Source organism: Eucalyptus grandis, chromosome 10 (genome assembly GCF_016545825.1).
Source record: "Eucalyptus grandis isolate ANBG69807.140 chromosome 10, ASM1654582v1, whole genome shotgun sequence".
Lineage (NCBI taxonomy): Eukaryota > Viridiplantae > Streptophyta > Magnoliopsida > Myrtales > Myrtaceae > Eucalyptus > Eucalyptus grandis.
In genome coordinates this window covers 10,794,446-10,864,927 of record NC_052621.1, presented here as the reverse complement: position 1 = coordinate 10,864,927, position 70,482 = coordinate 10,794,446, and the positions used below count along the sequence as shown (strand labels likewise).

The 70,482-nt window shown below is 38.9% G+C and overlaps 7 protein-coding genes across 8 annotated transcripts in view; 5 read left to right on the top strand and 2 right to left on the bottom strand.

Annotated features, from left to right (window-relative positions):
• LOC104421701 overlaps positions 1–2,033 on the top strand; it is a 2,812-nt gene extending 779 nt beyond the window's left edge. Inside the window, exons 2-6 of one of the 2 annotated variants that reach the window (XM_010033756.3) lie at positions 230–335; positions 676–854; positions 982–1,057; positions 1,182–1,248; positions 1,765–2,033. In XM_010033756.3, coding sequence (XP_010032058.1) covers positions 230–335; positions 676–854; positions 982–1,057; positions 1,182–1,198 — 378 coding nt within the window. In that variant the 3' untranslated portion in view covers positions 1,199–1,248; positions 1,765–2,033. Of the gene's footprint in view, positions 1–229; positions 336–675; positions 855–981; positions 1,058–1,181; positions 1,249–1,755 lie in introns of both variants that reach the window. The other variant, XM_010033755.3, reaches the window with a different exon arrangement.
• A 2,294-nt stretch (positions 2,034–4,327) lies between these two features.
• Positions 4,328–7,882, bottom strand: LOC104421700 (mitogen-activated protein kinase 3). The gene is made up of 6 exons (XM_010033754.3): positions 7,575–7,882; positions 7,320–7,449; positions 6,563–6,700; positions 6,111–6,443; positions 5,462–5,645; positions 4,328–4,928 (listed from the first exon to the last, which is right to left on the bottom strand). The coding sequence occupies exons 1-6, from the start codon at positions 7,739–7,741 to the stop codon at positions 4,759–4,761; spliced, it is 1,122 nt and encodes a 373-aa protein (XP_010032056.1). The 5' UTR covers positions 7,742–7,882; the 3' UTR covers positions 4,328–4,758.
• An 8,028-nt stretch (positions 7,883–15,910) lies between these two features.
• LOC104421699 (L-ascorbate peroxidase, cytosolic) lies at positions 15,911–18,869 on the bottom strand. Its single transcript, XM_010033753.3, has 10 exons — positions 18,714–18,869; positions 18,409–18,537; positions 18,122–18,296; positions 17,885–17,950; positions 17,037–17,085; positions 16,853–16,938; positions 16,559–16,638; positions 16,362–16,464; positions 16,229–16,287; positions 15,911–16,131 (listed from the first exon to the last, which is right to left on the bottom strand). The coding sequence occupies exons 2-10, from the start codon at positions 18,525–18,527 to the stop codon at positions 16,116–16,118; spliced, it is 753 nt and encodes a 250-aa protein (XP_010032055.1). The 5' UTR covers positions 18,528–18,537; positions 18,714–18,869; the 3' UTR covers positions 15,911–16,115.
• A 10,491-nt stretch (positions 18,870–29,360) lies between these two features.
• On the top strand, positions 29,361–32,455 carry LOC104421698 (protein NRT1/ PTR FAMILY 2.7). Its single transcript, XM_010033751.3, has 4 exons — positions 29,361–29,514; positions 29,598–29,815; positions 30,419–30,957; positions 31,506–32,455. Exons 1-4 carry the CDS (start codon positions 29,394–29,396, stop codon positions 32,362–32,364), a joined length of 1,737 nt encoding a protein of 578 aa, XP_010032053.2. The 5' UTR covers positions 29,361–29,393; the 3' UTR covers positions 32,365–32,455.
• Positions 32,456–45,021: 12,566 nt separating this feature from the next.
• LOC104423513 (protein NRT1/ PTR FAMILY 2.7) lies at positions 45,022–47,993 on the top strand. The gene is made up of 4 exons (XM_010035997.3): positions 45,022–45,186; positions 45,293–45,510; positions 45,899–46,437; positions 46,973–47,993. The coding sequence occupies exons 1-4, from the start codon at positions 45,066–45,068 to the stop codon at positions 47,817–47,819; spliced, it is 1,725 nt and encodes a 574-aa protein (XP_010034299.2). The 5' UTR covers positions 45,022–45,065; the 3' UTR covers positions 47,820–47,993.
• Positions 47,994–66,375: 18,382 nt separating this feature from the next.
• On the top strand, positions 66,376–67,017 carry LOC120288969 (putative protein NRT1/ PTR FAMILY 2.2). The gene is made up of 2 exons (XM_039303322.1): positions 66,376–66,597; positions 66,703–67,017. Exons 1-2 carry the CDS (start codon positions 66,477–66,479, stop codon positions 66,924–66,926), a joined length of 345 nt encoding a protein of 114 aa, XP_039159256.1. The 5' UTR covers positions 66,376–66,476; the 3' UTR covers positions 66,927–67,017.
• A 224-nt stretch (positions 67,018–67,241) lies between these two features.
• On the top strand, positions 67,242–69,853 carry LOC104421697 (protein NRT1/ PTR FAMILY 2.6). Its single transcript, XM_039302802.1, has 4 exons — positions 67,242–67,259; positions 67,319–67,612; positions 67,698–67,843; positions 68,986–69,853. Exons 1-4 carry the CDS (start codon positions 67,242–67,244, stop codon positions 69,851–69,853), a joined length of 1,326 nt encoding a protein of 441 aa, XP_039158736.1.
• The last annotated feature ends 629 nt before the right edge of the window (positions 69,854–70,482 follow it).

Genomic DNA, 70,482 nt, shown 5'->3' with positions numbered 1-70,482 from the left:
GGAATCAACCTTAGACTAAGCTTGGATGCGAGCGATCTGAGTTGCAGTGCTGATCTTTCCAGTGTTGTCTTTGACCGAGCTGTCCTTTATTACGTTTGATGCATGATTAGGATCTTTATGTATACTTTATTCTAGTCTAATGATGTCTGTATTTAGTTCTAGAGATAATATGTTCATGGAATAAATGCTGATTACTTGGTTCTCCTTATGTTTCCTCCTAAATTATCAGGTCCTAGGGAGGACTAACAACCATTCTCGTTCCGAGACATTTATGGGCTCCCCCAGAAACCCGGATTCGGGAAATCAAGCCAGCGGTTGCAAATATGAAAATCCAGGTCTGTCAAGCACAGCACAGCTACCAAAATAACAAAGTTTTTGGAGTCTTCAATTGTCATTCTACTTCTTTTAATCATGTAAGAAATTGTGCGCATGGTTTGAATTAGCCCAATTAATTCACATCGGCGGGATTGCATGTACTAAAATATTCGTAAGACGGTTTTATCGTGTGAATATCAAGACAAGTCGCTATGCTTGTGCACGAATCATTTGTTCTGCTGTGATATCAGGCATGGTGTCGTTATTGACTCGATGGTAAACATCGGCCTTCTTCTTTGTTTGACCTTTCTCATTTGTTCTCATGTCCTTTATATTCCTCATCCATTTTGGCCAACTTAGGAGCGAGTACAGGTCAAAGCTTTAAGGTTGATGGGAATAATGCAACTAGCAAGGCCAAGAGTGTCATATACCAGAGTGAAGCAGCTGAGCCATGCTATCTGAGCTCATCCATCTACTATGGTGGACAAGAGAATTATTCCCCAAGAACCACCGCTAGGACCGCCGAATCTCACTCCACGGTAAGAAACTAATTCCTCCTTTTGCTTTTCATCCGATGCATAGCATTGATGCTTGCTGGATATGAAACTTATTCTTGGCATGCTATTCTTGGCATGCTTTTCTAAATTTTTGTTTTTGATCTTTCAGTTCAAGAAAGATGGTGTCGAGGATGAATCGAACGGAAGCAACTTGGACAGTGCTTCAAGAGGAAATTGGTGGCAGGGTCTGTAAATGTTCATCATCTCCTTAACCAGGATTTTTTTATAAAAAATTTCTGAAGAGTTTATATTTTTCTGGTTTGATTTAGAAAGAAAACCTAATTTCTCTGTGAAATTTGGCAATTTCAGGGTCGCTCTACTACTGAGGCGTTCCTCTTTCACCATATATAACCCGTATGCTGACTGCCCTAAGCCGGTAAGCCTTTTCTTTTAATACATCCGTGCACCTGTTTTTTAGTTAATTAATTTGGGTTTTGTTTCTTTTCTGAAAAATGCTATTTTTCTCGTCAATAAATTTCTTCAATTAGCTTCTAGACTCAGTCAAGCACATATATTACTGTGAGCCCTGTACTCCAATGCTCAGTTGGAGAAAGAAGTTTTTGATCATGACAATATTCTGCCTTGTGTGTTAGAACATACATTTTTATATCAAATCTGAGCACAAGGGAAAAAGCTATTGACTGCATGCTAGAGAACATTGATATGATCGGCGAAACGACACAGTTGGTACTCCTAATACAGCGATGACAGATTTGACATTGCCTCTTTCCTTTTTAGTTTTTAAGACAGCGAGTTAGATAGACTGACTCATGCAGTCGTAGCTAACGCTTATCAGCGCAAATATGTACCAGGCACGACACTACGTTTATATTTATGTGGGTGGTCAACACAGAATGAGAATTAATCTGAAGTTTTGTTGCAGGAACAACAGACTCTAATCAGAATATGAAGGCGTAGAGTAATGAAGTAGAGGAGTAAAGTATGATTGCCAAACGGGACTTGTGGCTTGATGCGATCTTTTTTGTCTCAGCAAGTGAAGTTTCCGATGTCTATCTGATATGATGACAATCAATAAATCTTATGCAAGTTTCGCTGTACTGTGCTATTAAAGGAGAGACCTGTTAACTTCTCCCGTCGATCTAACCATGTGACCGGGAAACTCTCACTTTGCTTTTCAATGAATTGTTGGATTGTCCAAAATCGAAAAGTGCAGCAAGGTGCTACTGCATTACGAGCGCATTCTGGGCGCGATATTCTCCGGCATACGAACATGATTAGCATCAGGAGCTGCTCCACAAAGTTATATACTTGCACAAAAACTTACAAAGCCTCTCTAATAGAGGATTTTTCATAAGCAGTTGGACAGCTTCTAATGTTCTAAATTCTAATCTGTGAAGTGAATCCTCTCGACGTAGGAGGTAATGTGAAACATTGAGATCATTGACACATTAATAACGCCAAATCAAAATTTAATGGAGCTCAATTAGTCAACAAGTTGCGTATGCTGATAGGCGACATGTCGAGCTTTAATCGATCGTCACTACCTTATGTCCTAATGTCATAAATTGCCTGGTAAAAGTTAAATCTATGGCGAAGGTGTGGTGGCAATGGCGGGCGACGGCTCAAGCAGGAAGAAGATAGAGAGTCGTGCGCTTGTTGCTGTGTTTCTTTGGAAGGAAGAAGGAAAGTAAACTGGGAAATAAAGCGGGACCGCGTAATTGACATTGCGGTGAGGTGCCAACCTCTTTAGAGAATGACATTAATTAGACGCTATCTGCGCAAGCTAATCTAACGTACTAGTAACAAAATGTAAGGGAAAAAGCAAAATAATCTTGAGTATTTTTCTCTTATACTAATATTGATTTCACTAATTAAAATGGTCATGCTGCAAAAGTGAAGCTCGTTGAAAGAAATTGTTCTCCTTAAATTAAGCAGAAATAAAGGGATTTGATGCACATGAAAATTTCACCATATGTTTTCTACCAAAAAAAATAAAATTTCACCATATGTTTTTTTTTTTTTTTTTTTGGTGACCTAGGAACCTAGCAGGAGAATTACCAAAAAGTCTAAAACCTATTGCAATTGTGCTAATTGTGGCCACCATGGGTGTGGTAAATTTCAATTTTTTTTTGGCCAATTTTTTTTTTTGTCAGTCATAGATATTTTGCAATTATGTCAATTAATTTCATCTAGTCAATTTTGGTTAATAAGGGCTAAGTGGACATTGGTTTTCATGTTGATGTTGATGTGGATAAATTTTAATAATATTTTATTATGTTTTTTTTTGAATTTTTGAATTTGTATTTTCTCTTCTTTTTCTTTTTTCCTAGAGCTGGGCAAGAGTCGTTCAAATTGGCTAAATAGACTGAATTGGCACATTTGTAAAATGTTTAGGACTGAAATGGCAAAAGAATATGTTTAGGACTGAATTGACATTATTGTAATTGATTTAGGACTTTTTTGATAATTTTTTCATTCCTAGCTATAATGTGGTGTGATCGAACAATCACAATATCCAAGTTATGAATGTGAAAGAATATGGAAATTTGTTTTATAATTTATGTTTGCCAAATCGAGATGTAAAAGTAGCCATCCTTTTCATAGAAGTCATGCGACAATCATGTAAGAATATCGGGTTAAGATAACGGCAGCTTAATCAATCAATCTGCATAAGTGAAACTAATGGATGATCCTGCAGCAAATATATTATCTTGTGAAACAAAAATCTATCTCGATATGCTTAATTCACCCGTGAAATACATCGTTATGGGCAATCTGAATAGTGCTCCCATCGCCACGAAAAATGACAGCAGCCGATCCCATGCCTCGAAGTAACCAACGAAGCTGCAGAAGCTCAGATTCGGGGTCAAGCTCAGATTCGGGGTCAGCAAGAGCATGGCGATCGGCCTCGGCACTAGGCCGTAAACCATTGTCTGCGTCTTGCACCCTAGGAGAAGAGGGGATTTATTTATTTATTTATTTTTTGTCAAGAGGAGAAGAGGGGATTTAACCAGGAAGAATTTAGTGCCTTGTGGTGGAGCGTAGGCCTGTGAAATCACTAGCCCAATCATCTACGCAAACGCTCGAATTTGTTCGTGTATGATCACTCCCCAGCATATCTTAACTCATTAATTATGGGCTTCAGCTTTAAGCCCGTTTCGGTACCCAATAATAGAAAAAGCTATACCACCACAGATGAGGCACTCATCCAGCAGCCGATTGGCTTCTTTTGCCGACGACTTTGTAGCAATAATCGGGGTACCTCTAAAGGTTCGAAAACAGAGAGTGGCCGACCTTATAATGTATGGTATGGAGTGCCATTAAAAAACAGGTAGGCAGGAATCGATCAACCACGTCGGAGGCTTTACCGTGAGAATGCAAAGGTGAACACAACAACCTACCTAGCTAGCAATTCTTGCAATGAGAATTAAGATATCTTTTGGGAACGAAGGGATTTATAATAAAACAGAAGTTGTGAAGGCACAGATAAAAGCTCTAGCGCCCTGCTCTGCGCGTTACATACAGATTAGCATTCATAAACTGAAGCACGGTTCAATGAACCAAAAAAATAAAAAAAAATACAGTTCTTCTTACTAATACATCTTGCAGTACAAATTTACAGACTGTGAAATGTTACAACAAAATGATATTAAGCACGTTGAGTGAAATACAAGCTAATAAAAGAATGCCAAGAAGCACCGATTGCAAAAACAAAAGGCGTTTCAAGGAATCAAGAAGGTTTATTCGACAGGTGGAGCAAAGCTCCCCTCAAATCAGTATTCGTGGTACGGCATACTTACTCCACGGAAAAATAAAGCAACGAGATCGGTTGCCTCTGAATATGTGCAACTCTTCATTTCGTTGCGCTGCACTGTTTCCACTTTAGTTCGCAGTTCCTCATCCACCATAGAAACTTTAAACAGCATCAAGCAAACTCTGGATTGAGCGCTATAGCCTCCTGATATATCATGTCCTTCATCTGCTCTTCTCCCAAGGGCTGTTGCTCAAACTCAAAAGAAAATGGTTGTCGGCACACAGGTTCATCAGCTATGTCGTGTAATCTCGTAAGATAAGGATGGGCTAGTGCTTCTTCAACTGCCAAAAGATGAGTTGACCCATAAGTGCTTAATTTAACAGAAGAAGTATTGAAGGTAGATCTGCTGTAAAAAAGTTCTTTGATTGAAATCTTGCCTCCTTAAAATCATGTAATAGATCATGATAGAGCTTAAACAGGCAAAAACCCTACGAATGCTAAGTTTTTGTCCTTGAAACACAGAATCAACACATTGCATAAAATAAGTAAAGCAAACTTAGGAATGAACTTAAACATACTCGTGCTTCCCTATCTGTTTGAACAAACCAAATGGATGGATGGACCATTCAACAGCACTTTATATGAATGTAAAATTCTGTCACTGTTGACCAGGATCACTTTGTTTGATATGGCTGTCTCTCACTCCAGACACCAACCATTATTAACATAATCCAATTTCCCTTAACTAGGCCAAGCTTCGATAATCTGGTTGGGTTATGGGATGGACATCGCACTATCTAAGGTGAATGTTCAAGTTCCTTGCATATCAGAATTGGCAGAGGCTGAGAATAGAGGTGAGAAACACGAACATTACCTGTGATTCTCTTTGTTGGGTCAAATGTCAACATCTTCTCAACCAGATCGATGGCCAAAGGGTGAACATGAGGAAAAACACTAGCCAATGGTTGACGGGGATGCTGAGGAAGCTGTCTTATGTATCGGCGTGCATCCTCATTTCGCACAAACCCAAGATCGGCATCAGCTGGTGTACCAAGAAGCTGAAAAATCGGAAAGCAAAACAATAGTTCAGTCATTTGAATAAGACAACACAGAGTTATGATTGCTATATTTGCGTTATTTTACATGAAAGAATGCTGAAAAGAAAGGAGAGAAAGTAGCTCCTTGCTGTTAAAAAACATATAATTTTCCGACTTCCTTTTCTATTCAAATCAGCGGAGTAGCTAAAAAGCAAATTGTGATAGTTCTGGGAATTGATCCTGAAAGACATTGCATCTTCAAGGAAGGCACTCCAAACCATTATATAACGCTGTTTGACATTTTCTAGCGTCTACATTCTCCATTTAGTGGGATAAGGCTTAGTTGTTGTGGTCGTGGTTGTTGCACATGCATTTGAAGATGCACCAATGTTGTGTATTCTTACTTTCATGGTGTTATTCAGCCATAGTGAACCTAAACATGAAAGTACTCCAAATTGTATTAGTGAATATGAATGTTTTTTTTACCTCTACAAGCAAACGCATCTGATGCACATGATCCCTCCCAGGGAACAAAGGCTTTCTGTTCATAAGCTCCATAAATATGCAACCAACAGACCACACATCTATAGCAGCAGTATAATCTGAAGAGTTCAACAGCAATTCTGGTGCCCTGTACCATCTGGTGACCACATATTCAGTCATAAATTCATTTTCTGCAGTTGGCCGTGCCAGGCCAAAGTCAATGATCTTCAGGTCACAATTGGCATTCAGCAAAAGATTGCTGGGTTTCAAGTCTCTATGAATAACATTCGCAGAGTGGATATACTTCAGTCCACGTAGAATCTGATACAAGAAGTACTGCAAAAAAAAGGAACACATAGTTTTAAGACTTTTCAACCTTTCAAAATCTAATTAAGAAACTTAGTCAACGCCCAGAACATAGGCAGGGGCTACTAGCATGTTGTGAAGACTAATACCTGACAGTGCTCTTCTGACAAGCCTTGGTTTGAACGAATAATTTGGTGAAGATCAGTGTCCATGAGTTCCATAGCAATGTAGACATCAGTAAATTCTCGCCGTAGGGGAGGAGGAATCACATCTCTAATGCCAATAACCTATTTTCATGCATAAAAATCCACCATTTAACCACTGTTGCTACCGCAAAGAACAAATTTGTAATTTTAATATCTCAATTGAAGACTACATGTGATTGGCCTAGTCATCCAATACAGTTCCAATCAATGCGTTGACCCACTCCATAATTGAGACCCCACAACGTATTATCCCGCCCACAGGATGCCGCAAGACTAACGATAATAACTCATCGCCAAACTACTATTCTTGAGCACGTTTCAATTATGGAATCTGGATAATAGCCCAAAGGGCCAGTCCTCGCAAACCCGAAATTGTTAAACAGTATCATCTTGATTAGCTGTACATGAAATAATTAACTTACAACAGTTTAATTCGGATTTTTAATCCTAAACCGACAACTATGATACTATTTAAAACCATAATTGTCCTGTTATGGCAGATAAGCATGGGCTTGAATTATTACTGTAAGGGAGCTTGATTAAGTTACTGTACGGAAACATCCGCTCGATTGCAATCAGCTGATCTTCAACAAGCGAACCGCTTGCTTCGATACGAGAAGCAATCGAAATTTCAGAGTTGTTCAAGAAAAACAAAAAAAATCAGCGCCAATCGGTCTCAACGAGAGAGAGACAAACTCACGTTCTCGTGGTCCAGATGGCGGAGCAGCTTGATCTCGCGGAGCGTCCGCTTGGCGTCCATGTGGTTGTCGAACGCGTTCGCTATCTTCTTGATCGCCACCATCTCGTTCGTCTCCGAGTTCAGAACAGAGCTGGACCACATCCAAAACAGCGGGAGAAATCCGTTAAAAAAAGCAAAAAAAGAAAAGAAAAGAAAAGAAAAAACCGAAACCGAACCGAAAAACACACGCGGAGTCTACCGACGGCGATGACGTACCAGACGATGCCGTACGCGCCGCGGCCGATCGGCATGATCGGCGGCCGGTACTTGGCCGTGATCTCGAAGTGGTTGCCGAAGATGTTGTACTGGATGAACTGGCCGCCGTGGGTCGGGACCGCCGGGAAGTCGCTGAACTGGCCGTTCTGAGCTGCGGCGTCAGCCATGACCTCTAACCTCCTCAGCGCTCTCTCTCTCTCTCTCTCTCTCTTCTCTTCTATCCTCTCTCTTCACTTTCTCTCTCTAGAAACGTAATGGCGATGGAGATCGTTGTGGAGCGGGTGGAGGGAGAGTTTAAGTAATGAAGCGACCATCTGGTTCGGAGAGGTGCGGACGAAGGAAGGAGGGGCGAAAACGGGCGAGGACGCGTCCCGGGTGGGGGGAGGGAATCGATCGGAGGGCCGACGTTCCAGCCGCCTGGGATCGACGGCCCACATTCGATTCGATCCTTTCCGGCGGGCCCCACGCACACTCTTCCTTTTTTCTTTTTTTTTTTGAATAAATTAAATTAGCTTGAAGCAGCAATTTGATATTATTATAATAATGATAATCAGGGGCCGAAAGTACTGTGGGGTGGAGGCAGATGGAACACGAGCTTTGACCTCGGCTTCCATTATTTTAATTTCGTAAATTTGTGATCCATACATAAAGATATATGTATATGTATAATTTTATATGGTTTTATATATAATAAATTATATGATTTGATCCTTTCTTTGGTGTTTGGCGAGTCATCGTCTCAAAAACGTATCTCAAATCCAGATTTCTTCTCTTGTCGTTTCTTTTTTATTTTATTTTATATAAATATCTTGCTTGAGAATATCTAATCACTGTTGTAGCATCATGTCGTCCGAAATTAGTCTCTTTCATTCTGTTAAAATATTCAAATTCGTCTTTGCAGGTTTTCACTTATGAATCTTCTTATGGGTCTTACACCTTATTTTTTATTTGATGAAAAATGCCTAGAATTTTTCAAGATATATAGACCATCATATGTCATAATTTATAACTTACCTTCCATTTTCAAATTTTTGGAAGGAAAGTAAAAGATTGGTAATCATTATGCACCATATGTAATGTATACACTTAACTCTAATATAAAAAGGGTCATGTAAGGACCAGTTCGGTTCACTTTATCGGTTGATACTTTGGTTGCTATAATGAACTCTCCAAAGTAGGGTTAGACTGGTTGGTATATATGCTCACAAGAGAGAAATGAATAGCAACTCATGACCTTGCCCTTAGGACTTAAGAAGTATCTCTAAGCAAAAATCAAGTCCTGAACTATGTCAAAACCTTGAGAACAATCAATTCAATACCGAAACTTTACTTCAAACCTTCCACTTTTGATTTTTTTCCCTATTAAGATCGTCCATTCAAGTGAATCTAACTAATTTCTTAGGATTCCTAAAGTAACACCAAGTTAGAGTTCTTGGCACCCAAGTCACATTACCGGCTACATGTTAAAGGCCATGGAACTCGAATATCCATCCATCCAAAAATTTTTAGTACTAAAATATATGAAGCCTCAGTGGCTTTGACATTGAAATGATCATTTTGCCCTCTAGCCCCGGCTATCTCATTAACCTTTCTTAAACCTTGGCTTCTCAATTCATTTCATTCGCCAAATGAGAATCTATTTCATCATTTTGCAAAACTAGCGTGGGAGGATCCTACTTAGTACTTACTAGCACGTGGAAAGGGAAGCCAGTGAAGATGCTCTCTTGAGGGGCGGTCAACAGTCAACGGTCAACGGGCTCCGGTGAGACTGGTGGATGGGCTGGCTGGCTAGAGTCCCCATGTGCAAGAGATTACAGGAAGGGGGTACAGATAGTGTTCCATACGTCACGTTCCGGCACTAGTTGGAATGCCTTTTTGCGGGGCCGAAACTTCTGACCGGGTAAGAGGTTTAAAAAATGCTTTGGGAAAGGGGCATGACTATTCATACCAAAGGGGTTATATCCATTGATAAGTTGTGAAGAGTTTACCCATAGATAATCTCTTAACCATCCCATCAAATAAGTGGAAGATTCATTAAACTGTGAAACGTTACCCTGCCATAATGTGATGTGTTTCCAATGCCAATAAAAAGTAACCCACCCAATGGTATTTAACATCCAGAAAACTGCCAAATAAAATGCGTCCCACCTCATACGGCTCATCGTTCAATTCTTGTGGTGTCCCATTTTTTTTCCTCAGGTTAACCAAAAGCAAAAGAGGTTAATTCCATGAGTTTCAAACTTGAATTTTTATTAATAATAAAAAAGAATCCTTTTTTTTTTAGTTTTATCTTTTCTCCCACCTTCAGAAGAATAAAGCATAGGCATTTCCACTATTGCTAGAATTTTCTCAAAGGTAACTATCTCGGTTTCATAGAGAAATTGATATAGAATCTTCGAAAAAGTCTTTTCTTCATTTCAACTTAGAATTGATTCACAACAATTCTTTCCTTTTTCATATAAAAAATTCGCGTCGTCATTAATCATTTGAGATAGTATTCAGTACGTATACGTATATACATAGGTTTATCCTTTCCCTTTCTCGAGTTTCGAGAAAAAGATTCCTTTACCAACGCAACGTGGTCAACTCTATTTGTTAGAACAGCTCCCATTGAGTAAATTAGAGGGGGGAGGAGAGCATGAAGCTTCCGCATTTAATAGTTAAGACCGTCTCTTCGCGACCCAAAATTTGACAAGCCTCGCTCGCTTCTCCTTTGACTTTCCTAGGTTCAGCACTTGGGCATGCATCGTGTTGATTTCAGTCGTCCGAGTTATTGAAGGGGCGACCTAGCTTTTGACTACTTCCGTGTGCTCTGTCACGGCATGTCTGTTTGTCTATCTTGTTTTGTAATTGGGATTCCACCAGCGGCGAAGAGCATGATGAAACCCGGGCGTTTGTAGGAGAGATGATTGAGAGAGAGGAAGTAAAAGATTTGACTTTCGACTCTTGTAAGAGTCGATCAAATCCCGGCTTCCGGAGATATATTTGGGGCTTTTGCTCTACTTTTTATTATGCAAGACGGTCCTTTCGAAATAGTAAAGTTCTTAAATTATTATAGATGGATGCACAATTTAATACTTAAATTCCAATAATTTTTCTCTTGGGGAGAATGATTCAAAGAGATTTGAAATCAATAGTCTTATGCTTTAGTACCTAAAAAAATATGTGTGAAGTTATTATCCACGTTTTAAAAGCTTAAGTTATAGACGAGAGAGTGGTTTCCATGTCATGATTCTCACGTCACATCTCCTAGAAAGGACCAAGACGTAGACCGAGTGCCAAGAGAGACCACGCCACCCTTGGAATTGTCGAAGGCAGCAGCGAAAATCTTCTCAAGCACTACCTGGTCAAGTCAAGGTTCGTGAGCCACATCAATTTGGCAACGCATTGGCTGCACCTTTCGGTGCAATTCATAATTGCGTTGACTGAAATTTGATGTCCTTTGGTCACGCTAGGGATTGACATGGTGCATCATCCTGCACTACCACGTACGTCAGTAATTCCGATCATTCCATTTTATGAGACTTTGTCAAAATCCGATCAATTTCAGGACAAGCCGATGATGCACTAGACGCGCGGCCATTTTAGGACGTCATGCGATTGCTCCGTAGGTGTAATATGAACTTTTTGTGATTTGGTCATATTCTGTTACGAAGATGTAAATTTAAGAGCAAAAGCTAAACGTTGAATGCATTCCTTTATAAGACATCGAGATATCGAAATGCACGATCAATTGCCCATAGAACTTTCTTGCCCTATTTACACGAATATATAGTAGATGAATAATCAGTTGAAAGTTTCACTTTCTATTGGAATAAGCATAGAGATCCAATCCCTGGATCATGAACTGATAAAATAAAGAATGGGTATAGAAAAAAATAAAAAATTTCTTTAGTTTTGTTAGGACCAAGAGTATTACTTCACCATGACTTTATATAAACACACAATGTAAATCAATATTCAGTCATGTTTGAAATATCATTAAGATTAAGTACCACCAATGTTCACAACCTCTTTATGTACATCATATGAGGTTTTACCTAAGTTGGCAATCGTGCCTCCCAATTAACATTAATGGTTAATACATTGAAAAACTCCAAACTAGTACATTTGTAACATATTTATCCCAAACTAATTTTTTAATCATGAAAATCCCAAAGTGGTACACTCGTGATAAATTTATCTCGACTAATAATAAAAAATCATAAACTGATACATTTGTAATAAATTTACTTCAAACTAATTTATTCGATTGCCAAAAACTCCAAACTAGTACATTTGTAATAAATATACCATCCATTAAATTAGATTAATATCACAAAAAAATACAATTATAACAAACGAAGAATAAAATCATAAATTTGTACATCAATCAACTATCACGTGTTATTCAACTTAATAATTTGACAATAAAATATAACGGAAACTAATATAAGGTAGATTTAATCACAAATATACAAGTTTTTTTTTTTGTAAATTTGTCAAAGATATATAAGTTTGAGGTTTTTGGTAATCAAAAAATTAATTTGGGGCAAATTTGTTATAGATATATCAGTTTTGATTTTTTAGGGTATTAACCCTCACATTAACTGGGTGGAAAACATTGCAATTTAATCACGATACTTATCACATCTAAACCACATGAAAAAAGTATATCATGACTCAGGCAAATCTTTGACAGTTCAAAACCACAAGAAAAGTATCTAATTCATCAGGTAAAAACCGAACCGCACATTTATGCATTGATATTTAGAAATAAATCCTATGGAGCAATGGTAGACTTATTAAGATCGGTTTATCAATAAGTAACCCTTTAATTAAGTGGGTCATGTGCAAGAAATAATCATTGTTCGACGCATCACTTAGTTTTCTTTTTCTCTCTCTGTTTTTTTTTTTTTTTTTTTGGTGGAGCATCACTTAGTTTTTAAATGGTTCCTACATATCCAAAGAAGAGCGTGTCGGTCGGGAGGGAAGGGCCGTTGACGCTGAAAATAAGAGCAGATTGACCTGACTCCATGTCCGGAGGACCGAGTCAAATTTGGAGGCTTTTTTTTTTTTTAATAATATTTTAAAAAATTTGGGGTTTGGTCGCTGCTCTTTCTGTAATTATATATTGCAATAACATGATAAAATAAAATAGAGAAGTCCTGTAACCCAGCTGCGAAAGAATAGTTTCGACATATCATTTTTAATAACTGAACCGGCTTTCAAAAGGAAAAGACAAAATGAGGGGAATAAGAAGGATGAGTTGGACAAATTATTTCTAGGACCGATCTATAATCAACCATGTTAATTGTAATCATTGATTATGAAGATCTTGCTAAAATCTAACAGTGATGGTTGCACTTAATTTGGACTTGGACTTTGACGAAGAATTTTCTCAAGTAAATTAAAATCGCAAGTCGTACGAATCTTGGTTGTTGAAACACAATATTGAATCATGTTTGATCATACTGAAGCTGAGACCCTATCGACTATGGTAGCCTTGATGAGCACTTTCTGGAATTAATTTCCTCCGCAAATTTTCTTCACCGGGTAGTTTAATTAGGGCAAACAAATGTTGTTATGGCTTAACCAAAAATTACCCAAAAAAGAAAAGGAAAATCTAAACATAGATTAATCAGTTTTTGTTATTAATTAATTAATTTTTTCGCTTGATAATATGTTTTGATGTTGACAGGATCATGCAGTGATTATGACATGTTGACAACAACTGTTTGCTCTAGATTTAAATGGTAAAACTAGTCGAATGGTAAATATGGTTGTGGTGGGCCCGTACTCTAGTACATCTTTAAAACATCGTTGTCACTAGAGGCGGGTATTTGGTCCATGAAAGATCCCGAAATTGAACTCGACCGACCTTATCTAGTTGATTCTGCTTCAATTCAAAGATTTAAACTAAGAATCGGTCTTGATAGGTAGACCCGTTAAATGGGTAGATTGGGTAGGATCATAGATGGTCCGACTCAAATTGATTCATTTAACTTAATGTAAAATTTTTGACTCATACCCAACTCAACTCATATTTAATATATATCCAACCCATTTAACTAAATTTAAGAAAACTTATTTCTTATGATTTTTTTAAAAATGATATTGTTAAAATACTTTTATGCAATATAAATTTAATGGGCAATATATATATATATATATATTTTAATTTTTTTAAATTGAATTTTTAATTATTTTTAAAAATCGAATTTTATTATTTTTAATTTTCTTTTTCTCTTTTTGTTTTTTTTTTTTCTTCTTCTACGGCTAACCACCGGCCACAATGACACCTGGCGAATGGCCACAAGCAAGACTTGAGCTCATCGGGCTTGCTTGACATCGGCAAGCTCGAGGCTTGCTAGACGTTAGTGAGGCCTCTGCCTCGCCAGATGTTGATGAGGCGATCGGATTTGGGGAGCCTTGTGCCTTGTTTGACGTCATCAAGGTCTTCACCTTGCTAGATCTTGTGAGCTCAAGGCTCGAGCCTCACCTGGTTGGTCGCCGGCTGTTGCCATGCTGGCCATAGGCTAACGAAGGAGGAAGAAGAAAGAAAAAGAAAAGAAAATTGAAATATAAAAAATAATTATAATTTCAATTTTTAGTAAAAAAGTATTTTTGTAAAGTTAAAGAGGGAAGAGAAAGATTGTGAGGTTTTGGTTGAAAATAGGTTCTAAGTCCAATCCACTTAAGACCCAAAATCAATTTATCTTAAGTCTTCAATTTTTAAACTCATTTAACTAGTTTTTTCAAAAAATAAGCGACCCAATCATAAATGGGTCATATATGAGTCTAAGACTCATTTTACCACCTCTATCGACAGGGTAGGTTTTAAGTTTTGAACTTACTCACTCCGAAACAATTCACTCCTACATGGTATAAGCCGGTCTTGACAAGGAAAGTTCTATCTTTTAGTAACCTCTAATCTATCTTTAACTTGGTGAATGCTGGCACATTGAACAAGCTTTTCGGGATATACATTATTTGATATCCACCTCCTTCAAAGATATCAATTCTTTTAAGCTATTGATGGTTTACACACCACAATAATGCAGCTCAGGATACCATAGTTTTTTAATCATTTATGGATTTCTACTGGCGTATGTTAACTTCCATTTTGCTTGATTAGTGAGTTGGGCACTTTCTTATTACTTTATATTTTTGTTTGTTTTCCACCCTACTTCTCGCCATTTTGTCGCTTTATTTTTTTTGTTATAACTGCTATTTGTCTCTGTTGTAAATTAGGGTTATTTTGCTAAAGTTTGTCTTGTCAATAAATAAAAATATGAAACGAGAAAAATGGATTGATTGGTTCATAGATAAACCTTGAAACCAGACTGGATCAGCTTCATTTCAAGGTCTATAAGGTACATTTTAAGTTCCAAAAATGTCTTTTTAGGGTATATAAAGTTGGTTTCTAGTTCTAAAAACTGAGTCGGTCCCAACATGATAGGTTTTAAATTGTGAGACTGAATTTGCTCACTTTAAAACAGCTCACCCCTCGCTACCACCGGTTAATCACATTTCTCTCCCCCTTAATAGATATGATAAATCAAATTGTTAGACCATCATTCTAATACATACTAGCTCATTATCTTATGCCTAATCTTTTCAACCAGGCATGAGAGAACCTGTAGATAATCCAAGGTTTATCTTCTGTTTCGTTTTGGAGAAGAGCAGAGAAACCTTCTGGGTTGGACCTCATCGTGAGGGTTTTTTGGGCAAAACATTGTTCACCATAAGAACCCAAAATTGCTTGAACAGCACCTACTCATTTTTTCCCTCACGCTCGCTTAAGGATAAGAAAGTTTCCTCAACATAAGAGAAAGGACTACAAGATACGATTGGAGTCCTGAATAAGTAGCACTGGGAAAGTATTCTGGTAAACTGAGGGGACTGTCGGTTAACCAAAATTCGTTGATGAAACGCCTAAACTTTCCCCCAAGGACAGCCGGGTTCATAACATGAATGATCATAAAACCTGCTTGACCGTACGGCTTAGACAAGGGTTCACTTACTGAGGATTGGAATTTTGTGTCATCATGGCATGCACCCATACATATGGTAGACACAGTTGTCGGTTACATGTCCCAGACCGTCTGGCTTAGACAAGGGTTCACTTACTAAGGATTATAATTTTGTGTAATCATAGCATGCACCCATATATTGGGAGACACAGCTGTCGGTTGCATGTCCCAAATGTACAAAGTAACGATGCTAATGCAGCTTCGTGCATGTATTAAATCTTGAAAAACACATCCACATCATATTTACTACTACATCGATTGCTCCAAATGTGATCATAGGCAGATGGTCGACAAATCAAGGAAAAGAAAAGGAGCATAAGGTATGCGGAATGTGCTTTTATTTATCTTAAGAATAACCTTCACAGAATTCAGTCCCCAAATTCCCAAATTTTAATATATTCAACAAAACGAACAGAGGGCATCCGATTTCCCGAACTAACGACCAACTAGAACATTCCATTCTAAAACCAAAAAGCATGTGACATTAGATTGTGGCATCACCCACAACCTTTTAACTTCAACTTTCTTAGGCATCAGCAAACCTGCGAAAGAAGTCAAGAGTTCAATGACAATATTGGCCAAAGAAATCGACTAAAGTATACAATAAGTGTAGAATGACCATAAAAATTTAAAGAGTACCCTAGCTCAGAGAGCTTCAGATGGGCTTCAGCATAGTCTTCAAAGAAGGCATCTTCATCCTAAATCAAAAGGAAAGTCAATGAGCTCCAGCATACAACGGCACAGCAATTCTCGACAAGAGAAAAACACACACCGCAGCATATTTCTCAACAAGAGGGCGGAAAACAGGGTCAGCAAGAAGAGCCTTATCACTTGGCAGCTGAAGAAGTTCTTTCTTCTCTCCGCTCAACAATTCCCTAGTCGAAGATTCAAACAGTCACCGCATGAGCATGAAGTTGGCAATTACTTTATCCGACAATGGATTAAAAACGGGAAGATTAGAAGCCTCACTTGAAGTACGAGTTGTCGAATATGAGGGGATTTGCGGTCCAGGTTCCCTCAAATCCAGACCTCTCCTTGTGGCACCTTCCCTGTTATTGAGTGCCACCAAAAGAGCAAAGGAATGAACTAAATGCGATAATTGAATAATTACATCAGAACTTACAGAGCATATCACCACGAAGGAGAATAAAACCAATATAATTTGTAGGCAAATAGGATGGCATATGACTGCAACTTGCTACAAATAGTATCCTACTTAACAAAATCAGAATTCAAGAGAGGATCTAAGGTTTGAGCACAAACCAGGGTATGGCCACCAGAGAGGGCCACAATATCCTTGTCAGAAAGGCCCATCTGAACACCAAACACTTGTCTCAAGTGGTCACAGCCTGCAAGAAATGTCGAAGACACGACGATAGATTAACATTCAATCAAGAATCTAAAAGCATGAAGACAAAATACTGGAAATGCTAGACATAAAACTAACCCTTGGTAGCATCAGGAAGACGGCCCTCGGGAGGTGGTTGTGGTTTGTCCTGGATTTGGTGGAAAAATGTGAAAATATGCCAGATAAATAACAAAGTAGCAAGCATCACAATTAAAGCTAACAGACATTATGGAAAATTGCGAAGAAAGTATAAAAAAAGATGTGAACCAAGAGAAAGCAAAAGCTTCTAGGCCGTTGACAGCACAAATCACAGTACAGCATCTGATCAGAAATCCATAAGGAGAGGCCTCACGTGGCTTACATATCTCAAAGCATATCAGTAGATCTTTTGGAAATTTTCAGAAATCATTACAGCACTTATATGCTATGATGAAGAGGGAGCACAAGTGCCCAGGCTTGCACTACCAAGTTCAGCTAACCAAAACACACAACAGTGTAGCTTTAAAGTGAGCTGAAGAATACATACATACATACATATATATAGTGAAGTTTCCTGAAAGAAAGAACCTAAAAACAAGTGAATGGTTTTACTTCACCATCAGAACGTCAATATATCACCCACAATTCCATGAAAGAAACATAAGATCCAAGTGATCAGGTTAAAGGGGCAAAAGAACAACAGTTGTAAATAATTTTAACATGCCTAATGAGAGAAGGCATCAAACCAGATACCATGTAACGACCAAACGGTTTTGGTTAATATAATAACTATTTTCTGCTTGATAATAGTAGAATTGCACTGATCTTCATCAACCCTCTTCTGCTTCTAGACACATCGACATTGCAACTCTTGGAAACATAAATCACGTCACATCTGTGTGTATATAGATCATATAGGAAAACATAGATCCTGCTACGATAAAAAGAAAGCAAACAAGATCACCGACCTCTCTTCCGGGGTGAAAAGCAACTTCAGGTCCACCAGTAACTTCCACAGCAACGACGCCAGCCAGCTGTATCACATTGGACAACATCATCAAGACAAGGTCATAAATGCATGTTTTTCGGAACGAAATGGCCGTCGACCGCTGCATATGAATGCTTTAAAGCCATCAAAACAACCCGATCGCAAGGCCCGCTCTTCCCTATGTCCGCATAGTTAAAAACAGAACAAAGAAACAGACCTGGTAGAAATCAGCATAAGTGATGACGGGGAACTGATCCTTGATCGGCTGCAAGAGCCTGACGGCAACGTCGAGCCCGCTGTTGGCCCCGTGGCTGAGCTCCGCGGCGTGCTTCATGGTCCCGAACGGGCCTCCGGTCTTCGTCTTCACATCGAAGGTACCGGCGGAGTGCCACCTGCACGACGCACACACACACACACCCACATAAACACCCAACGTCACACAAATCCTCGCACCATGAGATCGCCAGTCAAAGAGAGAAAGAGAGAGAGAGAGAGAGATCGTACGCGATGCGGAGCATGAGCGGAGCGCAGCTCTTCTCAGCGATGAGGCCTCTCAACTTCTTCTTGCATTTCTCGACAGCCTTCTTGTACTCCTCGCTCACGGTCGGGTAGGACTTCCCCATGATTCTTCCCCTATAGCAAGCAATCCAAACCCCGCACAGTATCAGATCGACGACACTCAAACGCGACGATACGCGCAAATCCGGCCACAGACGAACCCAAACTCCACCGATCGGCGAGCGAGGACGCGATCGAGAAACAGATCGAAACGCGAAATGCTAAAAAATCGACGGCGGAATCGGACGTACCTTGAATCGAGAAATGGATCGCCGCAAAACCCTATCCGAATCCCGGCCCAGGAGTATGGCAGTACGAGAGGGAGCACACGCAGGTCGAAGTCAAACGAGCGGGGAGGGGAAAGATGTTGTTAAATAAATATAGGCGGGGCCCGCGGGACGGGAGAAAAGTCTTGAGCCGTTGGATGGCGGCCTGCATCCTGCGGTTGCAATAGGGTGAGAGAATGGACGGCCGAGGGCAATTCTAAAGGGACAAGCGCGGGCGGTCCTGATTGGCCCCCCTCCCCCGGAAGCGACGTGTGACATGGCAGACCGGTAAAGAAGGAAAAACCAGGGGCTCCGAATCGTGTGGCCCCCACGCGGACGCTGCCATCTAAAACGGGTCGAACCGGATGGAGCAATCCGGGACGAGGACAAGAGTTTTGGGAAATGGAATTATTAAGAAGGGGGACGGCCAGAAATGGGAAAAATGACTGGGTTGCCCTGGTCGGCTCGGATTAATTACCAAAGTGGGTTGCATTGGTTGTTGGGATAATTACAAAAGTGGACATATAGAAGGGAACTCCCCAAAAGGCCATTTCCAGTGATTGATAAGACATTCCTTTTGAAGATTTCTTTCTTACTATGAATGGCCCAAATCCTTATCCGAGACTCCGTTCGTTTTTCAAAAACCAAATAATTTTGAAAATACGTCTCTCAATATGATAGTGTACAATGCATACAAAAAAATGAATAAAAATTATTTTCATCGCTCACGGAATATTTATACAAAATTGTTATTGATAATGAAAAATATCTTTTATTAGTTAAGTATTTTAGTGGTACAAGTGATCATTTATAGGAAGGTAATTTTTCAAATAATCTATTTTTCGCGAAACAAATTAAGACCTTTTAATAATTGGGACATCTAGCTTTTTTTTAGGTGTACGTAGATTCAGCTTGTCTAGCATGTGTAGTTGGTTGTGTTGAATGTTGATTTCCTATGAAATTAATTTACTAAATGTTTGCAAATTAAGTTTGCTTTTGCTCGAGACATATTCGAATTTTGTTGCTTTTATTCATTATTACATTTGCTCTTTTATCTTTTTAAAGCAAGAGTTTGATCAAATCAACATCTATGTCTACCCATACAAGAAGATTTGAAAGAAATTTCAACTTCGAACTTTTACCACCTTTAATATAGGTCTACCAAAAAGTATATGCGTGAATGTTACGTTTTCAAACTAAAGCATAAATTCCTTTTTCTCGATTGTTATTTGTTAAAATTTGTTTTCATATTCAAACTTATATGAGCTTCCAATCCATAGTCTACATTTTTTATGGGTAATAACCTCATACGTCACTTAATATGTCGTACCAAATATAACAAAACTCAGATGCTTTCTCAGCTTTCTCAGCTTTCTCATCTAACTTGTGAGGGACATGTTTTCTACACATTGCCTAGAAATGAAAGTACGTGTCAAACTTTAACTAATGTAGTGAATCAAATTTTAAAAATCACTTATGCCTTGGCAACTTTACTCTTCCAACTCTTATTTTAGAAGATGTTGAAGCGCTTTTTAATTGCCTTCATTTATGCAAAAATAATTACTGAACGAAAATTCATTATTTCCTTCCAAATAAAGTTGGATATGCTCCTTAATCATATAACCGGCCTTTGATATACGTTATGGCAACACGGTAAAACTAGCGGCAAAGCCGGGGTCAATTTGGCTCCCATCGCAGGTCGCGTCGTGTCTCCCGGACGCTTTCCCTAAGCAAGTGTGAACGCGTTGAGATTTTGGAAGATTCTCTCGCGAGCAACGACCGCGACGTGTCTCGTTCGGGACCCCAAAGCGAACCACTCTTTCCATTTATTGGTCGCAGGTTAATAAAAGTGACGCGCACGATGCGCCGAGCCAAAAAGAGTATTTTATCAAACACGTCGTACGCAAGCACACGAGAAAGATTGCCGCCCGTAATGGTCCCACTCGCGAAGAATAATGACTCTCCCTTGTCACTCGCTCGCCGGTGGATCTCTCGTCACCACCCCCGGACCGTCGCGGCTTCAACGCAGGCTCCCGCGAGGCACCGCTCTACCTTTCAGCTCTGCACCGGCTGCCTCGTCCGCAGGATCGGCATGATTGCTGCTTCAATCACTCCGTGATGCTCTTGGCGACCCGAGGCTTGTCTTCTCTGGCGTCCGTATTGCCTTCGACGTGGTGAAGTTAAGCGAGGACTACGGCCTGGAGCTGGAGATGGTGGATTTGATGAAGCTGGCTGTGAATGAAACGAACCGGAGGGGCGTTGGTGAGGAGCTCAAGGGGGAGATCTAGAGATCCCCGGAAGACTTTTGCTGGTCAAGTGGGATTTAGAAAAAAAAAAATCAAATATTTTTAATCATATTTTAGATTGTATGTTATGATTTGGAAAGGAAAAATACCAAAAAAAAAAGGTTAGAAGCATATTGTATCGATATCAATTTAACTTTCAACCTTTCATTTGAGTTACTTTACTTGTAAATCTTTTTATGTTAGTACTAATTGCATCGATATCAATTTAACTTTCAACTTTTCATTTGAGTTACTTTAGTTCTAAATCTTTTTATGTTAGTACTAATTCGATCCATTCAGTCAATTCAAACGGGAAATCTTTGGTGTGACACTTGGCATAACTGACGCTTGGATATTTTTTATAATATTTTTTCCTTTTATTCCCTTCTCTTTTAGTCGGCAACCATGGGTAAAAAGAAAAGGGAAAGAAAAATAGAGGAAAAATTATAAAAAATTATTACAAACCATAAAAAAGAATCCACATTAGTGCCAATTGTATTAGGGGTGTCAATGGGTCGGGTTGGGTTGGGTTTTGATGTTATCCGACCTGACCCGAAATATAAGGGTCACATACTATGACTTGATCCAAACTGACCTGAAACATGTTAGACCCTCATCTAAAATTCGGGTTGGGTTGGGTTGGGTCGGGTTTCTAGATTTTTTTTTTTTCTCCCACCTCCCTTTTCTCTGGGGTTAGTTAATCCCAGCTTCTGCTTTCGCGTTCTCTGCTGCTTTGCTTGCGTGCATTTGGTTAGCTAAGGTGTAGCTCTCTTTAGGCGGGAGGTAAATGTTAAAACAATGTCCCCCGCAGTATATTGAAAGAGAAAGCAACTTCTAAATTGTCTCTCCCCTGCCCTCTCCCTCTGGTTTGCATTGAAATGGGTTGGCTCCACCAGAGTAAAATTAGGTTCTCCTCAGGTCAGTCCGGAGCAAGCACAAATCAGAGCCTAGGAAAAACTCTAGGACAGCATTGTGGTCCTAATTAGCTACTGGGACGAGATAAGCCCCACCAATGACCTTTATTGAGAGAAGAAGAAAGAATGCACCGGCGACAAGAAAGGGACCACCAACAAAAGTGATATCATAACACCCAGAAGATGTCGCCAATTTTTGCAATTTGTCCCGACAAGTGAAGCAAGTACCTTTTGGCAGCTAGGATAGAACTTTTCAAGATTAGATGAAAAATACCAACTTTTGAGATGGGTTAAGAAATCAAATCACTGGAAGGAAAAAGGAAAACTGAAGTTGAATTACCTAGGTCACGACTGAACCAGCAAAACTAGCAAATCCGTCAATATGAACATGAGAATCCAAGATCACGATAGAGAAAGGATTACACAGCAAGTTCCCTCAACACTTACCAAATAAAAATGAACTAAGAAATTAGTCTGAAATGAATGCAAACAAGGTGACTTATTCATGAAATGATTTTCAAGCTGCGTTCTGCTAATAGTTCAGTAGGAGATAAAATGGGTACTTGGGGATTGAAGTAAGATTTGATTCAATAATATTGTAATGTGACAGCAAAATCTACCATAACATAAAACCCCAATCTCACCTTTTATTTCCTCTAATCCAGATTGCAGATGCACTCTGTTAAGCTTCCAACATCCTAGAGACATCCTTGCCAGAATCATAAGCCCTTATAAAATGGTCTTCAAAGTCCTTCAATGCTTCCAAAAGCTCTCTACCCTTCTCAGGCATGTCAATCACTGTTAAGACCTTGGGCTCGCCCTGGCCCAAACAGCTGCCACCGCCTACCGCCTTCACCATTTCAACCGAACCACTATCTTCCTTAGCCTCCCCTCCACTCACAACATTCTCTTCAACCCCATTCTCTTCAGCTTCTTCCTCCTCTTCCAGCTCTGGTATTCCTTCCTGTTCCCTCACAACCCTCAGATCATCCTCAGAGGTCTGCCTGTACGGTACCCACTCATGAGTCATGACGTCCGGCCTCATGCCATAGAAGGGGTTGAAGAAGTCCCACCCAAAATCCCTATGAGGAGATGGCATGGGTGGTGGCATTTGCATATAAGAGTAACCGCAGGCTGGCTCTTGTTCTTCTGCGTTCACTCTCTTCTCAAGTCACTCTTTCCGCGATACAGAGCTAATCAGTGCTCGGAACGACGTACAGCGCAGAGAATCCGCCGGTTCGCTGGCATTGCTTGAGGACAAACCTGCTCCCGCGAAGGAACAGATCCGAACCCGCACCGTTCCAGAACCAGCTCGAGCAGCAGCCACGTTCGGAGCATCTGGAGGAAAAAGATTTGGAACGACACTAAGAGACCTTCCTCGTTCGAGAGTGAGATCAGATCGAGAGGAACCCCGGGGCTGAAACTCCCATGCGCGATTCTCGCGGCTGCGCAAGAGAGAAGAGCGCTTGACCGGCCCCAGCTCCAATGAGATCAGATCGAGAGGAACCCTAGAATGCGAGGAGCAAAGATGAGGGCAGTGGCGGAATCAACAAGACAGCGTAGTCGTCGACAGCGACGGCGGTGGCGGAGTCAACCAGCGGAGAAGTGAAGAGTCTTGTTTCGTGTTTGGATTCGTGACTTTGGGTGAACAATAATGAATAATGGGTTTGGGCCGAACAATATTTCGACCATAACCCGACTCAAAACATGTTTGTTTTCTTGTTTCATAATAATTACACAAACAATTTTAGGACTCGAAATATGCAGAAACATGCACTCAACTTGTTTTGTGTTTGGGTCATGTTCAAGTCGGCTGGGTCGGGTCAGTTTTTGGACACTCCTAAATCATATAATGTAGAATGGTCGGGGTTCACTTTAATAATTACCAGCTTAATTGATAAAAATACAATAAGTTTATAACTTTTTTTTTTTTTGGTTACTTTTCTCGATTTGAAGGATATTTGAAAAATTTCCAATCTCGCTTTACCTTCTTAAATTTCAATCTGAATCCAAACGGTCAAATGCTCGGTATCCACGACGTAGCTAATTAGAGTGAATGAGATGCTCAGTATGTTAAAGATTTTTCTTTTTCTTTATTTCGTTTCGCTTCTTATTTAATTGGAATTGAACCTACCATCGTCCATCAAACTAGGGCCTTTTACATCAAGAAGCGACAAGAGGCCATGCTGGTGCTGAAGAGAAAACAATCACGAACATCCCCCGCTTGGGAGGAAACTTTCATGGCCTGTAGAACTCCCAAAATCCCCGGAAATGATTTCGACCAGAAAAAATCTCAGATCCACTTCAAGCAGAAAACACCGTCGATGCATTATTGTTATTATGTTATAAGCCATCCATCTTAATCTCAAGATAAAAAAACCCATTCGTCCCTTACCAAACACATTTGTTACAAGATTTCACGGCAGAATCATCCAATCATATAATCAATGTAGTTTCATTTGTTGCTTTCGAGATCTACTTAAGTTTCATTTGTTGTTATGCAATATCCCTAAATTCAAAATCAAAGTCAAACTAAGAAACACCGGCATTATGTAGGTATCCTCTACTATTGCTGAAACGCGAAGCAAATTATCCTGTCTTAGACCATCTTGACATTGGCATGAAAGAAAGGAGACTGCGAATTGGAGAATCGCATCATCGACTCATTTGTTATTGGGAAAATAGCGTGGCCAAGACTCATCACAAAGGATGCTACGCATAAAAATAGGAAAATTACCCAAAAAAAAGTTATAAAAGGCGCGTTTGGTAACTTTTCTGTTAAAAAAATTGTTATAGGGAACATAAATAAAAAAAAGTGTTTACGTTACGGGAACAATTTTTGACCCCGAAAACATGCGTTTGGTAAACTTGTTCCGGGAATAAAAAATGAATAGAAACGCGTTTGGTAGATTTTATATTTTTTTTTGTTTCTTTTAATTTTTTAATATTTTTATTTTATTTTTCATTTTTCCTTTCTTTTTTCATTTTTTTTTCTTCTTTTGGCCAATCGCCGGCCTCCGGCAACCAGCCGACGGGGGCCAATAGCCTCGCCTAGACACGGCGAGCCTCGCCGTGGTTGGGCGAGGCTTGGCCTTGCCTTGACCGGGCGAGCTCGAGCGTCGCCGGCCCTCGACGGCCGGTCGCCGGCCATGGCCGAGGCCGGCGACCGGCCAAAGAAAAAAGAAGAAGAAAAGAATAGAAAAACGTTTTTTGTTTCTTCAGAAGTGTTTCTGGAGTAAGAAACAACTTTTTTTTGTTTCTCATTTCCGTTCTTTTTTTGTTCCGGGAACAAAAAAACGGATTTTGAACAAAAACACAAACAAACGCGTTTAAGCGTTCTTTTTTTATTCCCTAACAAAAAAACAAAAAATCTGTTCATAAACAATTCCGAAATGAAAACATGCAGGCCCAAATTTATCATACGAATGCCAATTCAGTTATAAATCTTTCAATTTGACTAACTTAGTTGGCAACCTTTTAACAGTTTGTCAATATAGTTATTTTCGACCAATTTTGAATGTTGATTGTCTTTCGTAATACGGTTAGTGTTTTAAAAAAAATTAAATTAAATTTTATTTTTTTATTGTGCACGATGAGGATTGTGGTTCTTTGCCTAGGAATAGGCCGTGAGGGTTGAGCCCTCATTTGATCTAGCAAGGGGTTGGGCAAGGGCTTGCATAATGGCTGGCTAAATGAAAAAAGAAACTAATTTTTTTTTCTCAAAAATTGTAAAAATTGTCCATATTAGCTTTGACTGTACTATGTAAGATGGCCATCGTTAGTGATTTTAAACTAAAATTGACTAAAATGACTACATTGAAAAATTATCAAAATGTTCAAGATTAAATTGAATATGTACAATAAGCTTCGGATTTTTTTAAAAGTAATTTCTCCTTTAGAAATGCATTGACGATATGTGCTATTGGCTTATTCAAAACATACTTCTACGATTTTTTTGAAATATGGTTTTAGGATCCTAAGATGTCAGTTATCCGTTAAACGCGCGCTATGTTGTTAATGGCCTCTTATGAAGCAGCTTGCCATGGCAATGGAGAGACTAGTGTTTTAGGTTCACTGTTCCAGTGAATATCGCAAGGAAGTGGCAGTGTGAGGTTTGTTAAAGCACCCCTTTGCTTGAAATTTTCATGATCTGTAGTTTTGTCTTGTTTTTTCCTTTCTTTTTTTTTAAACAAAAAAACTTTTTCCAATTGATAAGCCTCCATTTCCATGACCGTGTTTCAAAAATGCTACATTGGACAACATAATTGGTGACGTGGAGTCTCATTATCGAAGGTCCTATGTGGCATGTTGATGTAGATAATTTTACTCAAAATGCGTCTTGTGTAATAAAATTACGAACTGATGTTTTTGATTATATTAACAAAATTGATAAGTTTAAGATTGAATCCATATCATGATGCTAAGAAATTGATAATTATCCCACAGTTTTTCTTTTTTTTCAGCAGTGCATCAGACATTCCTCTTTTTAGGCTGCGTTGGTTAAAATAAACTCAAATTAGAAATCCTTCTGATCATGAAAAGTGTCGTCACATATTAGGTGCGCTTGGCATGGAGTTGAAATTCCATGCACCAAACCGTCGCGAAGTCTAACAAATTTACCAAAACCCCGACTCCCAAAATCTTCCGGAAGGCCTCCACTTTGTTCTTACCCTCGCGATCCGTGCCGTGACTGCCTCGCATCCTCCACCAATCCGACCCTCTCGTCCTTCAGGATTTTCTTTTTTTCTTTTTTTGGGTCTGAAATATAGGGATTTCATTCAAGTAGAAAAGGTCTAAAAAAGATTGAGGAGGTGAAACAACCCAATTCATAGGGAAAGGAATTGCGTCCATAGGCGTTGGCGGCTCAGTCCGCGATAAAGAGAGGCCTCGAAGGGGGTTTTCGAAGCATCTTTTATGAACCTGGTAGGCGAGTGGAGGCTCTTGATGATGTTGTCCATTAGGACGAAGATGGTGTTGCGATGATTGGCATTGATGATAGAGGCGGTAGGATTTGGCAATGAGGAGTTTGTGGAGGATGGCGGCAAGCGACTAAATGGCGGAACTGGGGGTGGAGGTGAACTGGATGCGGTGCGGTGTCGGAGGTGGTCATGCAACATGCAGTATCTAGACAAATCCGGATTATATCCCACCCGAAGGTGGGAATTATTTTTTAATCTGGATTATATATGTACATATCCAGATTTTGAGTTGTCCTGGATAATACGTTATCCTATCCAATGTTATAGATGTCCATCATATAGAGCCAATGGGGAAAATGTATCAAAAAAGTCATAAATCTATAGCATTGGTATCAATTCATTTATAAACTTTTTTATTGAATCAATTTAGTTCTAAACATTTTCACATTAGTACCAATTTAGTTTATCCAACCACATTTGGTTGGCTGGCGTTGACACGGAAGCCGGTCGGTCAAGGAATTCTAACATGACAATTTCAATTTTTTTTTTTTTTTTTTTTATTTTCATTTTCTTTTTTTAATAATATTTTTCATTTTTTATTTTCTTTTTCCTCTTCCTCCTCTTGGCCTTCTTCTCCAACAGTGGCTGGTAAGCCTCCGGTGGCTTGTGGCCATTGGGCGAGGGCCACGAAGCCTTGCCAAAGAGGCTCTTCAGCCGCTATAAAGAATCCAAGGAGGAAAAAGAGAAAAAGAAAAAAAAAAAGTTAATAAAAATTGTCACGTCGGTGTTCTTTGGTTGGCCGGCGTCTATGTCATCGCCGACCGGTCAAATTTGGCTGGATGGACTGAATTGATACTAATGTGAAAAGATTTCTAATTAAATTAGTTCGATTGGAATATTTATAACTGAATTTGTACCAATGCTATAGATTTATAATTTTTTTGATACTTTTCCCGAGCCAATGGTATTGCAAATTACTCCCAATGGTCATAGATTATTTCCCACGCAACGACAAGGGAAGGTCTTTTTTTTAGTTTTTTTTTTTTAATATCTCTGAATCTTTCGATATGAAGAAAGAACGACCTTCTTTCTATAGTCTGACCGTGTGAATTTACACGATGGAAGATCCTCTCGGAACAAAGTAGACATGAACGATCCTAATATAGAATGAGCCAATTTCAATTAAAATTTCTCATTTATGTATAAATCCATCCATTTGTTGCATAGTATAATTTCCTACTATGAAAACGGAGACAAAATAGAACTCTTTAAAGCAACAATCTCAGGTAATATCTCTTATTTTTAAGGCGTGATTAAGGTAAATAGAAGATTAATTTAATAGTAAACTAAACTATAGACCGAACGAAACTATCAGCGTAGAAAAAGTTGCACTGGAATCCACTGAACAGTGAAAAGGAGATAAAAACATAAAAAAATATTGAAAAATAAAGTTACGGTCAAATTCGATAACCAGAGTAGAAAAGGTTAAGTTTATTTACAAGATAGATTAAGTCTTTGTCCATGTGGAATTGCTGCAACGATTGCGAGCCTTTTACATCGGAGAGGGACCAAACTGATAGAAAGCCCCATGAGAAGGGCCACTCGAGCAATTAATTAGCAGTCCCGCTCCCCTCTTGCCAAAAGGCCCATGAGAAGGGCCACTTACGTGAATGGTAGGGTTCCGGTATCCTTCTATTTTCATTTATGCATGAAGGATGCAAGATTGCAGAGAAGGACAGTGCATGGCTGCCTAGTACTGCTAGCGAAGGCCCGGGATCGGTTCTTCAAATCGTCACTTTCTTCATTTTGCTTAGTTTTGCGGGTTGGGCAACGCAATGATGATAACGAGCCGGAGTTTAGACGTATCTTGGACCATCCCAAGGGAATTACCGTGCCATTTTTTTCGTGCGTTCGATAATCTAACCGGAGCATCCGATATCTTGTAAGACCATTTCACCAAGATAGGCAAGCCTTCTTAGTTTGGATGAGAACTGATTGGCTCTTCATATCGCCACTTTCTTTGTTTTGCTTAGTTTTATGGCTCGGGCAGCATAATAATGATAACGAAATAGAGTTTAAATCATAAATCACAGTCAATTATTTTACACTTTCCTTTACACTCCGTCCGATCTTTTTACTTAATACTAAGCGTGAAAATTTAACTACAAAGGTAAATGAGATATAAAAAGATTTGAATTATTATGTGAGATTTAGTGGGATAACAGTGAATTGTCTTAAAAGTTTGAATTGCTACGTAGATATGTGATTGGTCATGGTATATTAAAATGATATGATCTAACCGGAGTATCCGGCATCTTGTAAGGCTATTTTTTTTGTCTCAAACGAGATAGGTAAGCCTTCCCAGTTAGATGAGAACTGATTGGTGGGGTGTCAAACCTGTCCTTTGGCAATAATAGATTTTCTAACGTCGTGAGCTGTCCTTTTGGCAACAATAAAGGGCTGTCGAAACCAGTGCGGGCATCCCCGCTATGAGGAAGCACAGAGGCTCTCTGGGATAACCCGACAAGTTCAGTCAAAGAGTTGAAGATGGAAAGCTCGGGCTCAGGCCAAGCCAAATGCATCGCCGGCAGCAGCAGAGAGGCCGAACTAAAACCCTGCAATGCCGAGAGTAAACGAGCTGGTTGGGCTACATTCCCGTTCATCACAGGTCTCTCTCTCTCTCTCCCCCTGAGTAAAACTAGTTTGATTCGGGCGAACGTCTGAACTGTGTCGGCTGCCATGATGGACCAGGAGCGGCGGCCTTGTTGAGCGTGGGCGCAACCGGATGGATGACGAACTTGATTGTGTACTTGATCAAAGAGTTCGATGTGAACCGGATCGACGCAGCGCAGGTTTTCAACGTGATCAATGGCTGCTTCTGTCTCCTCCCGATTCTTGGCGCGGTCATAGCCGACTCCGTCCTGGGATGCTTCTTGGTCGCCTCCATTTCTTCCTTCGTAGCCTCGATGGTATGATGGCATCTCAACCTCGCGATCTTGCTGTTCACAGCTTCTCTTTCAACTGCTAAATTAGACGGGTTTGATAATAGTGGGCTAATTGCAAGTAATATAATACTAGAGTGTGTTTGTTTTAGAGGAAATTTTGTGATAAGAGAAAATATTTTCTGAAAAATCATTTTCAAGGAGAATGTTCTTTTTTTCAGATAAGGAAATTCAATTTTCTTTTTTAACTCTAAGTATGTATTTTTTTTTTTTTTGAACATAAATGATTTTTCTCATTTTCAGCAAATCAAACACATCAAAGTTCGAAATATTCTTTTACTCAAACAAACCCACACCATACCATCACATGGTTTTCATAGTGAACTGATCAAGAACATTAAATAAGAAACGAAATAATAATAAAAATCTCAGTAACAAACTGTCACTCCAGCAATCTTTATTGTTTTCCAACGTTGAAAACATTGAGATTGCTGAAGGGCACACATCTCCAGGGCTCCCTAGCAAGTAGCAAATAAGTCTTCCTGAGAATCTTGTCTCTGATGAATTTTTAAAGTGGGTTTGCTCACGACCGATCAGTAGCATTATTTTTGGCCAACTTGCCGCTTGCAGGGTATAGTTCTTTTATCCTTAACGGCGACGCTTAATTCATTGCGGCCCGAGCCGTGTGGAAACGGATCAAGCTCGTGCAAAGCCCCATCTAACCTTCAACTCGGCGTGCTCTACACAGGGATAGTCCTAGCGACACTCGGGGCGTCCGGAGTGAGGTTCACCATGGCAACATTAGGGGCGAACCAGTTCGAAAGCCAAAAGGATCAATCGACTTTCTTCAATTGGTTCTTCTTTGCACAATACGCCGGTTACGTCCTAAGCAGCACGCTGATCATTTATGTCGAGGACAGCGTGAGTTGGGCCTTTGGGTTTTGGCTATGCGTTGCTGCAAACTTCATTGGGCTCGCGGTTCTTGTTGCTGGAAATCGGTATTATCGCCACGAGACACCTCAGGGGAGTCCATTACTGAGCTTAGCTCGTGTCCTTGTTTCTAGTTTACGGAAACGGAAGCTTCAGCTCACACCGAACAGCAATGAGTTCTATTACGGCCGAGATGGACAGAATAAGGAGGTGGGCGTACCTCCTAAAATGAACTTCAGGTACCTACAAGCGAGAGTGCGGAGTTTAATACTATTTCTACATTGTGCTAAGACTTCTTCCTTTAAATGACGCGACAGTATACGTGCCATCGATCGATGAATGCTTTATCTTCCCAAATAGATAGGACCGACGATCACGATGCCTAGCCGTAATCTCACTGGGTTGATTTAGTGGTTAAGGAGCAGAGGCGTGTGTGTAACTTAGGCATATAACACCAGTTTGATTCCTCATCTTTCAAGTGCAAACAGTCTGAAATATGAACCGCCCGCCTAGGCTTGGACTCGAGCCAGCTAATGAAACTTGGACTTCCAAGTCATTACGTAAAAAACGGGAAGAAAGTTGGATGTATACGACTAGCCCAATAAACGTGTGCATGTCCTTTTGTACGAGAACATCAAGTTACACTCATGTGCTTGCTTTACTATCGCTCGTTCGCCTTCAGATGCAAATGAATATCGATCGGTGAAATCAAGCTACCAGGAGATATGATGTTAGAGGTAATTTACAACTACAAGTGACGGTAGTCGATTCCTTTTCCGTTTCGCAGGTTCTTGAATCGTGCTGCTGTGAAAACTGATGGGGACACCAAGTCCGACAACTCCATCGCCAAGCCTTGGAGGCTGTGCACGGTGCAGCAAGTGGAGGACCTAAAATCCGTGATCAGAGTGTTACCACTGTGGTCAAGCACCATCTTCTTGAGCATCCCGATCGCTGTCCAAAACAGCATGACAGTCCTCCAAGCCTTAACCATGGACCGCCACCTAGGACCCCATTTCACGATCCCGGCCGGTTCAATCATCGTCATGGTCATGATCTCCACCTTGGTCTCTCTTGCTTTGATTGATCGCTTTCGATCCTCATTCCCGCTGTGGAAAAAGCTGACCGGTTCACCTCCAACAGTATTCCACAGGATCGGTACGGGTCATCTCCTGAATGTGCTCGGCATGATTGTATCGGCACTAGTAGAGTCACGCAGGCTCAGGACATCCCATCTCCACCATCTTCAGAACGTTTACAATCATATAGTCCCGATGTCTGTGCTGTGGCTATTTCCTCAACTGATTCTGGTAGGAATTGGAGAAGCATTCCATTTTCCGGGACAAGTGTTGCTGTACTTCCGAGAATTCCCGGCGAACTTAAGCAACAGCGCGACTGCAATGGTGTCGGCGGTGATTGGGATATCTTATTATTTGAGCACCGTGTTGGTCGATCTGGTTCGAAGGAGCACGGGGTGGTTGCCGGACAACTTGAACGACGGGAGGTTGGATTGTATGTATTGGTTGCTTGCTGGGGTTGGGATGGCAAATTTCGGGTATTATCTCGTATGCGCAAAGTTGTACAAGGGAAAAGATGGGAGTTCTAGTTCGAATCTTCCATTGAGGGATGATGCTGGCGAAAAAGAATGAGGTCCTAAATACGTTTGTCCATGCATGCTGGCGCTGGAATTAGTCTATGTACATTTCTTGTCTAGTTAGACAAAAATGTTGTTAATTTGAATGCCCGCTTCTTCGTGGAAGACTTTCTCAATAAAAATATGTGTTTGTGCATATCTATTATATCTAAGTTAAAAGCAAGAGCTGAGACAGAAAGTTCGCTCCTTTGCTTGCCATTTGGCATTTAACTTTGTTTCTGTAATTGCCAGATGGCAAGACACTTAGTATGATTTTGCCATGTGGCCTATGATCGACTAATAAGCATCAGCTTATTTATTTATTTATTTATCATGTCAAAGATTTTCTCTCTCAATGAGTTTAATCAAACTATGAAATTTTCAAATTTATTCGTAAAGATTTAGTTTGTTTTGCTATTTCCAAATCTCTATATATTATTAGTTTAAATGCAAAACAGTACATAAAGAGAAGTATTGTATCGTTCGATTATAGAAAAACTCTTGCAATAAAAAAATTCATTTAATTTAAAACTTAGCAAAATGCAATGGATGATATATTTTATTACTTGGCAAATTATTGCTAATTTAAAGTATAATGTAGTTGATTTAAGGCTTAAGCAGCGCAAATTGGTGAATGGATGTCCTGCTTTCGATTGTAAGAAAATTAAACAGAATATATGATCCTGTTACAACGTTACCACGTTACCATTGAACTTTTAAATCTGCAATGAGATTACAAAATATAAAATTCAACTTCATCTAAACATAACACATTCGCATTTATTAAGAGTTTGAAGCAATCATTGAAATGATTTTTCACGGACTTTTCAAAGGTGAATCACTCAAATGAAAACTAATGAACTACGAAGTCAAAGACTTAACATGATTCTCCCAAACCCTACCGATCACAACTTAGTATCAATTTAATGAGGAATTATCTTACCTTTTGCAGCCGCCTTTAGTCAATTAGGGTCGATTAGACACCCAAGTAAAGCATGGGAGAACACTTCATTTATGTGAACTAGAAATTTAATAGATTCGGAAACTTAATTAAATCAAATAAACTATTGCCCTTTAAACTCACCTGCATTTCTTCCGTTTTTGGAGATGGAAAAACCCAAATACTTAACATATGATCTAATCACGGGAAAGCCGGGAATGGATAGGCGAACAATATTCTCTATCCATGCTATGCCAAAAATAAGTATTGGTTATTGATCGAATGAGTACTTAAGATTTTAGAAAATTTCCAACTGAGTCTCTAGCTTGCAATTGTTGGAATTCAAGTGCCGGAAATCCGACGAGGCTCCCATGTGTAACATTTGGCCATCCAGCACGTGTTGTTTTTGACACTTAAATTCCACTAACGGCGAGTTCAAGACGGTTACATTTTTAAAATATGAAATCCTCAATAAAGGGCCATGCATTCTTTAAAGGGATAAGGGTAGCATTGGTCCTTGAACTTTGCAACATGTTTAAGGTTAATACTATAAAAAATTTCAAATTGGTACACATGAGTTATATTTACCTTAAACTAATTCTTATGTTACAAAAAAATCTTAAACTAGTACAATCATATCACATTTACATAAATTAATTTTTGGGTCACAAAGAAATCACCAAAATCTTGGAAAATCTCTAATTTTGCCTTGAGTGTCACACTCCACCTCTACAAGAACATTGGCAATGACATGACTGTCCTCCTATTCGAAAGATGCAGTCTTAAGTATAACTATGATCAACTTGTTATCAATATATATTTGATAAAAGAGTCATCTAGTTTCAAGACTAGAGTTATAATCCTGCAATAGGATATGTACATCTTTATTTAACAACCAAACTCATAAGTTCATCTTAGATATAAGCAACTCATACCCAAAATTTCACTATCAAAGTGTCCTATTGGTAACGTAACCGCTCTCATCCTACTTGTGGCTAACTAAAAAACCTAAAAATTATGTAAGATAAATAGAATAAGCCACTAAAGTCTAGTGAGTAGTTCATCTATTCTAAACAGATCAAATATTCACTATACATCTTTATAAAAAGATATCATACTCATCAATTCTAAATCCAGTGTACGATATATGTAAAATATCAAAAGCGGGTTATATCTTTTCAACAAAGCTTTTTACATATCGAATCAATCAATAATAACAAATCAACGATCAATAATTTATTCCATCAATCAATCTATTAAATCAAATCAAACTTCCGTTCTATCAACCAATTTAATGCTCAATACTCCCTTGGTCAAACTTGACCGAGTTTCCCCTTTGATTAGGTCTCCACCTCTATCAAGTAATGGTTTGGTTCAGAAAAACATTCTTATAACAATATGCATACTTACATCTTAATGGGTTCTAATCATAACAACACGAGTGTAATCCACTAACACCATTTTCTAATAACCCACAAATCAAATCTAAATTTCATCTTAAAAAGTCAGGCTTACTAACCAAAAAATAGAACTTTTTATGATTCAATTTATAATAGACTACCTTTTATAATCTATATTCATAAATCGGAAACTTTTCATAATTCTTTTGTAAAAGGTTTTGCAAATCAATTGTAGGCACTCGGCTCAACCTATAATCAAAGGATTTTTTGCCAATTCAAATGGCTAAAATGGTAATGAATGCTCCATCTAATTTTATGCAATTAATAAGGCCCAAGCACCATCGTTTCTTTTTTGAAGGATTATCAAACCATGTGATAGACATGATTTTTACAAAACTAAAGAAAAGATATTTATCAATTACTTGGGAAAGCTAAAAACTAACCCACGAAGGCTACTCGAGTTGACGAACTTGTATTCCTATCAATTAATTGAAAAATAATATCAAAATCAAGTAACAAACTACCATAACTACTACTTGATTAAACTAAGCTTATTTGCCCATAGTATGACTTCTACGCTCTAACGAAAAAACTCTTTTATAGTGAATATTCACCTTTGTTTGTTAATGCCTAATTTTAAAAATCCTTTTTGATCAAAGCATAATTCAAATTTGATTTTTGTCAAATCTCACAGCTTCACAACTTCCTAAATTATCATTTTCACAAAACCGATAGCTTAACAACTCATTAATCAAATTTCATAGTTCAAAACTCTCATTACTTCAAATTTATAACTTTACTTCAAAAATTACTTCAATTAAACGAATAATGAGTTTGATTATTTACTGAGCGGTGCGAAATGAAACTAATCCAATTTTGATGTAGCTTGTATTCAAGACTAACTTGTTTAACCAAGAAATTTTGCAAGCATTTAAGATTGACAACACTCTCATCGATAAGGCCTCATCTTTGACTTATCATTTCTCATGTATCAAAGCTTACATCAAGGCTTTTTGGGAGAACTACAAGCACTGGAAATATTGTACATTTATTAGTTTCTAGTTCTATGTAACTTATAGTTTATAGGTTTGACTTTAGTCTTTTGCTCTCTTTTTTTGTATTTCTATAAAGGGTTGTCGAACTTTTGTAAATTGCAGACCGAATTTGATTAATGAAAACTTGCTTAATGCAGTTATCTTGAACTTTGAAGAGTCCAAACCCTTTGAAAGACCTATAAGAGTTTTAACTTCGTCCTTGAAGAATTGGGACATTTAAAGCTTGCATTCTTGAAAAGTCGTATTCATCAAGCTCAAAGAATTGACGCCATTTCAACTTCCTTGGAGGCCTAACAACCATTGAAGTTTCCATCCTTTTCTTCATTTTGTCCATTCTCGTTTCGCCCACTTTTATCAGAATTCGACAAGTCTATAATGCTTATTTGAGAAAACTCAAAACATGAAAGTTATAGATCTTCGAGTCTCCGTTCTTTTAGCTTTAGAATCAAGTCATTTTGATCTAAATTGACAAAATTATATCCATTTTCCCGAGCTTGCGCAGAACAAAAATTCTTGCTCCACTTTGACGACTAATGGCGTGTTTGGTAATCATTCTATTCTTGGAAATAATTTATGACCATAAATGATTCTTTTTGATTTTGCTCTCAGGAACAATTTTTAAGCATTTTAAGGTATTTGGTAACTGTCTAAAATTTCTATTCCCGGGAAAGAATTGCGTTTGGTATTGTTCTCAAAATTTCTATTCCAAACCATTTTCTTTTAATTTTTTAACAACTTTATCATTTTTTCCGATTTTTCTTTTCTTCTTATTTTTTTTTTCACTTCTTCTTCTTCAACCTTTGGTTGGTCGCTGGCCTCATTGGAGCATTGCTAACCCTTGGCGAGGTTGTGCCTCGTTGGCCCACTGCGAGGTCGACATCGCCCTTGCATTGAGTCCGACCTCACGGTGCTTGGCAAGGTCGAGCCCTGCTGACGACTAGGCAAGCTTGGCCTCGCCAGATCTGGCCGAGGTTGAGAAGCCTCGCTCAGCGAGGTGAGGCTAGTCGGGCCTTGCCTTGGTGAGCCTCTAATGAGGTCGCTAGACCTCGTTCAACTGGTTAGCGGTGATTGGTGGTGATGGACAACGATGGCGATAGCGGCGACAATAGTGGAAGAAGAAGAGAGAAGGAAGAATAACAAGAAGAAAAGAAGAGGAAAGAGAAAAATTGAGTTGGCTCGATTCTGGAATTGTCATTGGGAACAAATAATCAACTTTTTTTAACTTCTCAATTCTACTTCAAATCTATTCTTGGGAACAAAAAATTTACCAAACGGATTTCTATTTTAAATCTACTCCGGAAGCAAAAAAATAGAATTTTTTGCTATTTGGCAAGTTGCCCAACACACCCTAAGTTTCCATGCGTGGAAGTCATTCTCCCGATCCTATCGTCTAAGTAGTTGACTTTGGGCTACATCAGGTTTGATGAGGTCCCCGTAATGTGTGTGCAAGCTTTTTATCTCCTCTCTTTTCCCTTCCTCGGTTTTGTCACTGCTAAATTTTCCTTCTTTCTTTTTTCCCCCTTTTATGCTCATCTACATCATTTGTTAAAAGAGAATGAGAGTGTGTTGGGGCCTGGGCTTTAGAAAACATGGGCTCGGTTTTTGTTGGGCCCATCTTTTACACTAAAAGCTCCATTGAATTTCAAAAATCTGCTTATATCCCTAATATTTTATGGTATGAAAATTAATTTGGGGTACATATGGTGCAAATTTGTCGATTTAGAATTCTTGGCGATTTAACCCACATGTTATTTTTTCCCAATTGAGTCCTTGAATTTTATGGTTTTTTTTTTTTTTGCTTACATTGGTCCTTCGGCTAAATATGCAAACAAAATCGATGACACGGACTACTACATCATTGCCATTCCCACGGTGATTGCATTAATTAATGGTATTATGGCTTTTTTCCCTCTATTACAAAGCATGATACTATTGGGGTAATTGCAGATAATATGATAATCAGAATTTGTTTTTTTTTTTTGGTGAAGGGTAAGAATATATTGAGCTTTAACCAATAATTACAAAAGATCCGGCGTCACAAAACTTGCACTCACCAAGACAACAAATCAGAGTGAGTGAAAGGAAGCCGAATGCAAAAGAGGACCGCAATAGTGGGCCTAAGGATGCGAAACAGCCAAATAAGGCAAAAAGCAGCGGGAGGCCACGAAAGGCCAGATGAATTGCAATCTATGCACACATCCGGCAGCAACAAAAGTGAAGAACCATCAAGGAAGTAGCCGTGCAGATGAAGAGTATCCAGACAACTAACACCAGGCTAGGGCCTTGCAAAAGTAGAAGAGTCCCCGGCTGAAAAAATGATTGGATCTATACTCTAGCTATGCTGTAGCCTCCGGTTTCTATAAGTATCATCCACACTCTTGTAGGTGGTGGCCTTGTCACTATTGGGATAGATAAGCTCTGCTCTCGAAATAGGATGCTGTTTCTATGCTTCCATATTAAATAACAAAGAGCACCAAAAGAGAAGCGAGTAATGCACTTATAAAAGTCTTTGCCCATAAGGAAAGTGGCGGCCCAATTGAGATTCTCAACCCATGAATTGTTTTGCCACGGAAGATTGCACCTAGAGGCCCAAAAGAAGGCGATGCCAGCTGAGGTGCGGCAGCCAAAAAATGGGTGGTCTATAGAATCTGGTACCTCGTTGTAGAAGGGACACAAGGTACTATCTATCCTACCATAAGATAATAATAAAGCTTGGGTAATAAGCCTGCGTTTGGCAATAAGCCAAAGTTTAAATTGGTACCTTGGAGTGATGGAGTTGTTCCAAATGAATGTGTACCAGGAGACCCGAGTCTTTCTCCTCCTAATCAAATCCCACGCCGAGGCCACCGTAAAGAGATGGGAGGTGTTTCCCTTCTAGCCGAAACGATCGGAAGAGTGGGAGAGGGTAAGAAGGGGATCCGCCCAAGAGTCCAAGACTCCCTTAATCATAGCTCCACAATCAGTGAATAGTATTGCTTGCCTAGGAAGGCTAGTTGCATATATGGCTGAGTCCGGAAAGTACAAGTTCAAAGGGCCCCTAGAGTGCTAGTTATCAAACCAGAGGGATACCGAGCAACCATCCCCGATTCTCCAATAGAAGGAGCTTTGACACTCAAACCTGAGTTGGAGGATCTTCTTCCAAGCCCACGAACAGCAGGTCGGCTTTTTGGCCACCTAGAAATTTGCCCTTTTTAAGAAGGTCGAGTGAACTGATTTGTAAGTGCTTTTTCATGAAGATTTTGTAAATAATTACATATTTTTCACAGCGAACTGATCAAGAACATCAACCAAAAAGAACATTCAGGATCAAACTAAAAACATCCGCTTTCCAAGGAATCTTTATCCTTTTTCAGTGTTAGGGGTCCTCGGGCCCTTGCAAATAAGTCTTACTGAGTATCTTGTTCTCATTGAATTCTTGAACTGCGTCCAGAAGAGCTGATTGATCAGTGGTTTATCATTTTTGCTTCGGCCAACTTGCCACCTGCAGGTGTTATTCTTTCATCCTTAACAGCAACACTTAGTTCGTTGAGACCCGAGCCGAGCGAAAGCAACTCAAGCTCGTGCAAAGCCTCATCAAACTTTCAATTCAGCGTGCCTCGCACAGGAATTGTTCTAGCTACCCTTGGACCGTCCGGAGCGAAGTTCACCACCGCAACATGATTCTCTTTCTTTTCCCGGATTGAGAGCCAAAAGGATTAATCCACTTTTCTTCAACTGGTTCTTCTTCGCGCGATTCGCTGGTCTGAACCTTCCACGTGGGAAACTGGTATTGTCGCCACTGAACTTAGGTCGTGTTCTCGTCGCTAGTCTTCGAAAATGGAAGCTCCCGCTCCCACTGTGTAGTGATGAGTGCTATTACAGCCGACATGGACGGGCACTAGTACAGCCAACTTGGACAGAACAGGGAGGTGGACGTACCAAAAAAGAACTTCAGGTACGTACAAGCTAGAGGTGGAAGAACTATTTCTACATAAAATGAAATGTTTGATAAGACATCTCCACTACATGATGCAACAATATACATGGCATTGACGGATGAATGTTATGTCTTCCCAGATAGATAAGACTGAACCGACAATCACGGTAGCTAGACATGATCTAATTAGGTTTGTTTAGAGGTTTAAAGAACAGAGATACGTGTGTAGAATAGGCAAGCGACACTAATATTAACTCCTCGTCCATCAAGAGCAAACAATCCGATATTTGAGCAACTCACCTTGACTTAGACTCGAATTTTGCATAGCCCGTGAGGCGTTCTGATGTTTACCTAGCTAAGTACAAACTTTGGACTTCTTCCTTAAAAAACAAAGAAAGCTGGCTGCACACAAAATATCAATAAATGTGCGCAAGTCATTTCACATGAGAGCATCTCATGGATATGATGCGATACTGATCGGGAAAATGCAGCCATCATGGCATAAGATGTCAAAGGAAATGCACTATTTTAAACCGTGATGCGAGCCCATTCTATCCCTTTCACAGATTCTTCAACCACGCTGCTGGGGAAACAGTTGGCAACGCCAAGTTCAACGAGATGTTGATCCGAAACCTTGGAGGCTATGCGCGGTGCAACAAGTGGGGGAAAACACGGTGATCAACATTTACAACTGTAGTCCAGTGTCATATTCCTCAGCACCCCAATCGCTGTCCAAAACAGCATGACAGCCGTCAAGGCCCTCCAAGGACTGCCGCTTAGGACCCCATTTCACGATCCCTGCCGGTTCAGACCTCGACACGATCATGATCTCTGCCTTGGTCTCTCTTGCTTTGATCAATCGCTTTCGCTTCCTATTTCCGCTGTGGCAAAAGCTGACCAGTTTACCTCCAACAGTGTTTCCCAGAATTGGTGAAGGTCATCATCTTAGCGAGCCTGGGATGACTGTATCAGCAATAGTTGAATCACTAAGGCTAAAAAATGTCAACAGCTCCACAGGTGAAATGTCTACGCTGTGGCAATTTCCTCATCTGATTCTGGTACGTATGGATGAAGCGTTTCATCTTCCGCGACATTTCTTTGTACTTCTGCTCCAGCGAACTTAGGAAGAGCGCAACTGCGATGGTCAAGGCGATCATTGGGGATTTTGTATTATTTGAGTACCCTGTTCGTTGATCTGGTCTGGAGGAGCACCGGATGGTTGCCGAAGAATTTGAACAATGGGAAGTCAGATTGCATGTATTGGTTGTGTGCTGGGGTCGGGATGGCTATTTGGAGTTCGAATCTGGAATGACTGAAGTTGATGGTGAACAAAAATGATGTTCGAATGCGTTAGTCTGAGGATTAGTCTATGTATATTTCACGTCTAACTCAGAGAAATAGTGTCGTTTAGTTGTATTTTGCCTGCCTCTCACATTAGTATTTATCTTAAACAAATTCAAAACTAATAGAGGGAAAAGAAACCACATTTTCATTTCGCAGAAAATTAATAATTTAAAAGAGATTTCTCTAACTTTGATCTTTTATTCTCTTAAGAAATGAGTTAATATAAAATGTTTCATCGTCAATAAAAAGTGTCAAAGCATAGATTCTTGTTAATAATGAACACATTTTTCATATATTTTTCCAAACAGTGAAAACGATCAAAATGACAAAAAATATTCTGTAAATTAATAATTGTCCTGGAAGACAAATGGATAAACTACGATTCGTACACTATGTGGACTAAAACATCTTGACATTAATCATGGGGATCAATTTGTGGGCTCATATTACTAACGATCAAAATGGGTTTGGTCCATATGATATGCAGATCATGCTATATTTCCTTGTATCTTTAAAACGATTAGTGCAGTTTGTTGCTACGGCTAGTTTGGGGGCTTTGAAAGTAAATAAATTTGTCATATCAAAACCAAAGAACCCTAATCACGCCCAATTTTTTTCCTCAATGGTTTTGTTTATGAATGCTCTTAGAGAATTTATCAAGTTACAAGAAAAGTTTCTAAGAAACAAGGCAGTTTCATTTTTTATATATGTATTTGTTAGCCCATAAGAGTTTTTTTTTTTTTTTTTTTTTTGAGCAAGCCCATAAGAGTTTGAAAGGCTAGTCAAGAATGCATTTAAGATTCTTATTAACGCACAACAAAACATTTTGTAATTCACGCTAATAACCGGATATATTGTACAGTCGTCATGGGATTTCCTCCAAAAGGAAAAAAAATTGTCAATTGTATCAAAAGCCATATGTATATATACATATCGATCCATCTCTACCTCATGTTGTGGACATTTGAGCTCTGGTTACAACCTAAATATCTTCCAGATCTATCAAGTTATCAAACCATGATAGAAAGGTAAGATCGATATCCTGCAGTGCCGATCCCTTCACATCTAACCAAAGTGTTTGCTTAATTACATGGTTATGGTGTGCCTTATAGGTTTGTAATCTCCATCCATCATATGGTTTTTATTTTTATTTTTTATGACCATCCGTCATATGGTTTAAGCTTCCAAAATGTTGATGAAATGACAAACAAAATTTTTGGCTGTAGTGCACCCTGATGTCAAATTATGTTGTATTGCTCTACCTATTGCCTTTCTCCGTGTGAAAATACTCCAGAAAATTCTTGGAGGCGGGTCGACACCCCTTTAGCCTGTTATTTTTAAATGAGTTCCATGCTGTGTCCCTCCTCTGGAGTGTGCACCAAGGTCAAAGTCCAAATCATGAAGTTGATTTGAAAGATGGACATTACAACAACAGAAGGAAAATGCTGCACGACCTAATCTCTGCTCCACGGTGTGGTTTCTGCCTACGGACATCATCATTGGCGATGAGAAACATGATAACGCGCACTCCCATTCGGTTCATCCACGTGAACACATGACACATGTGTTATAATTATGATTATAATTATGGTTAATGGATCAACGAATGCCAATAAATTAAGATATGTTTTTTCTGTTCATGTATCTCTTTTTGGATTCATGAATTTCCTATACTTTTATATTCACGTATCTATTGAATTCATGAATTTCCTAGATTCATGTATTTATTGAGTTCATGAATCTCTTGAATTCACGTATCTTTGAATACATGAATCTCTTGGATTCACGTATCTTTTTATTCATGAATCTCATGGATACACGCGTCTATTTAATTCATGTATCTCTTTAGTACATGAACTAAAAAAAAGCTCTATAAATAGATATGAGCATAGAGCTTCATAAGGGTTTTTTGGCTTTTTGGTTTTTCCGACTCGATTCCAAAAAGGCTCTAATACTTTTTTCTACTCTTCTGTTTTTCCTGAGTGTGCTGGTTCAATTGAACGGTTTGACAGAGTCCCGTTTGCATAGTGCTAATCCAAACGGGTTCGAGGTGTTGTATCTTGGAAGGCATAGTTCGTGAATTTGCGGGGCACCTTTGGCAGGAACTAATCGCCTTAAGGAGATTCGGTTATCCGTACCTCACCTCCAATTTTATGTTATATCTTATTTTCTTCTTTTCCAAGATTTGTAAAGGGAATGAAATTATAAAGTTGTTATCATCTTCTTTACTTTCATGTTTTGATTGCAACAAACAGTGTGCTTTCTTGGATTAATTTCCAACAATATGTCTTTTCTCATGCATGCATAAGATGTCCTTAGTCATCGTATCAATCGATGCAAACATGAATCACCTAGGCGAGGATTCGATTGACACAAGGATCGATATAAGTAAAAGAGCACTCAGTCGGAGCGATTGATTGAAATCAAGCTCAACTTCTTTTCTTAGTCAATAATTGAAGTAATAGAATAAGTCAGATCGATGCGCGTTGGTGAAGAGCATCAAACCTTGTGAGATGCGACCAACATTACTTCAAGCTCCGAGCTTCAAACATTTTTCACCTTTGAGTGAAAATTTCCGCTTGAGAGGATAGAAGTGTAACAGCCAATATTCAAAAGGGACGATGTTCTATTTTGCATACTCACTAAGTTAAGAACACTATTTTTTCGGGATGTAAATTAACATTGGAGTAGATTTTATTCCATATTTCTTTTGGGGATGTCTTCACATGAACCCATTATTTTGGTAGTGCTCGAAGAACTGCTTGCATGTTCTTCATTTGTGTAGATCTTGCCATGTTCAGCAAGTCCATGCACGATGTCGTTGTAATGCATAGACATGTCTTTGATGTCTTCATTTGGCTCCATTTTAAATGTCTCAAAATCATCAAGCAAGATGTTCAACTTCATTTCCCTTTCTTCATTGATTCCTTCAAAAGTAACTTTGAAGCTGATTCCAATTTTCTTTAAGATCTAAGTGTCATACAAGAAGAAATACTCTTAAATTTCAAATAAAGACAATGCATAGTATAATAAATACTCGGCATTAGTTTTTAGTGCAAGTCTTCTCTAGATATAGTCACCTGTAAGAGCAGGTGGAGCTGGTGGTTGTTCTTCTCCAACTGCTTGAACAAGAGATCTTGTTGATGTTGAAATTGTTGGTCCATGTTCGATCACTTAAACTATTTGCTTATTCATCACTATCATTACTTTGCCCACTTGCACTGCAAAGAACGAAGCACTCTCTCTCTCTTTCTCTCTCTCTCTTCTTTCCTATGCAATATTTTCTTCTAGGGATGAGAGAGCGTTAGAGAGCGAGAGCGAGAGTTTGGTCATGGTGGAAACCATGGAAGCCCCCTAAGGCAAAACCTAAAGCGCGTTGATAACCGTGGACAGAGCAAAACTACGAATCAAACTTGAGTAATGGGAATAGGAATTCAGACCTTGAGCATATGCAAGGATTAGAGGAAAATGAAAACCTAACTGGCCGAAGATGATAACTAGAGATAGACGGGTGGTCGGAGACTGGAGATAACGGAGGACGAAATTACAAGAAAACCAACGCGAGGGAGTTTTTCTCGGTGGTTTTAGGATTGAAGTCAAAGCAGCATGAGCCAGACAGAAAAAGAGGGTATAGGAAAGAAGCGAGAGAGAGAGTGCCACTTTTTTGCGGTGCGGGTGGGACCTTCTCATGGCACATTGAATGAATGAAGAGAGAGAAAGGAGGTAGACATGCTAAGGTCAAATTCTTTGACGGGTGGGGCTAAATATGACACGTGTCGCTTGTTGAGTGGATTAGTGTAAAAATGATGCGTCACCACTCCTGTACGCACTATTCTCTTGGGCCTACACTTATAGCAAACGCACAGTGTCTGGATGGGCTTTTGAGGTCACGTGGTTCGAATGTGGGATGTAGATTTTCCCACGGTGTGAACTATCCTCTCAGAAATAATACCTTTGCTCATGGTGGGAGTAGCTGTTGACACCAATATGGGCACGCCATCTCCACTATAAGTAAACACAGAGCCCCTCCCATTACCAAACAAGTTCACTCAAGAGCTAAGGATGGAAAGGTCAGGCTCAAGCAAAGCCAAATGCGTCACAGGCAACAACGGAGAGGCCGAACTAAAACTCTGCAACGCTGAGAGTAGACGACCCGGTTGGATTACATTCCCATTCATCATAGGTCTCTCTCTCTCTCTCTCTCTCTCTCTCTCTCTCTCTCTCTCTGTGTGACTAAAACTAGCTTTATTCGTATGAACGTCTGAAACGTGTCTGCCATGATGAACTAGGCTCGGCGGCCTTGTGGACCATGGGTGGAACTGGATGGATGACGAACTTCATTTTGTACTTAATCAAAGAGTTCAATGTGAACCAAATTGATGCAGCGCAGATTTACAACGTGATCAATGGCTGTGTCTCCCTCCTCCCGATCCTTGGCGCAGTCATAGCCGACTCCGTCCTAGGATGCTTCTTGGTCGCCTCTATTTCTTCCTTCGTAGCCTCAATGGTATGATAGCATCCCAACCTCACAATCTTGCTGTTGACGGCTTCTCTTTTAATTGCTAAATTAGACGGTGTTTGATAATAGTGGGCTAATTGCAAGTAAAATAATACTTAAGAGTTTGTAGATTATCACATGGTTTTGATAGTGAACTGATCAAGAGCACTAAAAACGAAATGGATAAGAAAGGAATTCTCAGTAACTGTAACAACCTGCCTCCTAAGCAATCTTTGCTCATTTTCAACGTCGGAGACACTGATATAAGTGGAGCACATACCTCTAGGGATCTCTTGTAGAAAAGTCCTCCTAAAAATCTCGTCTCAATGAATTATCAAAGTGGGTTTGCTCATTACTGATCAATAGCATTTTCTTTTGGCCAACTTGCCACTTGCAGGGTATAGTTCTTTTATCCTTAACAGCGACGCTTAATTCGTTGAGACCCGAGCCGTGTGGAAACAAATCAAGCTCATGCAAAGCCCCATCGTTCCTCCAATTCTTTGTGCTCTACACAGGGGTAGTTCTAGCAACACTTGGAGCATCCGGAGTCAGGTTCACCACAGCAACATTTGGTGCGAACCAGTTTGAAAGCCACAAGGATCAATCGACTTTCTTCAACTGGTTCTTCTTTGCAGCATACGCCACTTACGCCCTAAGCAGCACGCTGATCGTGTATATTGAGGACAATGTGAGCTGGGCCTTGGGATTTTGGTTATCTGTTGCTGCGAACCTGATTGGGCTCGCTGTTTTCGTTGCGGGAAATCGGTATTATTGCCATGAGACCCCTCAGGGGAGTCCATTACTGAGCTTGGCTCGTGTTGTCGTTGCTAGCTTTAGGAAACGAAAGCTTCAGCTCCCTCTGAATACTGATGAGTTCTATTACGGCCAACATGAACGGAATAAGGAGGTGGACATACCGCCTAAAAAGAACTTCAGGTACCTACAAACAACAATGCGTAATTAATACTGTTCATACATAAATTGTTCACTGGCTTCTTCGCCTAAATGACACAAGAATATACATGGCATTCATTGATGAATTTTTTTTTATCTTTCCTAATAAATAGGACCAACAATCAAGATGCTTAGGCATAATTGATTCAGTTAATTTAGTGGTTAAGGAAAAAAAATGGGTGGGTAAATTTTGCTCACGGCACCAGCTTGATTGACCATCTATCAAGTGCCAACAATCTGAGATCTGAACCAGCCACCTAGGCTTAGACTCGAGCCAGCTAAGGTCGAACTTGGACTTCTTGGTCATTATATAAAAAACAAGAAGAAAGCTGGATATATAGGAATAGCCCAATAAACATGCACGTCCTTTTGTATAAGAACATCAAGCGATGCTCGTATGCTCGTTTCACTATCCTCATTCATTAGCGGATGCGAATGAATATTGAGCAGTGAAACCAGGCTTTACAAGTAATTCAAATTAAAAGTGATGGGAGTCGATTCTTTTTCTCTTTCTCAGGTTCTTGAATCGTGCCGCTGTGAAAATTGATGGAGACACCAAGTCTGACAACTCAATTGCCGAACCTTGGAGGCTATGCTCAGTGCAACAAGTGGAGGACCTAAAATGTGTGATCAAAATGTTACCACTGTGGTCATCCGCCATCTTCTTGAGCACCCCAATCGCTGTCCAAACCAGCATGATAGTCCTCCAAGCCCTAACCATGGATCGCCACTTAGGACCCCATTTCATGATCCCAGCCAGTTCATTCCTTGTCATGATCATGATCTCCGCTTCAGTCTCTCTTGCTTTGATTGATCACTTTCGATCCACATTCCCTCTGTGGAAAAAGATTACTGGTCTGCCTCCAACGGTATTTCTCAGGATTGGTGTAGGACATCTCCTGAGTGTGCTCAGCTTGATTGTAGCGGCACTAATCGAGTCATTCAGGCTAAGGACAGCCCATCTCCACAATGTCGACACTCCCACAGTCCCAATGTCTGCACTGTGGCTATCCCCTCAGTTGATTCTAGTCGGAATCGGAGAAGCATTCCATTTTCCAGGGCAAGTGTCGTTGTACTTCCGAGAATTCCCAGTGAACTTAAGCAACAGTGCCACTGCGATGGTCTCAGCGATAATTGGGATTTCATTTTATTTGAGCACCGTGTTGGTCGATCTGGTTCGGAGGAGCACCGGGTGGTTGCCGGAGAACTTGAACAATGGGAGGTTGGATCGTATGTATTGGTTGCTTGCTGGAGCTGGGATGGTGAATTTTGGGTATTATCTCGTATGCGCAACATTGTACAAGGGAAAAGACGAGAGTTCTAGTTCGAGTCTTCCGATGACTGATGATGCTGGTGAAAAATAATTGAGGTCCCGAATGCGTTTGTCCATGCATGCTTGGATTAGTCTACGCGTACTTCATGTCTACTTTGACAGAAAAGTGTTGTTAATTTGAATGCCCGCTTTTTAATTGAAGAACTTTTCAATAAAAGAACGTGTTCGTTCTATCTGATATATAAAATTAAAGCTGAAGCTGTGAGAGGATGTTCGCTTATTTGCCCATCACGTGACACTTGATTTTGTTTATGTGATTGTCATGTGACAAGACACTTAGATTAACTTTATAACGACATCCGCGTTGGCTTATCGATTTCTAATCTCCAAATTTTTTTGTCTCTTACTGATTTTAAAATTCAAAACATGAAAAAAGAAAGAAAATGTTTCAAATTTATTCTCCATATATAACATATTTGCCATATGCAAACTTCTGATTTTATTGGTTAAAATGTAAAAAAAAAAAAAAAAAATACATAAAGAGAGAATTAACTGAGATTTAGCTTAATTAAAAAGTTTAAGACTAAATTAACTATCATATAATAAGTTTAGGACTCTCTAGATAATTTTTCCTATAGGAAAAGGATGATGTGAAAGAGCTAATTGAGATTTATCTAAAGGCATGACTTAATGAATACTTTCTGGGAATTAACAACAATGTCTCCCAGTTCTTCCTGAATGACTCTAAGCATTGAAAAACTTATTCTAAATAATCAAGCTAATAATCAAAGGCTAATTCATGTATGAATTTCGTGACAAATTTCTGATTGAATAGGTGAATGGGATCTTCATGTGTCCCAATTCATTCACAGTATATCATATTATTCTAGTCACCAAATTAGTTGATATCTGCACGAAATGAGCCATGGAATATCATATCAAGTCCCCCCCCCTCTTTCTTTGGTCATCATTTAATTTGGATACCAAAGTGTAATCGAATCCAATTTAGATGCCATCGTCTTATCTTCATGATAATGGTTCTAATCCATGTTCCATGTTCCTTGCGCATGCCTTTTGCTTGTACGGTATGTGAAAGTCGAGCATTTTGATGGGAAGCATCGCAACTTCTGGCCAGCAGTGCAATGCCTCGAATAATATCTTTCACGAATCCTTAATTTCTTATCCATTCATTGCGAATTGAATCATCGAACAATCGTCGTGAAGTGATATCTCTCCGCAGTACAACGTGTAAAAGTTCAGCATGTTGATGTGGGAGCATCTCAACCAATAGATGAGCAACGCAATGCCTCTCTCTCGGAAATAATTGATTTCTCAACCGTTCATTATAAAGTAATGTCGCTCAGCGGTACACTTTGTAAAAGTTGAGCCTTTTGATGTGAGAGCGTTTTGATGTGAGAGCGTATTAACCATTAGAACGGCAACGCATGTCTCGAATAATATCCCTCAGGAGTTATTTATTTATCGACCACTCATCGCACATGAAGTCCGACATTAATCATAAAATGTTTAAGCCGGTAAAAAATGATGATGTTGTATGTGTAATATCCAAGAGAAGACACGTCAGAGATTTAGTTAAAGAAGCAAAACTGAGAAAATGGTGAAGTGGTTTTAATAACAAGCGACAAAATTTCAACATCTGCACAAGTTGAGAATATGTCTCGAATTTGAATTTGTGAAGAAAAACTCATGAGGACCCTCCGTGGGGATGTTGCAGAGCAATAGTTATGTGTGTCCATGGAGACTTGATCAATTTCCTTATCTACAGGACATAAATTCTGGGTATGATCCTTCGTGGTGTCCATGCGCAATTATGGATAACTTGCAAAGAGCCACACGAGAGGCGCATCCATATGAAGAAAGCCAAATGTATTGAAGCGATTAATGAGATCGTTTTGACTTGCTCTTGTAATCGGAAATCATGTCCATTTTTAAGAAAATAAAAAATACGTCTATAAATTCAAGTTTCCTTTTCATTTTGCAGGTTCAAATTCTAAATTTACTAAACTGATCGAAAAAAATTCGTTTATAAAGTAACATAGACTCAACAAATTAATTTGGAAGTAAGAGGCACGCTATTGTCAATTGTTAGATCATTTTTCAAATGCGATCCAAACACAAAAAAATACTTTCAGTCACGTATCACCAAACAAAGAAAAACAAACTATTTTTCTGGAAAATGGTTTTCCGGAAAACATTTTCCAAAAACGTTACTTTTTCCGTAAAACAAACACACCCTGAATTTGAGTTTGACTAGTTGATTAGAGTAGGTTTCCTAGAAGGGTTTCCTATTTTTGATCCAAATATTATAGTCATAAGAAGTAGGTCTTTTCCATGAATGTCATCCAAGAAATGGATCTTCAAGCAATAAATCCTATGATAAGATTTGTAGATTCATTTGTGAGATTGAAACCTTGTATCTATTTGGAATAATTCAATATTAGGGAATACTAAGGGTGTTTCAATGATTCAAGATATGATTATAATCTTTGTGACGTTGCTTGATTTGTAATGAAATATGTGTTGCTTTGCTCGTGAAGTAGGTTCCATCAACCGAACCACGTAAGGCCGGTATCTAATTTATTTCCTTGTTCTATTCATTGAGTGTTGAGCATTTGTCTTTCGCTAGACTAGATATGAGAGTCCGACTTGGTTGAGTTGAACAAAATAAAAGGCGATGAAAAAGGGAAAAGTGAAAATCAATGAATTTGTTGGGAAGGTTTTGGTTTTTTGGAAAACGTAGATTGAACATTATCTATATCAAAAGAATATGCACTTACCTCTATCTAGAGAGAAGCAAGAGTCAATGAAGCAAGTTGATTAGGATTGGCTGGACAAACAAGCGTTGGCTGTTTTCTGACTAAGATTGGCTCAAAATGTCATGTTAAATATTATGAAAGAAATGACCACCAGGATTGATAAAAACATTGTCAAACATGTAAAAGAAGCCCTTTGCGATCAATAAGGTTTACTTAATATGAAAAGTTGCACAAATGTAAGATGTTGAGTATATCAATGAATTCAAAGGTATGTGCTTTGATATTATTACCATCATTACCTAATAGTTGGAGCCCTAATCTTTTGCTTTAAATAATACATATGAATCAAGGAGCTTAACATTTGATGAAGTTCAAAATTTGATTATGAGTGAAAAACATCCGTAGGATAGAACCGGGAGAATATGTGCCTGTAGATGAGAAACTAGTATTTGTGTTAGCAAAAGTAGGGTAAACAGAGTAGTCGTAGTTAGTCTAGGGTGTGTAGTGTTGTTAGTTGAAATTGTGGTAAGATGGACGTCTCTGAAGGATTGTCTTAAGTTAAAGAACAATAAGGAAAAGAGAATTAGAGTTGAGTCACCAATGACATAGCTACAATAATTAATAGTGTGTCGAATGGTGATGGTCATGTTTCGTTTATGATTGAGAAGTCATCATTTCACCGATAGGTTATGGATTTTAGCTATTTTCATGCTATACTAAATAGGTGCTAATTTACTATTTATCGATACCCAAAGAGTGGTAAAGTGTAGTTGGCCAACAATGCTAAGTATTAGTGTTGTGGACATTGATGAAAATAGAATTAGAATGCATGATCGAAGACATTGATTAGGGTGGGATATCTTCGAGAATTGAAAAAGAATCTGATTGCATGGACTGTTTTGGATTTAGTTGATTGTTAGGATGCTTAAAAAAGGCGGAGTAAAAAAGGCTGTTCAAGACGCCCCAGTGTCAAGTAGTCTGCATCAGTTTCCATTAGAGAAGGTGAGATTCATGTACCTTTAAGCGCAATCAATCTGATATTCAAATTGCCCAAAAGCTCTGATCAGTACTTGCAACACATGCCCTTTGCCAAGAAATTACCACATATTCAAAAGCACTTTAGAGACCATGTTGTCAATAATGGTTTAGTGAACGAAATGAACGGCCATCTCACTGCTACTGCTTTGTAAAATTGCAATAGATTCAGTCCCTATTCTCCAGAGATAGAAGGTACCCGTGCACTAAAAAAAATAATCCAATTCAAGCATTTACGACTTCGATTTCATTCAAACTTCATCACTCGAGATTTATTTGCGGGCACAAGTGCAAAAATGTTACAGAGACATTGGTGCATCGGATAAAGGTTGAAGAAAATCAAATGACACAAAACAAAGAGCTCAGAAAATCAAGTCGTTATTCATAGCGCTACAACCTGTAAAACTCTAATCCTAATAAATAGAACAATTCTAATAAATAAGAAAAAAAAAAAAAAAAACAGCTCCCTAACAACGTGGGAGATAAGATATTGGGAGAAAACTACTAAAACAACTCAAATTTAAAAGGGCAATCAACCATTCTCTTCCGCATCAGAATTTCTGTTCTGTGTAGACTGTCAATAGTTCTCACAAGCATGGACACTTCCCATCCTGCTGGTAATTACTAGTATTGCAAACAATTGAAATAAAAATTACTTATTTTTCTCAAGCTCCAAGTTAGCTTTAGAGTAAAAGTTACAATTCTGAAGCTAAGGGGATTCAAACACCAAAATTGGTATGGTACAATAGCTCCATGGTTTCCTCTTTACAAGTGAGTCAAAGAAAAACTTGTAGCAAAAGATGAATGAAATAGACTTCCTCCAAGTGACCCTTATATATATCGACCTATTGAAAAAAAACTGAAACCGCCTTCCCCAAATGTACAACGTATCATGCACTATGTTATAAAACCCAAAGGAAAGTGCATTAGAAGTCCTAAAACTTATCATGAAAATGTAATTGAGTCTTAAAACTTTCAAAAAGTGCAATTAAGTCCTAAAACCTGTCACGAAAGTTCAATCAAATCCTAAAACTTTCAAAATGTGCAATAAAGTCCTAAAACTTGTCTCAAAAGTGCAACCGAATCCTAAAATTTTCAAAAAGTGCAATCAATGAAATGATTTATATTGAACCACTTTGACAAGTTTTATGATTGAATTGCAATTTTTTGAAAGTTTTATAATTTAATTGTATTTTGTGACAAGTTTTATGACTTAATTGTAATTTTTGAAAGTTTTAGGACTTAATTACATTTTCATGACAAATTTTAGGACTTCCAATGCACTTATTCCAGACCCAAAAAGCACCTCGGGGATATCGTTATTTTTCAGTGCATTATCCGCTTCTCGTTTTGTTAGTTAATATCCTTCCTCTCCACATATCCTAAGTCTCAAAATTGGGATAATAGGTTTGTGATTACTCGTCATCATCGATTAATGATGCAAAGGAGAAAGGTTTGAAATTGTAACCATCACCATGGTAGAACTTATTTTGGAATTCTACCTAACGAAGACGCGGGGCATGAAGGAAGGCACTCGTGGTCTCCATCATTAGAAGAATGAAGGCAGTTGCAAAAACAAAAACGATGAGACCCACCAAAAGAATGATCCCATTATCATACTTGCAATAACCAAAACCATAATTACTTCATCGCTCATCATCATACACGTGGTAGCCCGCTACCAAAAAGATGAAAAAGAAGAGGAAGAAATGGGTAACCTACTTCATTGTATGACCCTTTCTAAACCTATATGCATTCAGACATGATGATCAGGTTTATGGACATACAAGTAGATGTGCATGTGATAAACTGACAATGAGACCATGGAGGGTTAGAAAATCTTGGACCGTGCCCAGCCTGTAACAGCCTTTTCACTTTAACTGGCTGGGCCAACCTGAGCATAGTTGATGCCGGTCCTATTTTTCTAAACTATTTGGTCATTTGATCCATTTTTCATCATTTAGTTTTGGGACCAAAGGGTTTTCTAGGACTGACAACCAATATCAAAAAGATTGATGCCCAGAGAGATCGTTGGTTATGAAAAGAAATGATTATTGACATGAAAAAAAGTACTAGTTGATCATAAAAAGTTATGATAGTTATGATAAAAGGCCTATTCCTAATAAATGTGTTGTTCGGTTGTATGTAAATAAAATCAAATCACCCATTATTCTTAACATCTTTTTTTTCTTCGTGACTCTCTTCTTCACAACATTCTATCTTCTTTTATTTTCTCACACAAATTTGACAATACATTTAAAGTAAAATTCCAATAGGAAAATTAAGTAATTGTAAAACTCAATTTTCTGTGGTTTTGGTATATTTCTCGAAAATATATTTGTTTTAAACCTGACAGTAACAATACTTAGAGCAAATAATGCTTTAAGGATAGTGATTGTCATCACACATTAAATGATCAAAAAACTATAAATTATTGCTCATATCTTTATCAAAAGTCAAATATTCTCAAACCAACAACCACGGAAACTCAAGAATGAGGAGGACCATTGTTATCTCTAACAGGTTCACCAGCAACAACCCTTCCAAGATTACCCACAACAATTCCTATTCAATTAGAGATTACCAGGAGGAGGAGGGGTTCATTTGGAGCCATTTATTCACTTGCTCTTTATTTGACCCAATTTTGAGTTGTTTACCCAAAATTCTCTTCAGGATAACACCTCCTAGCAACATTGCTGGTATTCATCTTAGGAAAGAAGTTTCAAAACTTCGCTCCTTGAAAATATGCCAAAGGAAAGACAGCTCTTATTGTTGGATTCGCAAGACAAAGCGGTGTCATTTTCTTGTACATTGGTATGGTTCCAACCTTTGAGGGGCTAGGATAAAGACCACAAAGAAAGAAAAGCTTTCAATTCGGCTTGGCAAAACAGCGATATTTCGCTCCTTCACTCTTCTCGGGCTAAACCACCTCCGGTAATACCATGGTTGATCTCTCATTTTTGTTTAGCATAGCCCCATAACAAGTCCTTACTAATTTATCAAGGCAACTGAGGACTTTGGAGGGAAGTTAAGCGCATTGCATATAGTAATTAGAAACAGAATCCGTGACTGAAGAAACCAATGCAGAACGCGCAACATTTCTTGCTTTTTGAGAGATGGAAAAATCCAAACACTTGCCTACTAACCTAGTCACACGAAAACCAGTAATGGATGCCATAAACAAATAGTATTCTATATCTAAATTATGCAAAAATTATGTATTGATTGTTTTTTTTTTTTGTAAAAGGTAATAAATATATATAGCTAAGGCAATTTACAAAAGACTGGCACCAAAACCTTACACTCAAACCTCAAAACGAGACAGGGTGTAGGGGAGCCAATGTAAGAATTCACAAAGGCAAACAAGAAAAGCTACAAGGGCAACAGCAACAGAAAAACAACAAGCGGGAAAGAAATAACAATAAGGCTGACTAACCCTCAGCTCATACAAAAAATTATGTATTGATTGTTCTTAAAATGAACTTAAACTATATTTGGTAACAAAGATAAAAGTCAGGATAGAATAAATTTTATCATCTTTCATGTCTCATTATTGTCCAAGATAGAATAAATCCAAATATAAAAGACTTATTACCAAGATAAAATAATCTCATGTGGATGTAGAATAAAGGTGGATATGATATATCCACACTCGTCATTCTTCTCTGCCCCATACCCTGGCTGCATGCACCACTGCCTATAACCTCCAACCAAGCTTCCTTTCATTGCCACCAACGAAGCTCACGAGCTCGACTCTTTCTTGACAATGAAGGAGTTCCACGGCCCGATTTAGAGCTCCAGTAATCGCCCCCATTTGTCATCATCCCTCTCCATGCCAAGATCTAGAACAATAGTCGTCATCTCCCTTTGTCTCATGCGCTTTCATAGCACAAGCAGCCGTATCGTCATCTGTCGCACATTCGTCCACTAAGCCTCAACAATAGGGGTGGTAATCGGGCTAGTGGTTGTTGAAGATTGCATGCCGACGACGAAGATGGAGGAGGGTTCAATGGTTGTTGAACATTTTTAAAAAGGGTGATGTTTGAGTAGCTTGGATGTTCACGAGGGTTCAAAGATATGAGCAGTCGACACTTGACCTATCATGGACAGAGAGGAGAAGGAGGTGAAGGGCGGAGAGAAGAATGAGGTGGGATAATTGGGGGCTAAAATCATTATGCCGGCAGGTCGCCGGTAGTGAGAGACATTATGCCAACTTTAAATCCATCTAAAAGGTCAACATTCAATCCAACTTGGATATCCTTGTATTTACTAAACATCACCTAAGATCTTAAAAATCCCATCTTATACAATTCAATTTATAGCCTATTCAACTTTGGCCTCATTTGGTTCAGTATTTGGGAAAAGCCTTTAGCCAAATGCAAAGACTTTTAGTTCAGAAATGCAAAACTGTTTAGTAAACATATATTTGAAAAGCCCTTTAGTATGATCAAATTAAGTTTTTAGTTTTAATATTTTTAAAATTGCAAAAAAGAAACAATGACTATAAATTTTTACATTTTCACATTGAGAGTAATGTAAAAGATACATATTAGTAAATTTATTTAAAGTTATATTAAAAGAATTTGATTATAGATTAGATGCAAAGCTCAACTTTTGGCCTAAGGCTCTTTTAGGTTTGATTTCAACTTTGAATATATTTTTTTTAAAATTATTGTAGTATTAATCATCTTCGTTAATTAATGATCATTCTAGTGTATTGATAAAAAGTTGGACTTTTTATTGTCTGAAGAAAAAAATGATACAGAAAAAAATATGAACTTATTCAATGGATGGTGAAGCAACCAATTGTGGATGCTAATTCTTTTGAGTAAGCACCGCATATAAAAATGGAGGTCCTCATTAAGAAAAATAAAACCAAGTTCCTCTCATATAAATTTGACTAAAAAGAGAGTCATTTTATGATAGTAAACATGGTCGTATATGTCTAGAAAAAAGAAATACATTATATTTAGTATTACAAACCTCTACGACTTTGTAAACCCATGACTATTTCATCACATAAACGTGCCATGTCTGGAGATGCATACACATTTGAAGCACCCACCCTTTCATTCGCATCATCATAATCAACTGAATATCCATAATTAGGATTAAATTCTACTTGTTCAAAATCCGTATCAGTTAAGTTATTTTTTCGTATATAATTGTGCAAAGTCATTGCCGCTACGACAATTTGCATTTGTTTTTCATATGGATAACTTAGCATATAAGTTAAAATCCCCCACTTTTGTTTTAATACACCAAAGGCTCACTCAATTGTTGAGTGTAGTGAAGAATGGGCACAGTTGAACACTTCTCGATATCACGTAGGTGAAGGACATTCTCGAAATTCTGGTAAATAATATCTAACTTTTTTATATGGCCCCAAATAACCAATTGGATTTGGTTATCCAGCATCTATTGAGTAATATTTACCTATATAAAAATATTCTAAATTTAATTAACATATGCCAATTAGATATATTGATGTATCTAAACCATTAAATAACATACCTGGAGAAGGATGGGAAAAATGTGCGTCACATCTTCCAATAGCTTCATAAAAGATATGGATGTCATGAGTTTGTCCCTTCCAACCGACCCAAACATAGACAAATTTCATATTAAAATTATATATAGCTAAGATATTTTGAGTTGTTATTCCTTTTTTATTAATAAAACAAATTTGATCATACGTGGATACAATCGCTGAAATATGTGTACCATTAATAGCTCCAATGCAATCCTTAAAACATGGATAAAATCGTCGATTTTTCTTGATCTTCTCTGGAACTAGTCTATATTGTCGATCAATTGATTAGATCAAATCTTTTCCCATATCACATACTTTATCTAAAACTAAGCTAAAGTGTCTACTTATGGTTTCCCTAGAGCATTGAAAATGCTCTTATGCTAACCTATTACCTATACCATGTTCTAGAATATGAAGAAACATATCAACCATTTCTCTAACATCAATATTCCTAAATTTTCGAAGGCTATAACGTGTTACTAAATTATGCGTTAAATTGTTAAATACAATCTTATGCATTCTAAACATATTATAGTACCTTATCAGATTATCATCTTCATCAATTAACTCTTTTAACTATACATAACCTGTATATATTGAGGTTCTGATTGGTCGTTTGATAAAGAATTGCAGCTTGAGCGACTGAGATAAGATGCCATAATTCATTTTCCTCTTGCTCATGATTTTCCCTTGTATGTGAATCATCCATAATTGCTTCAAGTAATAAAAATATAAAGATAAACAATGTATTAACCATCGCATATATGCAAACCATCACATTAAGAGAACACCAAATGAAAACAATTTTAACATTAAACATTAATTGAGATTAGGTTCACAAGGACTGCAAATAAAGATCCATAGATAGAAACAAAGTAGAATGACTAAGTTTCAAACATGAAAACAATAAGATGCTAACATCTTATCTATGAAGACTTAATTTTCTTCTCAACTCATATTTGAGATATTTTACTTTCTTTGTATCATCCTTTAAGCTCATGAAAACTTGTCGATTGTCTAACTTTTCCTTTAAATGAGAAATTGCAAAAAAGTACAAGCTTTGTCTTCCACAATCTTAAGTATGGAATCCAATATCTCTATGAGGTCCTCATAAGGACCGATTAAATTGGTTGCTTTAGATGCAGCACTGGTAGTACTCATACTCTCAACAAATGTAAGCAGCTTGTTAATTTGTGTTCCAAGCTCCTCTCTTGTGCTTAATTTCTTATCTTTCTTTGCTCGAGCTTGCATCTTTGAAGTCTGCGCGGCTCTTTTACGAGTTTGAGTTCCAATTAGTTCAATAACGGTTTCATCCACATGATCCTCCAAGTTTTCATCAGTAGACTCTACACGATCATCGATAGTGTGGCATCCACATCATTATCAATACATAAACCTTGTACAGGATTCCATGTGATTCCTCCAGTAGCAATTGTATCTCTGAATATCATATCTAACTTTACTTCACGATTAGGATGTATGTCTTTCATCCTAAAAACCTTAAACTTTGGATTAGTCTATTATAATGAAACATTTGCATAAGTTGTATCATTAAAGGTTAGCTTAACACGAAAGTTAAAAAAGAAGTAAGGAAAACCTAAATTTTACTCTCCCACCATTCGTCACTTGCATCGATGGTTTTCTTCCTTGAATCCCATCATAATCCAATTTCATTGTAAAGCAATGACCTCCATCTTTTCCATTCTTCCTTGAGGTTGTCTCACTTACTCTTCATTTGTTGTTTATGATGATTTTTGCATGTTAGCTCCTCAAACTTACTAATTATGACTGTCCATCCATCTCTTTTGTTATTTGCAGAATGATTGCCTTTTTTCAATTTATTCGATGCACAACTTACAAAAGGTTTCTACATCTTTTGAGCTCCAAAATGCATTTTAATTTAATGAACTCATATACTAGTAAAGTGACATGAACAAATTTAAGAGACACAAACAAACAAGATCAACCACGAACCAATCTGAATGAAGAATATAAACAAACGAGTGTATTCTGTCAATTCACATTCGACAATTTGAGAATAGCACACAAAAATAGGAAGACAAACCCTGACCTATTCACAATAATTACTAAATGTTTGACTTCTATTGCAGCTTCTTAATAGAACTGCCTCATCTCAAAAGGGGCATAAACATACATGCAACCTAACCTATTCACAATAATTCAATGAAAACCCCCTCAAAGATTAACAAGTTTATGCACAACTACTCCACTATCGGCTAGAGATAGAGAGAAATTCATCAACCAGCAATGACTTATGCAAAGCCCCACAAAAGAAAAAGGACTAAACCGAACTTTGTCCATTGCAATTACTTAACACCTACAACACAAACCATCACACCCACTATGGCATTTCGACAAAGTTCACTCTTTGCACTTTCTAACCTCAAAAATCAATCATCAGGAATAAAAAATTCAACATCCCCAAGGCAAAATCACAACCTCAACGCGTACAAGAGAGAAAGCATTCATGGATACAAATGCAACCCAAAAATAGAGAAACCCAAGAAAGGATACCTCAAAGAACCACGCAAAGAATGGATCTAATGAGGGGCGAGAAAAGGTCAAGAGGGTAGAAGATCCAGAACTCAAATTTGCTCGCTTGTCGCAAGTCAAGAGGGTAGAAGATCCAGAACTCGGATTCGCTCACTCGTCGCAACAAACTTCGGTCTTTATTAGGTCTTCGTCAAACGAAATTCTTGCCTTGCAGGAGTTGCAGGGATGTTCGACCTACGCAAGAGCAAAAGGCAAGGATTTGAGAAAAATAACACATTAGTTGTTGCTACATACTTTTTGCTTGATTGAGTTGAGAGGAGAGAATACCACCAAAGACGAACCCTTCTCACCCAAGACGAAAGTTGTTGAGCGAATCGCAGAGAGAGAGAGAGAGAGACGAAGAAGAGAGATTGGCCGTTGCGTGATGGAGCTGAGAGCAAAAGAAAGGAAAGCGTTCCAAAGAGAGAGAGAGTTAGGGTTTTGTTTTGTAAATGGGTAAAATTGAACTTTTCATAATGTTTTGAGGGTAAAATAGGCAACTAGCCAAAATTCATTAATTGAGAGGAGTAGCATCCCGAAATTACTAAATGCCCAAAGCAGGTCCTCACCTACTTTGGGCTTTCAACATTTCAAAGGCAAACATTTGGCTAATGAGACTTCAGAATGCTGAACCAAACACCTATTATTTTTCTCAAGGGGTTTTGGGGGGCTCAAAGTCCCTTGAGAATGTTGAACCAAGTGGGGCTTTTATCCTATATGATAAAAAAGTCTAGTTGACCAAACACAATCTTAAGCTTTTATTTATGTCCGAATTGATGTCAATCTTGCCATTGGTGGAATTCAAATATTGAAAATTTGACATGACTTCCACGTGGAATATTGAGTTATCTACCAAGTCTCACTTCCTATACCTAAATTCCAGGTATGACAAAGCTCAAGGCCTGATTGTGGCTTTTTTAAAACTTGAAATCCTCAATTGAGCAAAATAACATCTTAAGTCCTCAATTGACCAAAGGCCAAAACCTGTAAGTCATGTTTATGTACTTACTCCGAGAGATGGGCAATATTTATTCTCCAATAAGAGTGGTTGTGACAATGTTTACATGGATCTGGATGATATGTAGCTCAAAATAGAATTACAAATAGAAACTCCTTGGATGGTGAGTACTAGTGCGATAATCGACGCAATTGTGATGCTTGTAGCCAAGTGGAGCCCGTAAAGCCATTGGTTGTTGTAGCTATTGAGTTTGATAAAGTGGGTGTTCGATTTCCTAATGATTATGTAGGCAACATTGGTTTTGCTTTATCTAAGACAGAGGAGATTGTGTCTAAGATGTGAAGCAGCTTAAGATGCAGGTTGAGTCAGCGTTCTAATAAAATCCATGGTCACAGTGAAAATCAAAAGTGGCTTGGATTTGGATTTGTGGCAATTGAGGAGCCCTTGAGGAGATATGAGAGAGTAGTAGCCGAGTTTAGATTCCAAATGGTAATAGTGTTGGCTAATAAATAGAGCCAAGATGAAGATCTAATAGAACATATTTTGAGTTTAAGCCCGTTTAGTCCGGACCCAAATCAAGCGTGCATAAGCTCGGCTACATGAATGTGCAAGGCCCTTCTTTTATTTGGTCGGAGAAGATGCAAAGCCCATGATGTGTGGCAAAGTATGGGACTTGACTGGAAAGAGACTGAAAATGGAAGTCCAGGCCTAACTGGGACTCTGTAACAGGTGCGAGGACTCTGTAACAGGTGCGAGTAGGTGGGAAGACAAGAAAAATGATCATTTTCATATTGAAGTCGGCCCGATTGATCAGAGGTTTTCTGCACGGGTTTATATAATTATGCTTTCTTCTTTTGTCTCGCATTGTTTCTCTATTGGAGTGGGACTCTTTTACTTGTGATATCTTGCGAGCAGAAGTTGTTGGTGCCGCATCCATGGTGCGACTATCTTGTGGGTTACATTCTGAATAATTAGTGTTTGAAATCAAGTAATCTTGTGATAAGATTAGTGAATATTTTCTTGATAGTAATAATTTTGCTTGAAATCGCGTGAGACTAAAAATTGTGAAACTCTTGGGTGTAAATTCTGACAAACTAAAGCACCATGAAATTACATGGTATAATTAGAGGCTAAAAAATACATATAGTATTTGAGTGACTCGAATGTGATTGTACTTTCTACTAAACCATTTTTATAGTGGAATTTCATACTGTTCTCCCGAGTTAGTTATACCGATCGAACCACATAAATTTACTGTTCAATTCTTTCATTCTTCTATTCATTTATTGTGGTTGACCGCTTGTTCCGTTTGATTCACCAAAAATTGTCGTTGACCCAAATAGTAAAAAATCCTTCACCAAAACATTGACTTTTGGTTTTCTTGAAATGGGTTCAATGGTGGCTTTGGATAGAGAAAATAAGAGAGAATGACACTAAAAATACCAAAAGTTGTGAATGTCACAATTTTTTTTTCGAGATTACTAAAGTAGCTTTTTTTTTTTAAATGATCACTTAAGTGTCAATTCCAATTTGGGTCGTCAAAATCCAATGTAACCATATTTTATTAATTTTTTAGTCTACGTAGCTCATCGACATGCCTAATCAACATATAACCCTCAAATGATATCATGTAGACAAATTGACGAGTGATTATTTAAGTGTCAAAAATTTTAAATATAAATCATTTGAGTGTCAATTATTATTAAAAGTGATTACTTAAGTGACAGTTGTTATTAAAAAAATGATTACTTCAATGCCAATTTGGACGTCCACGTGGACTAGAATTTTTTATTTATAAAATATGTTGTTATATTGAAATTTTAATTATAAATGTCACGTAATCAATTTGGCCTAAATTTCTTGCCGAATGCACTTAAGTAATCATTTTTTCTCCGATTTAGCACTTAAGTGAGTCAGCGAAAACTTTTGGCACTAAAGTGAGTATATAGTCATTCCAATTAATTTTTACTGAAAATCATTGACGTTGTGAAAAAATCATCGCTAGCCGTCCTATGTAACATACCATCATGTCAACAATTTTAAGTAAAAATTGATTAAAAGGGCTATAGTAGAATTTCTCATAAATGTTTATAACTAAATTGGAAAAATTGAAAAATTTAAGTATGAATTGGAATTTTTACATTAAGTTTGGAATTCATTGGACAAGTTGCCGTCCTTAATAATGATTAGCTCCTTGAGATAATCCTCAGTAGAATATCATTAAACCACGACTCTGCGTCTCAGTGGAATATAATTCAACCACGACACTACACCAACAATGGGAGAATTACCAAAAAAGTCCTAAACCTATTGCAATTGTGCCAATTCAGTCCTAAACTTTTTTTTTTGTCCAATTTAGTCCTAAACCTTTTATAATTGTGCCAATTCAGTCCATCCGGCCAAAATTGGCCAGCCAGCGCTGACGTGGACGCCGACGGGGGACAGCTGGCCGGCGAGGTAATTTTTTAATTTTTTTAAATTTTTTAAATTTTTTTAAAAAAAAATTTTCGAATTTTTAAATTTTTTTAAATATTTTTTTATTTTTTATTTTTGGCTTCTTCTCCTTCCTCTCGGCCGGACGTCGCCGAGGTGAGGGCCAGCGAGGTCAGCCTCGCCGGCCACCGGCGGAGGCGAGCCTCGCCCGAGCCTTGATGGCGATGGTGGCCGTTGCCGATCCGGCGACGGTTACCTCGCCGGCCACCGGCGAGGGAGAGGGTCGACCTCGCCCGGGGCCGGCGAGGCTGCCGTCACCATCGCTGCCTCCGCCGCCTCCCCCATCCCCCGATCGTTAGCATGATCTCCCCCTCCGAGCTCAAGTGGCCCTCCCCGGCCGTGACCTCGCCAAAACCCTGTTCCAGCGCCTCTGGACCGACGAGGACGAGATCGAGCTCCTCCGCGGGTTCCTCGACTACACCACGTAGCGCGGTGGGGCCTCGCCCTTGCCAGTGTCCGGCGAGGGCCGAGCTCGCTGGATCTGGCGAGGCTTGGCCTCGCCTAGCGATGGCGAGGCCGCCGTCGCTAGATCCGGTGAGGCTCGGTCTCGCCCAGCCATGGCGAGGTCGAGCCTCGCCAGATCTAGCGACGGCCGCCGCCGTCGCCGGGCAAGGCTCGCCTCCGCCGGTGGCCGGCGGGGCAAGCCTCGCCGGCCCACTCACCTCGGCCGGCGTCCGGCCGAGGAAGGAGAAGATTCAACAAGGCCAAAAAAATATATTTAAAAATATTTAAAAATATTTAAAAATTACCTCGCCGGCCAGCCTGTCCCCGCCGGCGTCCACGTCAGCGCCGGCCGGCCAATTTTGGCCGGATAGACTGAATTGGCACAATTATAAAAGGTTTAGGACTAAATTGGACAAAAAAAAAGTTTAGGACTGAATTGGCACAATTGCAATAGGTTTAGGACTTTTTTGGTAATTCTCCCCACCAACAATACATTGTACAATCACTATTAAAAAAGACTGGATATATCAGCCACAATCACAATTGCTGCCACCTAGATTGCACCAAAAGCTGAACAAGTCATTAACCAGGGAAATCATTATAAGGGTATTTTGAGATTTCAACTTCACTTCGTATTTTCACTCCATTGCATCGTTCATTTGTTAAAAGGAAATCATCATTACAATAGCGATTATAACATTGGTAAATCATGACGCATACTTTTTTGCCCATAAGCCTATTGTCTTAAAGATATATGCTTAATAACTATTACCCGGTGAGCCCCTTGGAATGGTCGTTGGGGCGCACTCTCTAATGCTCAAGTCCAGCATTTGGTTAATAATAATGACCGCATGGTAATTGTGCGTTTAGTACGACTTTGCCAGAGTTTCCACGACTCTGGAATGGGGTGCTTTGACCATTCGAGGCGTTTCAGTCAAAATCTTACGGCAAGAGCATCCTTGAAGCTGAAGTACTTTCAAAGCACATTGCAGAAAAGCTGCCTCTAGTAGCTTTTACATGCTGTAGTTTTTGAAATTTTTATAGATTATTTTATGAGGACAGTAACACCCAAAAAAAAAAAAAAAAAAAAATATATATATATATATATATATATATACATGTTTATTTACAAAAAGTAAAGCATAAAAAATTAACGATAATAGTGATACTGATGATAATCATGGTTTTATTATTATTGTTAGTTATTTGAAGTTTTCATTAATATTTTTCCCTACAAGGAAAGTAAGAGCAACTTTTCTAGAAATTCAAATTAATAATAATTAATAACATTACTTTGTTATCTTTGTAATAGCAGTAATAACAAAAATAACATAATTAAAATGGTAACGGTAAAAGAGATAAGTATACCGAAACCCTAATTTTTTTACGAAAATGCAATTATATGCTACAATTTTCAATTGTGTAATTAGGTACTAAACTTGTCCTATTTGTGCAATTAAGTGCTTTCATTAGTTTGTCTAGTTCAAGCGACGGAAAGTGCTCATCTTTACTACGAGGCCATGATGATAATGAAGAGTACGACAATGGCAAAGAAAATGCTATTTTTGCTTCTAACTTTAATAAAATTAGATTAAAAAGTTCAAGGATAAAGCTGAAAAGCAACCAAAAAAAAGCTTGAGGGGACTTTTAGGGCCCGTTTGGTTCGGTTCTGGGAAAATGCCCTTAGAAAAATGCAAATATCCTTGAGATAAAGAGATTTTCCGAAATGTTACACAATTTGATAATTTGTAGTCTCAGATGGCATTGAAATGCAACTTTAGCATAAATACCGTTTGGCAATTTTACATTACAAATGGGCTTTTGCTTTTATTTTATTTTTTAAGGTTAGAAAGTGCAAAGAGTTCGCGTGCGCACCAGACGACGCCGCCTGAGGTCTGCGTGACCTAAGCGATGCTGCCTGGGTCATGGGTCGCACCACCCCCAGGCGGTGGTCAACGGGGAAGCGCGACCCTTAGGTGGCAGTTGCGGCTGCCGGAGAAGCCCGATGGGCGGGGAAGAAGAAGACACCGTGAAGAAGGAAGACAAAGGTGGAAGATAAATGAACAGCGATTTTTGCATTTGGGAAATGTTGAATGCTCAATGCCGCCCCTCCCCTGCTTTCAGCATTCAGCCTTCGGAATGCTCATATTTGGGCAAAGGGATTTTCAAAATTTTTGCCAAACACCCAAAATTTCCCCCAAAAGACTTTGGGCCCTCAAAGCCCCTTGGGAACACTCCCTTAAGGGTTAAGCAGGAAGTAGCATGCTTTGCCGACAGGGGTCATCGGTGTTGATGACTTTAGATGAAGCTAATGACAAAAGTCAATTGCACCATTTTGATAATTTAAAAAAAATTGATTGAACAAATTTAAAATTTGATCTCATTTTCCGAACAAGTTTTAGGATTTCAATTTACACGTGTACCTAATAATAGCCACACAACAATCCCAAAAATGTAATGTGCTTCAATACAAAATGGCATAACCATAACACAGTTAAAGTTGTACCAAAAAGATTCCAGAAGTTGCTTACTGAGACAAGCACGTATACAGTAATGAGAGTTCACACCTATCTTGGACCATCCCAAGAGGCTCACTGTGTCCTTTTCCCATACTTCTAGATGTTGGTTACGGCGGTTCGAGTCATCAGCTCGGATCTTTCGGTATCTAGTGAGGCCACTTGTTGTTTTGACAGGGATTCATAGAGTCATGCCTTCTTGGTCGGATAAAAAATGATTGATTGATTGTCGCTGTCGTTATTGGTGTAATAGTATATAGCAGTTGCAGTAATGTAGTAATGCCTTTCATTTTCAGGACTTTCTCCAGTTGAATTAAAGAGAAGGGATCTTCATGTGTGAGATAATAAAAACAGCTGTTGACACCAATATGGGCATCTCCACTATAAGTAAATACTCAGGCTCTTCAATTACCCAACAAGTAGACTCAAAGAGTTAGGGATGGAAAGCTCAGCCTCCAGCAAAGCAAAATGCATCACAGGCAACATCGGAGAGGCCGAGCTAAAACTCTGCGATACTGGGAGTAAACGAGCTGGTTGGAATACATTCCCATTCATCATAGGTCTCTCTCTCTCTCTCTCTCTCTCTCTCTCTCTCTCTCTCTCTCTCTGAGTAAAACGAGTTTCATTCGGGTGAATGTCCTAATCATGTTTGCCGTGATGAACAGGCGCGATGGCCTTGTTGATGTTGGCGGGAACTGGATGGATGGCAAACTTGATTGTGTATTTGATCCAAGAGTTCCACGTGAACCGAATCGATGCGGCACAGACTTTCAACGTGGTCAATGGCTGCTTCTGTCTCCTCCCGATCCTCGGTGCTATCATAGCTGACTCCTTCCTCGGATGCTTCTTAGTCGCTTCCATTTCTTCCTTCATAGCCTCAATGGTTTGATAACATCTCAACCTCACAATCTTGCTGTTCACAGCCTCTTTTGATTGCCGAATTATACTGTCTTTGATAATAATCAGCTAATTGCAAGTAATATAATGCTCAAGAATTCGCACGTTATCACGTCATTTTCATAATGAACTACCAAGAATATTAAAACAGAAAAGAATATAAAGAAATTCTCGGTAACATTTTATGACAACCTCTTTCCCAAAGGAATCTTTATTCTTTTTAATGTTGGAAACATTGAGATTACTGAAGAGCACACATCCTCTTGGCCTCTCTTGCAGATATGTCTTACTGAGAATCTTGTCTCTAATGAGTTTCTTAAAACGGGTTTTCTCACAACTGACTGATCGATAGCATTTCTTTTCTGACCAACTTGCCGCTTGCAGGGTGTAGTTCTTGTATCCTTAACGGCAACGCTTAATTCGTTGCGACCTAAGCTGTGCGGAAACAACAAATCAAGTTCATGCAAAGCCCCATCGAACCTTCAATTCGCTGTGCTCTACGCAGGGATAGCTCTAGCAACACTCGGAGTGTCCGGAGTGAGGTTCACCATAGCAACATTCGGGGCGAACCAGTTCGAAAGCCAAAAGGATCAATCAACTTTCTTCAACTGGATCTTCTTTGCACAATACGCCGGTTTGGTCCTAAGCGGTACGCTGATCGTGTACATCGAGGACAGTGTGAGTTGGTCCTTGGGATTTTGGTTATGTGTCGGTGCGAACCTCATTGGGCTCGTGGTGTTCATCGCGCCACGAGACACCTCAGGGGAGTCCAATACTGAGCTTGGCTCGTGTCCTCGTTGCTAGTATTCGGAAACGGAAGCTTCAGCTCCCACTGACGAGTGACGAGTTCTATTACGGCCCACATGGACAGGATAAGGAGGTGGACGTATCAGCTGGAAAGAATTTCAGGTATCTACAACAATATACATGGCAATGATTGATGAATATTTTATCTTCCCACATAGATAGGACCAATAATCACGATGTCTAGAGATAATTTCTTTGGGTCTATTTAGGCCCTATTTGATAATCGGCCAAACAGTGTCTAATTTGATTTTTTTTTTTTTGTTCTTTGAAACAGCAAAAGAATGGAAATCGGTTAAGTAATTTTTTTTGTTACCAAGAATAGATTTTGAATAGAATTAAGGAATAAAAAAAATATTTCTTTATTTCCAAGAATAACTCTAGAATCAAGTTCATTTTTGTTTTCTCTTTTCTTTTCTTCTTTTTCCTTCTGTTCTTCTTCTTCCTTTAGCTAGCTGTCGGCCTCGGCAATGGGCAGTAACCGGCCAGACAAGGGCTAGTGGTCTCATCGGCCCCTGGCGAGGCTTGACTTCACCGATGGCTGAGCGAGCTTGAATTTGCCCAACCATTGTGAGAGACTTGGCCTCGTTAAGGGCTGGCAATGCTCCAACAAGGTTGCCGGCCTAGCCGAGATCGACAATCGGCTAAATGATGAAGGAGAAGAAGAAAAGGAAAAAATAAAAAATAAAAAGGAGAAAGAAAAAAATTATTAAAATTATTAAAAATTAAAAAAATCTAAATCACAAAAGAATTTAAGATCTTATCTACGTATTTTTATTTTGAGAATAGAAATTTTGGACGTTATTAAACATTTTGAAATGCTTAGAAACTCATCCAGAGAACATAATAAAAAAATCAATTCTAAGTAAAAAAGAAATTCGAAAATAAAATAATTACCAAATGCCTTTTTAATAGTTAAGGAGCAAGGATGTGTGTTCAAATAGGCACCTAGCGGTTTGGTTCATCGTCTGTGCAAACAGTCTGAAATCAGAACTAACCCACCAAGACTTGGACTCGAGCCAGCCAAGGTAGAACTTGGACTTCTTGGTCATTAAATAAAGCCCAACAAGAAAGGTGGATGTATACGATTAGCCCAATAAACGTGCACTTGTCCTTTCGAATGAGGGCATCCGGCTAGGCAGCTACGATACAAACGTATAGGCGAAATCAAAAGTGTCAAGAGACATGATGTTACAGATAATTCACAATAAGAGTGATCTGGAATCGATTCCTTTTCCCTTTCACAGGTTCTTGAATCGTGCGGCTGTGAAAATTGATGGAGACACCGAGTCCGACAACTCCATCGCTAAACCTTGGAGGCTATGCACAGTGCAACAAGTGGAGGACCTAAAATGTGTGGTTAAAATGTTACCACTGTGGTCAAGCTCCATCTTCTTGAGCACCCCAATCGCTGTCCAGAACAGTATGACAATCCTCCAAGCCCTAACCATGGACCGCCACTTAGGACCCCATTTCATGATTCCCGCCGCTTCGGTCCTCGTCACAATCATGATCTCCGCCTTGGTCTCCCTGGCTTTGATAGATCGCCTGCGCTCCCGACTCCCACTGTGGAAGAAACTGACCGGTTCGCCCCCAACAGTATTCCACAGGATTGGTGTGGGTCATATCCTGAATGTGCTCGGCTTGATTGTATCGGCACTAATCGAGTCACGCAGGCTCCGGACAGCCCATCTCCACCATCTCCAAAATGTCAACGATCCCACTGTCCCAATGTCTGCACTGTGGCTATTCCCTCAGCTGATTCTGGTCGGAATCGGCGAAGCATTCCATTTTCCGGGACAAGTGTCGTTGTACTTCCAAGAATTCCCAGCGAACTTGAGCAACAGCGCGACGGCGATGGTTGCAGCGACCATCGGGACTGCATATTATCTGAGCACTGTTGTGGTTGATCTGGTTCGGAGGAGCACTGGGTGGTTGCCGGAGAATTTGAACGACGGGAGGTTGGATTGTATGTATTGGTTGCTTGGCGGGCTTGGGATGGCGAATTTCGGGTATTACCTCGTATGCGCAAAGTTGTACAAGGGAAAAGATGGAAGTTCTAGTTCGAGCCTTCCGATGACTGATGATGTTGGCGAAAACAAAATGAGGCCTTGAATGCGTTGTCCATGCATGCTTGGATTAGCCCTGTATCTTTCATGTCTACGTCGACAGAAAAATGGTGTTAATGTGAATGCCCCTCCCTAAATTGAGGGTTTCTTCCATAAAAAGATTTATAGTTAATGCCGGAGCCGTGAGAGAATACGATATCACATTCGCTCGCCACGTGCACTTGGTTTTGCTTATGGCAAGATGCTCGATATGAATTTTGTCACGTGATTCACATCGGACTAACAAGAATTCGCTCGTTGATGTATTATCTCTAATATACATACATATAAATATATATAATTGGATTAAATTTTGAGATATGAATAAAGAGACAATTTTTTTTTAAATTTATTCTCAAAGATATAATTTACATGTGTTTCCCAAATTTCCATATTTTATTAGATTAAATGTAAAAAAAAGAAGTAAAGAAGAGTATTGTGTCCCCTCAAATATTGAAAAGCTCTTACTTAATTTAAAACTTAGAAAATGCAAGAAACTAAAGATATATTTTATTTGTCAACAGATTATTGTAATCAAAAGTATAATTTAGGTTATTTAAGCAATTCAAAAATCAGTTTCTCGCTTTCAATTATTAGGAAATTAAAAAGAATATATAATCCTATTTCTACAACATA

Coding starts and splice junctions, on each gene's coding strand:
- LOC104421700 (XM_010033754.3), bottom strand. CDS start 7,741: ATGGCTGACGCCGCAGCTCAGAACGGCCAGTTCAGCGACTTCCCGGCG. Junction 7,450..7,574: donor GGCGCGTACGGCATCGTCTG/GTACGTCATCGC, acceptor GATGTGGTCCAG/CTCTGTTCTGAACTCGGAGA. Junction 6,444..6,562: donor TGTCAGAAGAGCACTGTCAG/GTATTAGTCTTC, acceptor TTTTTTTTGCAG/TACTTCTTGTATCAGATTCT.
- LOC104421699 (XM_010033753.3), bottom strand. CDS start 18,527: ATGGGGAAGTCCTACCCGACCGTGAGCGAGGAGTACAAGAAGGCTGTC. Junction 18,297..18,408: donor CCGCTCATGCTCCGCATCGC/GTACGATCTCTC, acceptor TGCGTCGTGCAG/GTGGCACTCCGCCGGTACCT. Junction 16,465..16,558: donor TTCGACAACTCGTACTTCAA/GTGAGGCTTCTA, acceptor ATCTTCGACTAG/GGAATTGTTGAGCGGAGAGA.
- LOC104421697 (XM_039302802.1), top strand. Junction 67,613..67,697: donor TCGTGTACATCGAGGACAGT/GTGAGTTGGTCC, acceptor GAGACACCTCAG/GGGAGTCCAATACTGAGCTT. Junction 67,844..68,985: donor TCAGCTGGAAAGAATTTCAG/GTATCTACAACA, acceptor TCCCTTTCACAG/GTTCTTGAATCGTGCGGCTG.
- LOC120288969 (XM_039303322.1), top strand. CDS start 66,477: ATGGAAAGCTCAGCCTCCAGCAAAGCAAAATGCATCACAGGCAACATC. Junction 66,598..66,702: donor TACATTCCCATTCATCATAG/GTCTCTCTCTCT, acceptor CGTGATGAACAG/GCGCGATGGCCTTGTTGATG.
- LOC104421698 (XM_010033751.3), top strand. CDS start 29,394: ATGGAAAGCTCGGGCTCAGGCCAAGCCAAATGCATCGCCGGCAGCAGC. Junction 29,816..30,418: donor CTTCCTTCGTAGCCTCGATG/GTATGATGGCAT, acceptor TGCCGCTTGCAG/GGTATAGTTCTTTTATCCTT. Junction 30,958..31,505: donor CCTCCTAAAATGAACTTCAG/GTACCTACAAGC, acceptor TCCGTTTCGCAG/GTTCTTGAATCGTGCTGCTG.
- LOC104423513 (XM_010035997.3), top strand. CDS start 45,066: ATGGAAAGGTCAGGCTCAAGCAAAGCCAAATGCGTCACAGGCAACAAC. Junction 45,187..45,292: donor TACATTCCCATTCATCATAG/GTCTCTCTCTCT, acceptor ATGATGAACTAG/GCTCGGCGGCCTTGTGGACC. Junction 46,438..46,972: donor CCGCCTAAAAAGAACTTCAG/GTACCTACAAAC, acceptor TCTCTTTCTCAG/GTTCTTGAATCGTGCCGCTG.